Source organism: Gossypium raimondii, chromosome 12 (assembly GCF_025698545.1).
Source record: "Gossypium raimondii isolate GPD5lz chromosome 12, ASM2569854v1, whole genome shotgun sequence".
NCBI lineage: Eukaryota > Viridiplantae > Streptophyta > Magnoliopsida > Malvales > Malvaceae > Gossypium > Gossypium raimondii.
Genome location: NC_068576.1, coordinates 30,240,660 through 30,312,748, shown reverse-complemented (window position 1 = coordinate 30,312,748; position 72,089 = coordinate 30,240,660). Strand labels below are relative to the sequence as shown.

At 35.6% G+C, this 72,089-nt stretch overlaps 1 protein-coding gene across 1 annotated transcript; it reads left to right on the top strand.

The window, feature by feature from the left end:
- Positions 1-28,970: 28,970 nt before the first annotated feature.
- LOC105763656 (uncharacterized) lies at positions 28,971-57,264 on the top strand. Its single transcript, XM_012581947.2, has 26 exons — positions 28,971-29,203; positions 29,930-30,105; positions 30,297-32,489; positions 36,637-36,712; positions 37,571-37,693; positions 39,327-39,582; positions 39,666-40,151; positions 40,232-40,417; positions 40,540-40,866; positions 41,508-42,152; positions 42,470-42,869; positions 42,969-43,096; positions 43,254-43,424; positions 44,537-44,731; positions 44,938-45,498; positions 45,582-45,641; positions 45,778-46,097; positions 46,279-46,693; positions 47,660-48,127; positions 52,658-52,774; positions 52,877-52,998; positions 53,082-53,805; positions 53,969-54,223; positions 54,429-54,611; positions 54,994-55,335; positions 55,986-57,264. The coding sequence occupies exons 2-26, from the start codon at positions 29,931-29,933 to the stop codon at positions 56,733-56,735; spliced, it is 9,678 nt and encodes a 3,225-aa protein (XP_012437401.1). The 5' UTR covers positions 28,971-29,203; position 29,930; the 3' UTR covers positions 56,736-57,264.
- Positions 57,265-72,089: the final 14,825 nt, after the last annotated feature.

Genomic DNA, 72,089 nt, shown 5'->3' with positions numbered 1-72,089 from the left:
ACAAGCTTTTGTGTTATTTATATTAGTAAGCATTCCCATAATTTAACTAACGCTTTTGTTTTTAAATTTGCTAGACTTATCCAAAATACCCGAAGATCAAGAAGGTAATATACTTAACATTAGTTTATAAAGTTAAATGTTTATTTAATTTATTTTTGCAAACATTTTTTTATCATTTAATTAACTTATTCAATACTTTTACTAGATGTTTCAAGATTATCAACGGTGTTTGAAGCATAAGAAGAAACTTAAACTATTCTATAATGTTTTTCGAACTGATGTGTTATTGTTATTAGTTTGGTGTGTTATTGTTGTTGGTTTATTGGACTATTGTTGCGTTCTTTTTTTTTTTTTGGTTTGGACTAGTGTAGGTTTCTACTATATTTTGGAGTTTTGCTTATGTTTTTTTTATTATAATCTTCTTGTTGTTGTTTACTTCGACTCATGTTGTTTACTTGGACTTTTTCTTATGGTTTTTTTATTATAATGTTGTTATATTGTTTTTGTTATTTATTTGGACTCATGTTGTTTATTTGGGTTGATGTTGTGTTGCTTTTATTTATTCACTTATTTACTTCAATTTTTCATTGTTCATGTTTAAAAACTTTAAAGAATTTTTTTAAAAATTACATAAAAATAAACAACACTAAAGTCATTTTTTTTAAAATTTAACTCAAACAAATATATTCGATTCGATTCGATTCGATTCGAATTCCATCTCACTCGACTCGATTTGAGAAAATTTCAAATTGAGTTAGGATGATAAAATAATATTCGAAAACTCGATTAACTCAAAAATTTTTTATTCGATTTGATCAAATGCTTAGCCCTATATGCTGTTAGGGAGTCGGAGGATCAAGATTCGACTGATGTTATCGCAGGTACTTTTACTTTGCAGTCTACTCTGTTGTTTTCTTTGGTTGATTTTGTATCGAAGCATTCATATATCTTGAGTGAATTGGCATGTAAGTTAGAGATTCCTATTGAGACTATTGGTTTGGGTATGATTGTTATTAGTTCATTTGGTGATAGAGTTGTAGTGAATAAAATTTATCGTAGATGTCCTCTTATGATACAAGACATGTTTTCTCTGTTGACTTTATGGGATTGTCGTTTTATGGTCTTGATGTGATACTTGGTATGGATTGACTAACTGAACATAACGCTAGAGTAGATTTTGAGACTAAGCAGATTACTTTGAGGAATAGTGATGGGATGGAAATAGTTGTAGTAGGTGAAAGACCGGGTTTTATGTTTGTTGTGACTTCGACTATGAAGGCTAAGAAGTTTATAGGTAAAGGTTGTGAGGCTTATTTGGCTTATGTGATGAATTCTGTTAGTAAGGAGTCGAGAGTTCAAGATATTAGCACTGTTAGGGATTTTCCTGACGTGTTTCCAAAAGAGTTACTGCGTTTTCCATCGGATCGAGAACTGGAGTTTGGAATTAAGCTTTATCCTGGTACTACACCGGTGTCCATTGCGCCCTATGGCATGGCACCAAAAGATGTAACACCCCAAACCCAGCCTACACGTTATGGCCGTGTCTGGTGTGTCACATTGAAGTGTCTCTCAAGATTTACACTTGTTGATAAAACTCATTACTTAAGTTTGGAAACCCCTTTAGTAATGTTTAACGGAACATTTAACCAAATGTTTGCCTTATTAACTGCTGTTATAATATTAAGTTGATTTAAATCGCGAAAGCATTTGAAAACTCTAACGTTTAATGTTCGTGTTTTAAAAAATAGTGATTATTTTAAAAATTCTTTTTCACCTAACTAGCGGTATAAAATATGTAAGCAAAAGCCCAATTAAAATTTAAAACCCCAAATTAAAGGCCTTATTAAAAAACAAAACCCAACTTATAATTTAAAGTAAAATAAAAGCAAATGTAAACATCGATAGTAGTTGTGTGGCCACCTCCGAGTCCCTCGCAGCCCCAAATCGTCTAAGGTTGAAGATTACCTGCACAATTAAAAGGAGAGAGTGAGTTTACGAAACTTAGTGTGTAATCCCCTACTAGCCAATCACTATGCAACATGCAGAATCAATCTGGGCCTGAGCCCTATACAGTATCAGTACAGTGTGGGCCTTAGCCCATTACAGTAACAGTGTGGGCCTTAGCCCAATATAGTAACAATGTGGGCCTTATCCCAATACAGTAATCAGTACAATGCAGTGATGACACCCATTCCAATCCAACCAACACACCACTCCATACCACCAACACACCATGTGGGGATAAAATTGACCCACTCAGCCAACACACCAATATCGCAAAGAAAGTCGCCAAGAGAATAACGCAAAGAAAGTCGCCAAGAATAGTAATGCAAGAAAGTCGCCAAGAATAAAGATATGTGGCATAGCCACCAAGACAAAGATACTTCCCTATATCAGAATCCCAACTCCATGCAGTATGTCATGTCATAAATCATACGTGTATGCAGTATGTCATACTCAGTAACAGTCGTATATATCATAAAGTAAAAAGGTCATACATAGCATACGACCATACAATATTTCATCTCCCAGGGGTATAACGATCATTTTACCCTATAGGGGTATTTCGGGCATTTTACCTTTCGGAGGTATTTCGGTTATTTTACCCTTCGGGTGTATTTCGATCATTTTACCCTTCGAGAGTATTTCGGTCATTTTACCCTTCAGGGGTATTTTGGTCATTTTACAATTCAAGGGTATTTCGATCATTTTACCTTTTGGGGGTATTTCAGTCATTTTACCCTTCAAGGGTATTTCGTTTATTTTACCCTTTGGGGGTATTTCAGTCATTTTACCCTTCGAGGGTATTTTGGTCATTTGGCCACGAATCGCAAGTTGGGCTTACCATTCGAACGATCGCATGCCCTTGTGGTCATAAACGCCATGTTTACAGCTTTTCGGCTTTTCGCCGATCTACAATTACAGTAGGGTGATTACACACTTGAATTCGACAGAAAAGCGCAAATCTCCACGTACACCAACCTATATTCAACAAAATGACATTTCATTAACTATAAAATTCGCTAATCAAACAAAGCCAAATGATGCTAAGGAAAAATCAGTATTCGAAGCCCCTCACCAAAAATAACCGAACCGCACCCTCAGCTCCTTGGAGAAACACCAACCAACTCTTGAACTCCACCTAGCACAAAAGCCACAAAACCCTTTACTTCCAACACTTAGGTCGCATTTCGCTTAATTATGTAACCCAATAATGTACATACATTCATTCAAATCGCATCCCAAACAACGAATAACAAACACTTACTCACCTACCAAACGGTTGACAGGGTAGAGTGCAACTTGAAGCACAAGTAAAAGCAAATCAAAAAGGGAATCCGAAAACGAAAAAGAGACAAGGCAGGGAAAAGAAACGAAAGATCAATGGATAGAAAAGTGCAAACCGAACCAAAAAAAGGGTGTCGCAGAACTCACCTATCAACACTCGACCGAGGAGACAGAGAAGAAACAACGCCAATACTCTCTTTAAAAGTATCTAGAGTGTAGATGGAGCAAGAATTCGGCAAGGTCTGGGAAAAAGTAGGGTAGAGGGAGAAGCAGTAAAGAGAAGAGGGGAAGAGAGAAGAGAAGATTCGACAACCCAGAGAAAAGGGAGGAGGAAGGGATTCGGCAGAGGGGACTAACGAACTATTCGGTCAAAACAAAAACAAAAAGAATAAAAGGAAAAGCAAGAAAACAAATAAGCAAACCCGAAAGGTACCCACAGTCTTTAGCAATATTCAACACAAGCAAAAGGTGAAAGAAAACCTGACCAAATCAAAGCAGACGGAAAGACAAAAAACCCCCAAAATCAATTCCCACAAAGCCTAAAGACCAATTTCGGCACAAGCATATCCCCAAACGGCATAACTCCCCCTTACTCTCAAACTCCTTGATTTCTTCCTAAAAACTCTCCCATGATCCCTCTTTGATTTTCTCCACCAATTCCTCCTCAACTTCCCCAGCCACTCTATTCAAAATCCATTTAAACTCTCCACAACTGTGTTTCAGTCCAACACCACTAGCTACACAGCTCAAGCAGCAAAATAATTACTACCTTGCACAACCCAGGACTTGAATCTCAGACCTCAAGGATACTTCACACGCCACCTACCACTGGACCAATAAGCTCTTTGCGTCATAAAACAAGTATTAATATATATAAGGCCTAAGTGCCAGTGTCCAGATTCATTTAAGAGAAAAACCAAAAATTGTGCCAAGGACAAGACTTGAACCCAGGCTTCTCAAACACTCCCATAGACACCCAAATCACTTAACCATTAAGGCAAACAAGCAATCAGTGACAAATCATGCAAAAATGAAAGACTTGAAAAATTGAGGCATTACAACTCTACCCCCTTAACGAAATTTTGGCCTTGAAATTTACCTGATCAGAAAAGATGAGGGTATTATTGTCGCATCACCTTTTCGGGTTCCCATGTGGCTTCCTCTGAATTGTGATTACGCCAAAGCACTTTAACTAGAGGAATGGATTTCTTCCTTAGAACTTTAACCTCACGGTCCAAAATCTGCACAGGCTCCTCCTCGAAAGTCAGATCTGGCCTAACCTCGATCTCCTCGACTGGCACTATGTGTGTAGGATCAGAGCGATAACGTCTCAGCATGGGGACATGGAACACATCATGAATTCTTCCAATTCTGAAGGAAACTCAAGCTGATATGCAACTGGCCCCACACGCTTCAGTATACGGTAAGGCCCAATGAACCTAGGGCTAAGCTTACCCTTCCGTCCAAACCTCAGTCTCTTTTTCCATGAGGAGACCTTGAGAAATACGAAGTCCCCCACAGAATACTCAATCTCTCGACATTTAAGATTCGCGTAGGACTTTTTCCTATCAGATGCTTCCTTCAACCGGTCTCGAATCAATTTTACCTTTACTTCGGTATCAAAAACTAACCCTGGCCCCAAAACTCACCGCTCGCTTAGTTTAGTCCAACAGGTAGGAGTACGACATCTACGACCTTATAACGCCTCATATGGTGCCATTTGGATACTAGACTGGTAGCTATTATTATACGCAAACTCTACTAGTGGCAAATAATCTTCTCAGTTACCTCGAAAATCCACTATACAACACCTTAACATATCCTCCAGTATTTGAATCACCCTTTCAGACTGACCATCTGCTTAGGGATGAAATGCAATACTAAAGTCCAGTCTTATACCCAAAGCCTCGTGTAACTTCTTCTGAAATCGAGATGTGAATCGAGGATCTCTATCTGATATAATAGAAACCGGTAACCAATACAGTCTTACAATCTTAGCCACATACAGCATAGCCAACCTCTGCAAGGAGTAATCAGTACGGACTGGTATGAAATGGGCAGATTTAGTCAACCGATCAATGATGACCTATACCGAATCCTTCTTGGTAGGCGTTAAGGGCAGCCCACTCACAAAATCCATGGTTACTCTCTCCCACTTTCAAAATGGAATTTTCACCGGCTAAAGCAACCCTGAACGTAACTGATGTTCAGCCTTCATTTGCTAACAAGTTAAACACTTACCCATGAAATCAGTTACTTCACATTTCAGACTAGGCCACCAATATAACTCATGAAGGTCATGGTACGTTTTATTCCCACCAGGATGCATAGCAAAATGACTATTATACGCCTCTCGTAGAATAGACTACCTCAAATCATTATCTCTCGGTACACAGACTCTCCCACGGAAACATAGTACTCATTCACTATTCAACCCAAAACCTGAAGTTTCCCCATTCTCAACCTGACAGAAACAAGGAACTAGTGACTCATCCAACAACTGTTTACTCTTAATCTGTTTAGTCCACGTCGGTCTAATTTTCAACTTAGCCAACAAACTACCATCATCAAACAGGCTGAGCTGAGCAAACATCGCTCTCAAATCAGATACAGCCCTACGGCTTAGTGCGTCCGCTACTACGTTAGCCTTCCCAGGATGGTATTCAATCAAGCAATTATAATCCTTAAGCAGCTCTATCCATCTTCGCTGCCTAAGATTCAACTCGTTCTAAGTGAGGACATACTTAAGACTTTTGTGATCTGTCTAAATAGTAGACTTCTCACCGTAGAGATAATGCCTCTAAATTTTTAGTGCGAATACCACCGCAGCTAACTCCAAATCATGAGTAGGGTAATTCGACTCGTGAGGCTTAAGCTGATGAGACTCATAAGCAACCACCTTACCCTTCTGCACCAGCACACAACCCAAACCAACGTGTGATGCATCACAGTCGACAGTGAATTCCTTCCCAGACTCTGGTTGTATTAAGACAGGGGCCTCAGTCAGAACTTTCTTCAATTTATCAAAACTTTCTTGCTACTTATCAGTCCAGTTAAACGGTACCCCTTTACGCAGCAACTTAGTCAGAGGTGCAGCAATTAAGGAAAACCCATCAATAAAACGTGTAACAGCCCGATTTTGGGGCTAGATGGAACAGTGGTTTCGGGACCAAAAATCCGACAAGGAAAAATTTATTTTAAAATTATGACATGAGTTGCATTATGATAGGAAGGTTGCATGAAAATACTGATATGGTAAAATAAGGAAATAAAGTGATAAAAAGGGTAATTGAGTTATGTCAACATTGGAAAGTATATTATGACATATTAATCCAAGAAAGGATTAAATTGCAAAAATGAGAAAAGTTTTGTTACCCAAGAGTAAATACTCAAAATTTAAGTGGTTAAAGTGTAAATGTGAAAAAGTTGAAGGACCAATAGTGTAAATATTTTAAGGGTGGAATAATCTAGAAACTAAGGAAGATGGATGAATTGGGACCAAATTGAATAGATGAAGGAATTATGAGGGACTAAATGTTAATTTTACCAAATTAAGTGATGACTCAATGATGGAATTTTAAAAGAACATAAAGGGCAAAATGGTCAATTAGAAGAGAGAGAAATCTAGAAGGCAATGATGATGTTGGTGATATTTTAGATTAATTAACTAAATAAATATTAGTTTATTAATATTTTAATTTAATTTTTAAATGATATTTTATTATTTTATTATTAATTTATTTAGTATATATATATGTCGAAAGAAAGATAAAAAGGAACCAACCCATCATCTTCTTCTTCCATGCAACCAACGTGAGAAGAGAGAAAAAGAAAGAAAGTTTTACTTTCTTTACAATTTGGTCCTTTCACCAAAATCCACAATTTTCACTTAGAAATCAAAGAAATTTACATAGCCACCAAGAGAGAAAATTGACAAGGAGACTATGGGGAGCTAGAATATCAAATTAGATTCAAGAAATAGAGGCTGGAGGAGAGAGAAAATCAAGTTAAAGATTGAAGTCAATTGAGCAAGGTAAGAACATCATGATTTCAATATATTTTTGAGTTTGATATTATTGAAAAAGTATGAGATTGATGTTAATGTAGGGTTTTATTATATAAGGTTATATATTCTTGATATGTTAGTGAAGAGAAAGTGTTGAGAAATAGTGTAGAGAAGGAAAATAAGAGTGCTATAGACTTAGTAATCAATATTTTGCACTAAAACAGTTTTGGACAGCAGCAGTAAGTTAACTTTGAAAAATCACCATAAATTGTGGAAATCGAATTAGATGACGAATAAAACATGAAATCAAATATTATTTAGTCTAGTTTCTCATAGAATAAACGGTGTAAGCAATAGAATTTTAAATCATGAGATATAATAAATTTTGTGAGACAAGGCAGAATGAATTCGGGTTCCCCTATTTTGACTTTGGAAAATCATTAAAAATTGTAAAAAAATAATTATGGGATAAAATTTATATACTTAGAATCCTCGATGAGTCTATTTTAAAAGGGAACAAACGGAAACATCATCCAAATTCTGTACAATTAGATAATTCATTTTTAGTGAAGAGTGGTTGGAACAGTAAGATAGCAAAACAGGGGAAACTTTAAAGAATAAACTGTACTAGTTGGCTGAACCAAAAATTCTTAAAATTTTATGGTAAGAATATATGTGAGTCTATTTTTAGGTAAAATTAACGGATCTCAATTTGAAGTTCTGTAACTCAAGATATAAATAATTTAGTGACTATGACTCAAGTGGACAGCTTTGAGTGAATATAAATAAATGTGAAATTATAGATAATGTTACATATAAGAATGTTATATATATTAAGGATTTGGAATGGAGAGGAGAAGGAGGAAAATATATGATTATTCAACTAGCATGAGTTTTTTATTAAAATGACCAATTTATATGTTTCAGGGACTAAATTGAACAAAGGTGAAAATTTAAGGGTAAATTTGTAAAAATGTCAAAAAGTGACCAAATTGTATAAAATGAATTGTTTTATTATTTAAAGTAGTAAATTGAATAAAATATTAATTTAGATCAAGATTGGGTGGAAATTAGAAAAATAGAAAATTTCCAAAATGTTCCTAAATTTTGGTATTTCGCAATTTAGCTTCGGTAAGTTCGTATGAACTATATTTTGTTTAATTTCAGTTGAAATGGATGCTATTTGGTAATGAATATTATATATATGTGTGTTTTATATTGGAACTAAATTATTATTGGTAATATGTGTAGTTATTAGATGCTTTGAAATGATTATCGGAAGCTTGTTGTAGATATATTACATTATCCATTGGTTCTATCGGTAATTTTGGATGATTTGATTCTGGTTATAATGGCGTGTATAAGTTAATTTGGTTAAAGTTAGCTCATTAATGTTTTGATTTTGATTGGTTATAAATATGAATGTTAGATAAAATGAAATGTCTGAAAATTAATTAGTATACTCCGGTAATGCCTCGTACCCTATTTCGGTGTCGAATACGGGTAAGGGGTGTTACATTTAGAGGTATCAGAGCTACGTTTTAGTCGATTCTCGGACCAAACGTAGCATATGTGAATTTTGGAATATACATGTCATTATATAACCTGTGATAGTCTGATATCTCCCAACCTTGATGAGATTTGTTTTACTTATAGATGGAGATACTTTTCAACTTAGCTAATTTCGATAATATTGAAAGCATTATGTAAAAAGTGTAAAAATTATATGCATGTATTTTGATGTTTTATGGAAGAATATGAATGTTTGGAGTGTGATAAACAACTTGAACTAAGTGATTTTCGATAAAAAACCTAAAAGGACTAATTTGGAAAAGTTATAAAATATGCCATAAGTGTGTGAATAAGTGAAAATTTTGGACTGAAATTGTCATAAAATGGTTCAGCTAGTCCTAAAATGCAAGGAAATTGAATAAAAATTATTTTACGAGCCTAGGGGCAAAATCGTAATTTTGTGAAACTTTAGGGGTAAAAATGAATTTTTTCCAAAGTATGGTTTTTGGACTGGAATGAATAGTGTGAATGTTATATAATTTAAATGTATTGTTATAAATCAAGAAAGGCGAGAAATTGAAATTGATCGATAAAAAGAAAACTGAGAAAAAGAGGAAAATTCTCGAATGAACCTTCGGAATAAAAAGGGATACGAATGAAGTGAAAGAAATGATAACATGTGTGGCACGGACTGTGTGTAGGCCACTATGTGAAAGTGAAAGTGATGGTCACGTGTGTAGTACTATGTGCAGGCTACTACGTGTATCGGAATGATGGGTCGCATGTGTAGTACTATGTGCAAAGCTACTATGCGTCTTAATAGCTTTGATCACGTGTGTAGTACTGTGTTAAGGCTACTACGTGTATCGATAAATAATGGTCACATGTGTAGTACTAAGTGAAGGCTACTATGTGTACCGAGAAGCTTTGAGCACGTGTGTAGTACTGTGTGAATGCTACTACGTGTATCGGTAAACTATGATTACATGTGTAGTACTAAGTGAAGGCTACAATGGGTACCAAAAAGCTTTAGTCACGTATGTAGTACTATGTGAAGGCTACTACGTGAGCCGTAAAACTTGATCACGTGTGTCGTACTATGTGAAGGCTACTACGTGAACTGTAAAACTGATCACGTGTGTAGTACTATGTGAAGGCTACTACGTGTATCGAATGATAAAAATAATATGGGTAGTATTGTGTGAAAAGCTCTGAATATTTTTTTATACCATCATGATGATGAAATATGAGTATGTGATCGAAATGTAATAAGTTGTGAAAAGAGATTGAAGTGATGAAGTTTGAGTTGTGTTATAAAATAAATGGTTATAGTGTTATGTGAATAAGGAATGTTGGAATAGAATAGATTTGGATAGTGACGGTGATGTTAGTTTAAAAAATCACCAAAAAATATAGAAATTGAGTTAGAGGCTGAATAATATATGAAATTGAAGCTGAGTGAGTCTATTTTCATATGAAAGAAACAGAGCAAGCAAAGGAATTGTATATTTGGGGATATTTAAATTTTATTGAGACAGGGTTGGATTGATTTCGAAATCCCCTGTTCTAACTTTGGAAAATCACCAAAAATTGTACAAAAATAATTATGGCTTGAAATTTACATGCTTGAAATCCTTAGTGAGTCTATTTTTAAGAGAAAGAAACAAGAACATTGTTTGAATTTTGTACAGGGAGATTAGTAAATCTTAGTAAGGAGAGGTTAGGACTGCCGGGCAGTGAAACAGGGGGAAATTTTATGGAATTAAATTTGGAGCCCTATAACTCCAGATAAAAAAAATTAGTGACCGTGACGCAGAAAATCAGCTTGCTGGAAATTGAATTGGAAGATTAAATTGAGTAGAACGCAGGAATGAGTACTTTCGGTAAGTGATGTGATTACATGTAAGACCTTAGTTGGACTATGGCATCGAGAAAACGAGGTACTCAATTCCGTAAGACATTCTCTAATTTGACAAATTGTGGTAAGTGTTACGCAAATTTTATGTGATAAAATATATGAATGAACAATGTGGTTATGATGGAATTACATTGATGATGAAAGTTAAGTTATATATATGTATTTATGAGAGTAAGTTAGAGGCTTTACGACCTCACCATCACCACCTTATTAGTATTGTTTTATGATGAATTTTTTACGAGAATCATGTTGAATAAACTCATAAATGTGAACTAAAGATTTCATTGGTCAAATAATTAGTAAGGCAAACAGAGTTGAGCCTAGTGTAATAAATGAACTCAGTTTTTAAAGAAATATTAGATTGTTAGTGAATGGAATAATGTGAGGTCCGTGATAGCAGAATTAGTGAAAGAAATGATAATGAAGTGGTAAAGATGCCTGTATGTGACGATTACAATCAAAATGAACATGATGATTTTTTTTCTGGATATTCAATATATATATTCTTTTATCCTCAGAGATATGTGTATAATTGTTCAGTTTCTAATAGAGTTCTTATGTTATGAGAATGTTAGCTAATTATAATGTCAGACGAAAGCTCTATTGGATTGGCCGGTTTGTGATCGGTTATTGTTCTGTTTTGCATGCATACTTAGAAAGTGTATTGTTTTTCTACGATGAAATTCCAGAGCTAAAATGTGGTGATTTTGGTGATTTGCATGTTAAAAGAATGTTGAAAGATTGTGTGTTTGAGCTATATTTTCAACATGAAGAAAAGAAAATTTTGATATGTTAATATTCGATAGTTGAAATCAACTCAATTATTTTACTAGAGTGAACCGATTTATCTAGATTTGATTTGAGTTGTATGTATTTAAGCATGTGTATTCACGAGTATGAAGACGGGTAATCGAAATGAAAAATCTATATTTCAGAAAATATGATATAGAGAAAAACTTATTGAAAAAAAAAAGATATATGAGATTAAATTGATCAGTGATTCTGGAAAGTTAGTGAAAGTGTTTCATGAAGTTGGAAGTAACTTCTTTTGGTAAGATTTTCCAGGACGAAAATCCCTAAAGGGGGGAGAGTTGTAACAGCTCGATTTTGGGGCTAGATGGAACAGTGGTTTCGGGACCACAAATCCGACAAGGAAAAATTTATTTTAAAATTATGACATGGGTTGTATTATGATAGGAATGTTGCATGAAAATACTGATATGGTAAAATAAGGAAATAAAGTGATAAAAAGGGTAATTGAGTTATGTCAACATTGGAAAGTATATTATGACATATTAATCCAAGAAAGGATTACATTGCAAAAGTGAGAAAAGTTTTGTTACCCAAGAGTAAATACTCAAAATTTAAGTGGTTAAAGTGTAAATGTGAAAAAGTTGAAGGACCAATAGTGTAAAAATTTTAAGGGTGGAATAATCTAAAAACCAAGGAAGATGGATGAATTGGGACCAAATTGAATAAATAAAGAAATTATGAGGGACTAAATTGTAATTTTACCAAATTAAGTGATAACTCAATGATGGAATTTTGAAAGAACATAAAGGGCAAAATGGTCAATTAGAAGAGAGAGAAATCTAGAAGGCAATGATGATGTTAATAAAATTTTAGATTAATTAATTAAATAAATATTAGTTTATTAATATTTTAATTTAATTTTTAAATGATATTTTATTATTTTATTATTAATTTATTTAGTATATATATGTGGAAAGAAAGATAAAAAGGAACCAACCCATCATCTTCTTCTTCCAGGCAACCAACGTGAGAAGAAAGAAAAAGAAAGAAAGTTTTACTTTTTTTACAATTTGGTCCTTTCACCAAAATCCACAATTTTCACTTAGAAATCAAAGAAATTTACATAGCCACCAAGAGAGAAAATTGACAAGGAGACTATGGAGAGCTAGAATATCAAGTTAGATTCAAGAAATAGAGGCTGGAGGAGAGAGAAAATCAAGTTAAAGATTGAAGTCAATTGAGCAAGGTAAGAACATCATGATTCAATATATTTTTGAGTTTGATATTATTGAAAAAGTATGAGATTGATGTTAATGTAGGGTTTTATTATATAAGGTTATATGTTCTTGATATGTTAGTGAAGAGAAAATAAGAGAAAGTGTTGAGAAATAGTGTAGAGAAGGAAAATAAGAGTGTTATAGACCTAGTAATCAATATTTTGCACTAAAACAGTTTTGGACAGCAGCAGTAGGTTAACATTGAAAAATCACCATAAATTGTGGAAATTGAATTAGATGACGAATAAAACATGAAATTAAATATTATTGAGTGTAGTTTCTCATAGAAGAAACGGTGTAAGCAATATAATTTTAAATCATGAGATATAATAAATTTTGTGAGACAAGGTCAGAATGAATTTGGGTTCCCTGTTCTGACTTCGGAAAATCATTAAAAATTGTAAAAAAATAATTATGGGATAAACTTTATATACTTAGAATCCTCGATGAGTCTATTTTAAAAGGAAATAAATAGAAACATCATCAAAATTCTGTACAATTAGATAATTCATTTTTATTGAAGAGTGGGCGGAACAGTCAGACAGCGAAACAGGGGAAACTTTAAAGAATAAACTGTACTTTTTGGCTGAACCAAAAATTCTGAAAATTTTATGGTAAGAAGATATGTGAGTCTAATTTCATATAAATTTAACGGATCTCAATTTGGAGTTCTGTAGCTCAGGATATAAATAATTTAGTGACTATGACTTAAGTGGACAGCTTTGAGTGAATATAAATAAATGTGCAATTATAGATAATGTTACATATAAGCATGTTATATATATTAAGGATGTGGAATGGAGAGGAGAATGAGGAAAATATATGATTATTCAACTAGCATGAGTTTTTTAATTAAAATGACCAATTTATATGTTTCAGGGACTAAATTGAACAAAGGTGAAAATTTAAGGGTAAATTTGTAAAATGTCAAAAGTGACCAAATTGCATAAAATGAATTGTTTTATTATTTAAAGTAGTAAATTGAATAAAATATTAATTTAGAGCAAGATTGGGTGGAAATTGAGAAAATAGAAAATTTCCAAAATGTTCCTAAATTTTGGTATTTCGCAATTTAGCCCGGTAAGTTCGTATGAACTATATTTTGTTTAATTTCATTTGAAATGAATGCTATTTGGTAATGAATATTATATATATGTGTGGTTTATATTGGAACTAAATTATTATTGGTAATATGTGTAGTTATTAGATGCTTTGAAATGATTATCGGAAGCTTGTTGGAGATATATTACATTATCCATTGGTTCTATCGGTAATTTTGGATGATTTGATTCTGGTTATAATGGCGTGCATAAGTTAATTTGGTTAACGTTAGCTCATTAATGTTTTGATTTTGATTGGTTATAAATATGAATGTTAGATAAAAATGAAATGTCTGAAAATTAATTAGTAAACTCCGGTAATGCCTCGTACCCTATTTCGATGTCGAATACAGGTAAGGGGTGTTAGAAAACGTCTGTAATACCTTGCCGGACCCAGGAAGCTTCGAATCTCAGATACGGTCTTAGGTGGTTTCCAATGCAGTACAACTTCAATTTTTCGAGGATCCACCCTAATCCTCTCGGCAGATACCACGTGACCTAGAAATGTCATTTCTCGCAGCCAAAACTCACACTTGCTGAACTTAGCATACAGTTGTTTCTCTCTTAAAATCTGTAGAACAATTCGGAGATGTGCATCATGCTCATCATCGGTTCTTGAATACACCAAGATATCGCCTACGAATACCACCACGAACCGATCTAAGTAGGGCTGAAATACTCGGTTCATTAGGTCTATGAAGGCAGCCGGTGCATTCGTCAGCCCAAACAGCATTACTAGGAACTCGTAATGACCATAACGAGTCCTAAACGCAGTGTTATACACATCAGCCTTCTTAACTCTCAACTGATGGTACCCAGAATGAAGATCTATTTTGGAGAAAACCAAAGCTCCTTGCAACTGATAAAATAAATCATCTATCCTCGGCAAAGGATGCTTATTCTTGATAGTCAGTTTATTCAACTACCGATAGTCGATACACATACGCATGGTCCCATCCTTTTCTTCACGAACAACACTGGTGCTCCCTACGGAGACACACTAGGTCGAATGAATCCTCGATCCATCAGCTCCTTCGGTGCCATCCTAAGGGGCGATAGACACTGGAGCCATTGCTGGCAAAAGCTCAATTCCACATTTAACTTCACGGCTTGGAGGCAACCCAGGGAGCTTATCAGGAAAAACATCGGAAAAATCCTTAATAGTTCTAATATCTCAAACAGAAGGACCTTCAGAATTAGTTACCCCAACATAGGCTAGAAACGCCTCACAACCCTTGTGAACTAGTTTTTTTGCCCTTAATACAGAGATCACATTAGACAAAAAGTCTCTTTGCTCCCTAATCACTGCCGCCTCCTCATCCTTAATAGTATTTAACACCATACGCTTAGCAGCACAATCTAAACTTGCACGATGTTTAACCAACCAATCCATCCCCAAGATTAGGTCAAACTCACCAAACGGTAGCTCCATAAAATCTGCTAAAAATATAACTCTTTGAACCTCTCGGGGCACATCTCTGAACAACTTGTCTACTCTTACTGATTGTCCCTATAGACTTAACACAGTCATCTCATTAGCAGTACTCTCACATATGATACCCAAGGTGCCAGACATAGTGCATGCAATGTATGAATGTGTAGACCCTATATCAATTAAAGTAGTGTAAGGTACATTATGAATTAGGAACGTACTAGTTATAATATCTAGAGCATCACCATCCTCACGGCGACGAGCAGCATAGACTAGTGCTGGCTATCTTGCCTCACTGTTACCAACCCCTTTACCATACATTCTACGACCTCGTCCCACACCAATTCCACCTCTAACCTGCCCACGGCCCCTTGGTTGCTGGAGACCACCTCTCACTGGTTGAACAAAACCCTAACCTGCAACTTGCATCTGAGTAGGCCTCTGAAGACAATCCTGAACTTGATGCTCTTTTGACCCACTTCTGAAATATACCCCAATCTTCTTCCAACACTCACCTAGATGATGTCTCCCATAATCAGCACAAGGCTTTAGTCTAGCAACAGTAACCCTAGCTCGGACTGGCCCATCAAACCTGACCTTCTTTTTAGGCCTACCAGAAGAACTTTAGGGCTCTAAATCCCTCTTAAACCTGCCCTATCTTTCTCACAATTTTAGCACTCAGAGGGCTTCACATCATTGGTAATTTTCGCATTTTCAACAAGGACAACAAAATCCCGCTCCCTCTGCGGAGCTATCAGTACTTGCAACTCATCTCGGGGACCATTTTCAAAACGCACACAGTACTCATACCAGTTGTCACTATCCCACGTGCATAGCGACTCAGTCGCAAGAACTCTACCTCATATTCTGCACAATCTTATTCCCTTGGGTCAAACTCAAAAATTCATTTCTTCACGCGTCCACATAACTTGCCCCCACATACTTTCCTTGAAATACAGACTTAAGGAAATCTCACATTAACCGAACGGCCTGAGTACCTTCTCTTACAGTAAGCCACCACTGATAGGCTTCATCTCGTAGCAAAGACACTGCACCTTTTAGCTTTTGCTCAGAAGTGCAGTTAATGTCATCCATTATTCTCTCCGTGGCTTCCAACCAGTATTCAGCCACATTAGGGGTCACTCCAGAAACACTCCTAAAAATTTCTGCCCCATTTGATCATAGTCGTTCTGAAATTGACCCACGACCCACAGCACCTGTACTGGTCCCTGCGACCCTTTCCAAAATACGGAGCATAGCTTGAGATAGTGCATCATCCCCAGCCGCTCGATTGAATGATCCCGTCTCAATCATCGGTGAAGCTGGTGCTTCCCTAGCCCCAACATTAGGCATGTGGTTTGATGCCGAGGACCCAGCCCTAGCACTCCCTCGACCTCTACCACGACCTCGAGAACCCCTTCCGCGAGTACCTCTAGTGCTCATATCGAATAATGTATAATCTGTTTATGAAGTTTTGTGCATTAGTTTACAATTCCAGTAATTATTAATAGATGTCTTATGAGAAGCAGTAATCAGAGTTTGTTTTCGTAATTTAAGAGTCTCCCTACAGTTTCCAGTTTTCCAACAGTTTCAGTTTTTTCTAATTTAGGAGTTTCAGTATAGTCCTACTATCTATACTAATCTCTCAAGATATTTCAGTTCAAGCAGTTTACAGTATAACGAAAACTTACCGATTCGGCGCTGAAGACTCGATGTGCCACACTTGTAACCTTCAAAAATAATTCAAAACAGTTTTCTAAAAATTTTAAATATTTTCAAACCCACTCCACAGCCGAGTTTTGCAACTTGACTTTGATACCACTAAATGTAACACCCAAACCTGGCCTAGACGTTATGGCTGTATCTGGTGTGTCACATTGAAGTGTCTCTCAAGATTTAGACTTGTTGATAAAACTCGTTTCTTAAGTTTAGAAACCCCTTTAGTAATGTTTAACAGAACATTTAACCTAATGTTTGCCTTATTAACTGCTGTTATAATATTAAGTTGAATTAAATCGTGGAAGCATTTGAAAACTCTAACGTTTAAAGTTCGTGTCTTTAAAAATAGTGATTATTTTGAAAATTCGTTTTCACCTAACTAGCAGTATAAAATATGTAGGAATAATCCCAATTAAAATTTAAAACCCTAAATTAAAGGCCTTATTACAAAACAAAACCCAACTTATAATTTAAAGTAAAATAAAAGCAAATGTAAACATTGACAGTAGTTGTGTTGCCACCTCCGAGTCCCTCGTAGCCCCGAATTGTCTAAGGTTGAAGATTGCCTGCACAGTTAAAAGGAGAGGGTGAGTTTACGAAACTCAGTGTGTAATCCCCTACAAGACAATCACTATGCAACATGCAGAATCAATCTGGGCCTAAGCCCTATACAGTATCAGTACAGTGTGGGCCTTAGCCCATTACAGTAATAATGTGGGCCTTAGCCCAATATAGTAACAATGTGGGCCTTATCCCAATACAGTAATTAGTACAATGCAGTGATGAAACCCATTCCAATCCAACCAACACACCACTCCGTACCACCAACACACCAATATCGCAAGAAAGTCGCCAAGACAATAACGCAAAGAAAGTCGCCAAGAATGATATATGTGGCATAGCCACTAGTACAGTATACTTCCCCTATATCAGAATCCCAACCCCATGCAGTATGTCATGTCATAAATCATACGTGTATGTAGTATATCATACTCGGAAACAGTCGTATATATCTCATAAAGCAAATCGGTCATACATAACATAAGGCCATAATACTCATTTCATCTCCTAAGGGTATAACAGTCATTTTACCCTATAGGGGTTTTTGTGTCATTTTACCCTTCGGGGGAATTTCGATCATTTTACCGTTTGGGGCTATTTCGATCATTTTACCCTTCGAGGGAATTTCGGTCATTTTACCCTTCGAGGGTATTTCAGTTATTTTACCCTTAGAGGGTATTTTGGTCATTTTACCCTTTGGGGGTATTTCGATAATTTTACCTTTCGAGGGTATTTCGATTATTTTACCTTTCGGGGGTATTTTGGTCATTTTACCCTTTAAGGGTATTTTGGTCATTTTACCCTTCGGAGGTATTTCAATTATTTTACCCTTCGAGGGTATTTTGGTCATTTACCCACGAATGGCAAGTTGCGTTACCACTCAAGCAATCGCACGCCCTTGTGGTCACAAACGCCGTGTTTACGGTTTTTCGACTTTTCGCCGATCTACGATTGTAGTGGGGTGATTACACACCTGAATTTGACAGAAAGCGCAAATCTCTATGTACACCAACCTAGATTCAACCAAACTTCATTCCATTAACTACAAAATTCGCTAATCAAACAAAGCAAAATGATGCTACGGAAAAATCAGAACTCGAAGCCCCTTACCGAAAACAACCAAACCGCACCTTCAGCTCTTTAGAGAAACACCAACCAACTCTTGAACTCCACCTAGCACAAAAGCCACAAAACCCTTTACTTCCAACCCCTATGTCACATTTCTCTTAACCATGTAACCCAATAATGTACATACATTCATTCAAGCCGCATCTTAAACAACGAATAACAAACACTTACTCACCTACCAAATGATTGACAGGGTAGAGTGTAACTTGAAGCACAAGTAAAAGCAAATAAAAAAGGAATCTAAAAACTGAAAAGAGACAAGGCAGGGAAAAGAAACAGATGATCAATGCATAGAAAAGCGCAAACCGAACCAGACAAAGGGTGTCGCAGAACTCACCTATCAACACTCGACCGAGGAGACAGAGAAGAACCAACGCCAATACTCTCTTTAAAAGTATCTAGAGTGGAGATGGAGCAAGAATTCGGCAAGGTCTGGGAAAAATTAGGGGAGAGGGAGAAGCAATAAAGAGAAGAGGGGAACAGAGAAGAGAAGATTCGACAACCTAGAGAAAAGGAAAGAGAAAGGGGATTCGGCAGAGGGGACTAACGAACTATTCTATCAAAACAAAAACAAGAAGAGAAAATAAAAAGAATAAAAGGAAAAAAAGGAAAACAAATGAGCAAACCCGAAAGGTACCCACAGTCTTTAGCAATATTCGACACAAGCAAAAGGTGAAAGAAAACCTGACCAAATCAAAGCAGACCGAGAGAAAAACAACCCTCAAAACTGATTCCCAAAAAGCCTAAAGACCAATTTTTGCACAAGCCTACCCCCAAAAGGCACAACTCGCCCTCACTCTCAAACTCCTTGATTTCCGCTTAAAAACTCTCCCATTATCCCGCATTGATTTTCTCCACCAATTCCTCCTCAACTTCCCCAACCACTCCATTCAAAATCCATTTAAACTCTCCATAATTTTGTTTCAGTCCAACACTACTACCTACACAGCTCAAGCAGCAAAATAATTACTACCTTGCACAACCCAGGACTTGAACCTTAAACATCAAGGATTCTTCATACGCCACCTACAACTAGACCAATAAGCTTTTGTGTCATAAAACAAGTATTAATATATATAAAGCCTAAGTGTCAGTGAAACAGTTAAGAAATAAAAGTGTAGCCTTAGTGAAAGTGTTGTGGCAAAAACATGGAATGGAAGAGGCTACGTGGGAACCGGGGAAATTATGAGGAAACAGACCCAAACCTCTTTTAGGTAAGATTTTCGGGACGAAAATCCCTAAGGGGAGAGTTGTATGAACCGATTCGGGCCTAGTCGGAATAGTGGTTTATGGACCACAAATCCGACGAGGAAAATATGGTTATTATTATATTTTTATGGTCTACAATTTCACGGAAAATTTTCAGTAAAAATTTCGTTCGAAAATTTCGACGTTTGGGCACTCAATTTAGTCAAAAGGACTAAATTGTAAATAGTCAAAAGTTGAGTTCTACATCTTAGAGGTGTCTAATTGTTATGAAATTTTAAATTGGAGGTCTTTATGTGGTAATTAGACCATTAGTTAGTTGATGGACAAAAATAGACATAAGAAATGGGTGAAATAGATTTTTTTAAATGGGGCATTTTAGTCATTTGGTTATTAAATAGAATTAAATGGGAAAAAGATGGCAAAATATGCTCATCTTCTTCATGGTGAACGAAATCAGCAAGGGGAAGCCATATTTAGGGTTTTAAGCTTTCAAGCTCCATAGTAAGTGATTCTAAGCCCGTTTTAATGTTCTTCGATTTTGGAGTCCCTTAACTTGATTTAGCTTATTCTACCATTAATTGTGTTAGGGTTCATATTTGGAAAAATACCCATAGGTGAAATGTGTTTATTTTGCTGTTTTATGGTGGAATATGAAGCTAGAGATTATGTTAAACAACTTTTGCTAAGCAATTTTAAGCTTAAAACGTAAATAGACATAATCGGTAAAAATAATTAATATTCAAAAGTATGTGTTGGAGTGGGAATTTGATGTTGCCATAGAAGGAAAAATGTTCAGCATGTTATAAAACTTAAGAATAAGTGATGAAGTTTAATTTCGAGCTTGGGGACAAAAGTGTAATTATGCAAAAGTTTGGGGCAAAATTGTAATTTTCAAAAAGTTGGGTGGTGGATTATTTTAATAAATGTGAATATTAAACGAGTTAAATTTGCTATTATAGATCAAGAAAGACGTGAAGAGTATATCAAGCGGGAAAAGAAAAGATAGTGGAGTAAAGTGCAAAATTACGATATTTTGCACCGAGGTAAGTAAACACGTGACTTAATGTATTATTTTGATATTATTTGATATATGTTGAGATTTATTTGGAATTAAAATACATGTTTGGCAAAATCCTAAAATGTTGTTAAATTGGGAAAGGTGATAAAGGGTTGCAATATATGGTTTATGGGTTGAACACTCGGAATAAGCGGAGTATGTTGTATATAAAAGGGGTTGCTTGTGTCTTGATTCCCGATTCATGGGTGGTGCTATGCGTGATCCACCATATCTTTGAAATGTGAAAGGGGTTGCTATGTGCTGATTCCCCGAGGGGTTGCTATGTCTTGATTCCCGATTTCATTGGTGGTGCTAAGTGCGATATCCACCATATCTTTGAAATGAAAAGGGGTTGCTATGTCTTGATTCCCCGAGGGTTGCTAAGTGCTGATTCCCGATTTCATTGGTGGTGCTAAGTGCGATATCCACGATATCTTTGAAATGAAAAGGGGTTGCTATGTCTTTGATTCCCCAGGGGTTGCTAAGTCTTGATTCCCATTCAATGGTGGTGCTAAGTCGGGATCCACCAATAACGGTTAACATTCCGAGTGATCAACGAAAAAGTGTGGAAGGTGAATATTGCCATATGGTGGAAAATTTTATGGGGTAAATATTGAGTTGAATCTTGAATCGACCCATGTATGAGATGGGAGAAAATATCAAAACGCAAAAGGAACGATTTAATTATAAACATGTTGAACAACAAAGAATTGGGTAACTTTGAAAAATCACCATAAATGGTGGAAAATGAATGGGAAGCTGAATAATATATGAAATTGAAGTTGAATGTATCTATTCTCATATGAAAGAAATAGAATAAGCAAAAGAGTTGTATTTTGGAGATATCTGAATTTTCTTGAAACAGGGCTGGATTGATTTCGAGATCCCTGTTCTAACTTTGGAAAATTACCAAAATTGTAAAAAATAATTATGGCATGAAATTTATATCCCTGGAATCCTTATTGAGTCCATTTTTATTAGAAACAAGCGAAACCATTTTTCAAATTTTGTACAGAGAGTTAAGTGAATTTTAGTGAGGAAGGGTCAGAACCATTGGGCAGTGAAACAGGGGAAGGTTTAATGAATAAACTGTACTAATTGGCTGGGTCAAAAATTCTGAAATTTTTATGGTGAAATTTTATATGAGTCTAGTTTCAGGAAAAATTTACGGAACTCAATTTGGAGCCCTGTAGCTCCAGATAAAAATAAATTAACGACTATGACGCAGAAAAACAGCTTGCTGGAAATTGCCTAAACAATAAAGTTATTCATGAATAAGTTTATATTTTGGTGTAGTTATGGGAGTAATTACTTATTTATCATGTGTTTACTTACTAAGCTATATGCTTACTCGATTTTATTTTTCTCTTGATTATAGTGACTTCCAACAACTCGGAAATTTGAACGAAGTCAGACAATCATCTACACTATCCTTCACATTTGGGGTATTTTACTACTAGTGTTCCGAAATTTTATGGCATGTATAGACAATTTATGTAATGTGGGATCATCATGTAAATATATGTTATGGTTCCCTTTTAAATGTAGTGTTTATTAATAGTTAAACTGTATGTGTGTTTATACAAATGAAATTGGTTGGTATACTGGAATGTGTTCTAAATTTGCAGGAGGTTTAAGCAAAAATAAGTAGGAATGCTGTCGAAATTTTTTTAAAAATTTAGTAATACGTCATACTCTGTTCCGGTAAGGAATACGGGTAAGGGGTGTTACACTATGCATGCATGACTCGTGCAGTTTGATGTAAGTAAAAGCCTAAGTTCGAATAAATAAGGAACCAAAAGCTGGTGCGTTGGGTGTACAACTTCTACAGTATGTAGTGTCATTCACAATAGTGGAATTCATGGTCCGAGACATGGGTAAATAATATCCTTTCATTAACATTACATGGTTGATGAAAAGTAAACATGACCATGGATATTTTGTCTTTGTGATGAATGACTTAATAACTATTTGATAGTAATTGACTTTTCATAAAGAGAGATGTAATGGTTACCATGAGATAAAATATGATCATATTGGGAGAATAGATATTACCCCAAAAAGATCAAGAATATCCTATGAGGGTAACATACTTATGACAATATCATTGGACGAGTATTAGGTAGTTGATTTAGTAATGGTATGTCGTTAGGGAGAGCTCAGTCACGATACTATAGTGAAATGACTTCATGACTAAATGAGTTTATAATTAATAGGCGAAAAGCCAAAACTTAAATATAAATCATTTAATCCCTAATTACATATGTCCAATTCATCCCTTCGCTAGCTCGTTGAAACCATAAATGAATTACGTGTTTGAATAGAAATGAATAGAATGAATAGAAAAAGAGAAATGAAAAACATTAAGGAATGATTATGGTTTTTTTTCGAAATAAAAAATGGAATAATTTGGAAATGAATATAGGTTTCCAAAATGGAAATGGAAATGATTCATTCGCAATTCTATATGGATTACTTAAAAATGATCGAAAAAATGAGTTTATGTTTTTAAGTCGTTTTAAAGCTTGAAAATGAAAATAAATCATTCGGTCACAGTGAACATGTCGAGTTGTGAATATTAAACATATTTTCTCAAATTTTTACCAGGGATAAAATTGTCAAAATTTTACTAAGGGTAAAATAGGGATGAGAAAATTATTTAATATAGAATATTAAAGTTTATTTTGGAAAATAGAAAAACCAAATTGGGTTGGATCACATTACAGAGCACTAGGTTGAAAGGCCTAGGAAGTACCCATAATTAGACCCGATGTGAGAGAGGCCCAAAACCTCTCATATAACATGAAAGAGGCGACAACCCTGGTAGGAATACTAAGGTGTGGCATCCACCCCACTCTTACTCTAAGTAGGAAGTTATTTTTCTATTTGAAATAAACCACTACAACTCAATAAGGGTTCTACCTTCTCTTCTTATAAATAGATAGCACCGGTAGGGCATAATATACAACTTTGAGATATTGTTGCTCTACCGAAAAATAAAGAGAATTTATTCTCAACTATGAAATATATTTTTTCACAGAATAACAATTATACCTGTTTCTATTAAAGAAGAGAGAATTTTCCTTTTCACCCTAAATAAAAAAGAGAACTTTTTTAGTTTCGTGTTTCAATTCAATTGGTTCAAGCCTACACTCAAAGCAGTTCATGGTATGAGAATAGCGGAGAAGATGATTTGGTTGAAAGTCAAGAACAACAAATGTCCGTTAAGCTGAAAACACAGGTATAAATTCGATTAGGGTTTATTGCTATAAATATCACAAACCGAGTCAATTTTCAAAATTTTAATTTTTTGCTGTGCAAGAAAATCATTTTCAAACTGAGATTTTTCCAAACACATCCTCATTTGCAGTCTTGAATATGAGGTTAGGTTGATTGATAAACACCCCTTTTTCCTTGCGAACTTGTACTTGTAAGGTAACTCTATAGGATTTTTCCACTTTTGACCATTTTACTAAGGTGCTTTAATTTACATATAGTTCTCAACATACCATCTCTTATTTGGATTGTCTTTGGCGGACTTCCTCATTTGATAGTCCCTACGAACTTTCCCCTTTCTTTGTAAATCTCTGGCGAATTTTACCGATCATACAATTTCGGCAAACATTCCTTTCAAAGTGGCCTTTGGCGGACTTCCCCACTTTCTTAGCAACCTCGTTATCAATTACCACCTAGAGTATCAAATTCGATGAACCATTCCATAAACACTTAGACAATGATAACTTTAACTCAACTATGATGGGCTCTTATTTACACATTCCTCGAAGGAAATACCTCTTCCTTCCACATATGTTGTGTTTAAAACACTTCTACCAGTTCTTCTTACCTTTGTATTTTGGCAGATTCCTCTATTTAGCACATTTACCTGCGTTTCAGATGTTCAAAGGTCATTTTGTCAACTATTCGCCACGCGAGACCTACATTTACCTCCCTTTTACGCCTTGGCAAGCTTCATGTTCATCGTCCTGATTCCTCACCTTAAATCCTGATTCTCGCCGGCTTAGCTTTCCAAATGCTAGAGATTCCTTCGTCCTGGCAGCTAAGCATGACAACCATATATAAGTTAAACCGAAGATATTCAAACTTCAAAAACCCAAAACCCAAAAATAGGAACTTTACAAGAATTCATACCCTCTCTCTTCCTCTAATCCACGAGTATAGAGAGACTTAAAAGCTTACCAGCTTATTAGATTATATACATTCCAGACTCGAGTCTCACATTTACTGCCCTATGCAAAGTTTTCCTTAATTTTCTCTTTTTCAGAGAAACCGAAGAAGATGATGCAAATGAAAAAGATTATAAGCGGAATTAAGTAGGAATTTTTTTGCCTATGTTTCCTTATTCATACACACACACACACACATATCCCAAATGGCACGGTCCCTATAGCCCAAAATAACTGTCCATCGCCCATCATTTTGTCTCCCACTAAGGAACTAGCCGGTTCTACCTTAATTGAACTAGAATTTGGTCTCAACTAATTACCATCCAACCACCAAAATTTCTAAGTTTTCTAGTAAAGCCCGTCGCCTTACTGTTTATTCAATTTACTCCTATCTCTCATCTAAATTCGGGACCTTAAAGAAACTTAGGTATGACATAACCACTGGAGTTAAAAAAGAATAAGGATCTTTAACTGTATTAACCAAGACCTTGTAAACCTTCCAAACCCCTCTAAAATAAAGATTAATCGTTGGATAATTAGAAAAAAAATGCATGTCACATCATAAAAGACTTTAAAAAATTTGTAAAAAATAGCAATAATTCTCCACTCCTCATCAAAAAGTGCAAATATTTGATAATCTTTATCTCGTTGGCCCCAATAATCTAACACATATTTATAGTAAAGAGCATATTCAAGCATCAAATAAGTAGAATTCCATCACACACACACATCTTGATGCAACTTTTTGGTCACATTCAAATGAAAGCTTTTGTCAATCACATCATAAAAAATTTTCTACGAATTCTCGACTTTTTTATATACTTGATTCCATTTTAAATCTTACCAATAACATCATCAACAAATGTCAAATCAACTTTAACTATAAGATTCAATATATGTGCACAACATCTAATTTGAAAAAAAGAACACCATCACACAAAAGATTTCGAATTGCACAGAAATGATTTTTAAAACAGGAAACCATAACATCATATAAGAAGTATTATCCAAAGTGATGCTAAAAATTTTCTTGTTTATACCCCACTGAGGTAAACATAGAATAAGTTCACCCGCTATGTTTAAATTATCTTACGGAAAATAAAAAGCTCTAAATCTTATAATTCTCTTTTGTAGATTCCAATATTTGTCAGCCCAATATGCAAGTATGCAAATGTATTCATCATTAGAATGCTAAATGTTCCAATTATCAGAAGTTAGGCAAATTAAACTAGGTGCTTTAGCCAACTCGTATTTAACATGGTCTCTCTCTTTTGCATAATGCATTAGGACATCCTTAAAATTAGGACTAAGAATAGTCATCATGTATCTAAATCTCGGTTCTTCAATTGTTCCAAATGAATGTTTGTCACAAAAAAAGTAGAAGTAGCTCGATGACACTCATCACCATCAAACTTACTCTTTATAGATGGATTACCTCTTAAGGATGGTTAAGTGACTATGGTGTATTGAGTGATGTCTTTATTAAATTTTTTCAAACAACTATTTAGATGATGTCTTAAATGAGAAATTCCACTAAAAGATTTAGCAAAGAAGATACTCTTACTGTGATTACATTGTGCATTTAATTTGTCTTTATTCTCACATTCAAGCTTTGTCATTTCATCCCATGCCTTTGAAGTGGTAGACTTTTGACGCTTGAGAACACTTTCATATTCATTAATCCCGTCGTCCACACTTATTGGGGTGTTCGAACTAAACATTCTCATAAAAACTCAAATCTTGAAATCGTAAAAATTTAATTAATATATAATTTCATACTAAATTTCAATTCTTCATTTTTTTTAACTACAGTGCACTCCAGATTAGACATCATATAAAAAATATATTAAACGAAAATCTACCCAGTGAAAAAAAAAAACCTTGGCATATAAGTTACATACAACTCGATATATAGGAACGATAAAAGCTTTATTAGAAATGTATATATATATTAATTCAATCAAAATAATATAATATAAACTGTTATAGTTTAGAGATAAAATAATTGATTTTCATAAATAAAACACTCATTCATAAAAACGAATTATGACCAATTACTTTATTTTAATTTTGTTCAATTTATAAAAATAAATTCAAATATAAGAAAACATTTATTTATAAAAATTATGTAGTGGTTCACTGCAAGTCTTTTTATTTTATCCATTTCTTATAAAAGTGTTAAAAATTTATTTGTTAGATCACTAATTTGACCCTCTTGTTTCATCATAATTTTTCGATAAAAAAACACTAACATAGCACTCAAAAAAGACACAACATTTCATATTAGAAGCAAAAACCATGACAAAGTAAAACTTGCCCGAAACAATAGCTAAAAAACAAGCAAATCATCATAGAAAGAAATAGAGAGTTTGTCTATGCTACTTGGGAAAAGCAATATGAGATAAAAAAAGAATACATAAACATATCAATCACCAAACACAAAACTTATCCAAAGAAAAATTCAATAACAACAAAACACAAGTTTCAACAATCAAATGTTATGTAATCTAACGCCTAAATATATGAAAAACTAACCTTCAAACCTTCAACTACAACTAAGAAACAAGTAAAAGAGTGGGAGAATTTAGCAACAATATATGGCTATGTTTTGAAATTCGAAAACAAATAAGGTTGGGTAAAAAAATATTTCAACTTTTAAGGATAAAAGAAATTATAGATAAAAGCATGGACATTATTGTTAAATAAAAAAATGTTTTTCTTTTTCTACTTTGGATTCTCAATCCTACAAGCAATGGAGTGCAAAAATAAAAAAGAAAAGTGGAAAAAAGAGTTAAGAGGGAAGCGACAGTGGTCAGAGGTTGTGTGGAGGACCGATGGTGATTGGAGTGATGAACGATGATGGTGGTGGCTGGTGGGTGTTGGAGTGAAGAAGACAAAGTTAATTTATTAAAGATTTAGAGTTGTTAGAGATCAGAAATTTGGATGGGTTGGCTGAATAGAGGAAATTAGGAAAAGAAAAGAAAGGGTAAGGACTATGGGCTACTAGAGAATTAGCCATATGATTCGGGTCGGGTTGTGCTTGAGCAAAAAAATCTTACCTAAGGCTTAGTCTGTTTAGGAAATGAGCCTCATTTTTTTTTTGTCAAAACTCATTTTTTCGCTTATATTTTTACCCAAATCCTCATATTTTTCAGGCGGGCTTTTAGGCCTGGATGGGTGACCCGATCCGTGATCAGGTCTAATAGGTACTATGGGCTACTAGGGAATTAGCCATGTGATTCGGGTTAGGTCGGGCCAAAAAATCTTACCCGAGGCACAACCCATTTAGAAACAGGCCTCATTTTTTTTATCTAACTCCATTTTTCGAGCCTATAGCCTTCGGAGTTGAACGAATGACTCGACCCATGATCAGGTCTAATATAGATATTAATAGAAAAAGAGAAAAATAATCTTGACAAATATTGTTGTTTGATTTTACCTGATTTATTTAAATATTTTAGGAAATTACTTGATTTATTTTAGAAAAAAATGAATTTTTTTGAAATATATGGCTTGTTTTAATTTATACTATGAAGCACTATTGGTTGTAATTATCAATATTCATTATATTTATAATTAAATTGATTATTTATGGAAAAACACAAATATAACATCTTTGACTTTTAATCTCAGTGTTTTTATTATTGCATTTTGAATAGTTATTTTCTTTCAAAATTAAGATTTTAATAAACATAATATGTTTTGTGCACTCAAATGAAAATTTAACATTATTTAGTTAGAATTTTTAATATTATGTATATTTATAATCCTAAAGATATAATTTATGATTCACAGTTGTCAATATTCGAACAATATTAGAACTAAATGTTTTTTGGTCTAAAACATTAGTATAGTATATATGATACATGTCGTCTTCGATCGCAAGTAAATAAAAAAAAAAAATTTCTCTCAAATCCTCCTGAAAAGAGGAGAAAAATAAGGAGAGGAGAGCAAACAAAAAAGAAAATTATCAATCTTTCTACTGAGAAAAAGCTCTGGCTCTATCGATTTGTTGAGATGCCGTTAATCAATTGAAGTTATCCGTTTTAACTTCTTCAGGTTCTTTCTCGATTCTAATCTTATTGTCTTTTCCCTGTCTATTTAAAAAAAAAAAATTCATTATTAGGTTTTTTCCCTGATTTTATTTTTTGTAATTTCCTTTTTATTTTTCATTGTCTAATCTCATTTTCATCGTGTAATTAGTGCTCGATTGATTTTTTTCTTGAATTTGTTTATAATTTTTCCCAATTTCTAAGTTAATTTGTCTGCCGTATATTGATTAACTTCGGTTTGGTTGCTGAGAAAATTGAAGGAGTGTAAAAGGAAAAATGGAGTGATTTTTAAATGCTACAGTAAACGCTGTTAACTTGCTAATGAATGGATAGTGTAACTTAGGTCCACTTCGTAAAATTTTTAAGCACTTCTTTTTTGTTTGCTTTTTCACCGTTATGAACGCACGCCAATAAAATTTATCTAAAATTCTCAGCCAATGTACTGGGAGAAAATGTAATTGTTTTATCTTTATCTTTTCGTTACTTGAATACCTATTGCAACTTGTGCGCTTAAATGAATTGCACAATTCTATGAATTTTATTGCAATGATTCTGCTATGGATGCGTCTTTCTTCTGATTAGATGGGAACAGGCATGTAGATTGCAATGCATATTATGGTGGTTGTGCAGCGCATTGTCTAATGTTAAGCATGCATTGCAGGAATTAGACCTGCTAGATTTTTCTGTGATTATAATATTTATGGTCTGCATCTTTGATTCTGCTTATGAATAGAATGGATCGTTCTGCCAGTAGTGAGGGTCCTGCTATACTGAAATTACATAAATGGGGTCCCTCCGAGTTGCCACTCAATCTGTCAGAATATCGTGAAGCTTTTATATCTCCGACAAGGGAGTTACTGTTATTGCTTTCATACCAGTGCCAAGCTTTACTACTTCCTCTGACTACAGGTTAATATTTTCTATTCTCTGTTTCTAGACTGCCAAAATTATATTGTACTTTTGAGTGGTTTGGAAGGTCCTGATTTTTGGGCTTCATTTAAGTACTTGCTATTGCTATCCCCTCGGTTTCAATTGCATTGCTATTCTGAATTTTTATTTATTTATTTTACAGTTGTTGAGTTTTCCCTTTTGGTTTGCAGGGGGTTCTGTGGATGCTGATGTTTCTGAAAGTTGTCATGACAAGATTTCTCAAAATTTAGATTTATTAGCTTGTAGGTCCAATTTAAAGGAGGATATTCCGTCCAGTTCTGGGTCTGCAACAGATTGTGATGATGTTATTTCCCAGAAACATGGATTCTCAAGGTCTAATGGTTACCCGTTTCTTTGTGATGTGAACTCATTGGCTTGGGGGATGTGTGGGGATACCTATAATCAGCACAAAGATGGTTCATTTAGAGAACTTCTTTTTGTGTCTGGCAATCAAGGTGTGATGGTGCATGCCTTTTCTCATCCTGATAATAGCAGTGAGCCTGCAGCAATGTTAGAGGGTGAGTTTAGGGAAGGGAAATGGGTTGAGTGGGGGCCTTCGTCCTTGCCATTTAAGCATATTGAGGCAGAGAAGCCAGTTGATTTGTCTTTTGAAGCAACTCAGAATACTATCGATAAAAACATCGCAAATGGAAATTTAGGAGTTCCAGACAAGATAAGTAAGAAAGTTGGGGTTGATGTATTGTCAGAAACTTCCAGTTCAAAGAGGTGGTTGCGATCATTTTTCACTAAAGCTGAAACTGTTGAGTATGAGGGTAGCATTTGGACTAGGTTTCCTCAGAAATCGTCATTTCCTTCCTCTGCGAAAGTTGTTTCTTTTGGCATTTTTTCTAGTAATTTCCCAGTTCTGAGATTCCTTTGTAAAGAGAATTCTTCATCAAGTGGGGAGAGCTGCCAAGAGACTATTAGAAATCTAGAAAATGGTTCCCATGAAAATGTTGAGTTGGGTACATCTGATGTTGGTTCCAACACTTCATATAAATGCACAAGAGTGTTCTCTAGCAATTCACATCAGTTAATTGGATTCTTTTTAACACTAATGAGCTCTGCATCTTCTAGTACTAGTGATGGAAGTGAGAGAAGGACTAAGAATATGATTGTCATTGGCAGGTTGGATATTTGGGGAATTCAGTGGGTTTCTTTAGTGAAGCTTCAGCAAAATGTGAATACATGCCCACTGAATGATTGGAAAGACTTTCACTTTTCTGATGATGTTCTTATTTGCCTCAATGCTTCTGGCTTAGTGTTCTTTTATGATGCAATTTCTGGTGAGCATGTTGCACATCTTGATATTTTACAGACTTGCAGGTTAAGCTGTTCTGCAAATTTGCGTGAATCAGAAAGGTCATCTCTAGATGATGATATGCAAAGCAAGTCAAATTATCAGCATGGTGATTTATTTGGTAGAAGAACATTTAAGAGGCTACTTCTCGCGTCATTTACATCTCATTTGGCTGTGGTTGATGAAAATGATATAGTCTATGTGATATATGGTGGTGACCATCTACCGGACAAGTATCATTCGATTGAAAAATTGCTTCCACATTATCAACATTTAGGACTTGGGATGTTAGTTGGTTGGGATGTAGGGAATTCTGATATTAGCCATCAAAGGATATATATTAGTTCATCAAATTCTTGTAATTTAAATAGCTCTTCCAAAAAGAATGAAATTGTTTCTTTTTGTGATAATACTGGAAACAATATTCTTCAGAAAATCCATGGCTGGAACCGTTACGGAAATGGGTGCCTTTCTGATTCAGTTTTGAATGGCTTTTCTGCTGCTTCGAAAGTAACAGATGAGAAAGTTCATGATTCACAAATACAGTTCCACCTTATGCGAAAGATTTTTCTTCCCACATATAGATATAGTGATGATGACTGTATTTGTTTTTCTCCTTTCGGGATTACTCGGCTCATTAGAAGGCATAATTTCAAGGATAGCAAGAATTCTAAAATTGTTCATTTTGATTTGCATACAGACTCAGTAGTCCAAGATGATAGATTCTTGAATTCGGGAAGCAAAAAGTTTTCCCTCAAAGGGAGAGAAGAAGTTTCTATTGGAGAAGCTATTGGTTGTACTTTCCAGGGTTGTTTTTATTTGGTGACTGATGGTGGTCTCTCGGTGGTTCTCCCTTCTGTTTCAGTTTCATCAAATCTCCTTCTCATTGAAACCGTTGGTTTTCAGCAACCAAATATTAGTACTGGCATTGGATGTCAAGCAAAAAATATTCTGGGACTGGAAGAGCCAAAAATGTTCTGGTCACCTTGGAAAGTTGAAATTTTGGATAGAGTCCTTCTGTTCGAAGGTCCTGAAGAGGCAGATCGTTTATGCTTGGAAAATGGTGAGAAACAAAATTGAAACAATTTATATAAATATGTCAGCAAAAATTTGGTGATCACATTGTTTTTCATATCATATTTTTATTTTTTCTTAACCATCTACCATGCCCATCATCCTAAATATCGTTCTTACGCATTTCTTTTCTACTGTCTATGAGGCTTGTCCTGAGCTGTTAATTGATGTCTGTCTATTCTGGTCAAATTCATAATGGATATTTATTTATGGTGGCTGGCACTAAGTTGGGGTTTAGCTGCTGGTATCCAAAGTTATTGTTGACTAATTTAGCCCTCTGCATTGGTCCTGTACACTAGCTAACTGATCTTTATTACTAACTTCATTTAAAATGGAAAATTTTGTGGCTACTAAAGAGAGGCTGGAATATCTGGCCTGTGTTATGAGGTGAGTATTTATTTTTATAGCATTGGTTTTGAATTTGAAGTTATGAGGTTATATGGGTTTGGAAGTAGGGAAATTTGTGTGGAATTACAATTGCCACTTCCTATAGAAATAGGCTTTACTAGTTGTAGATTGTAAAATAAAGTGTTATTCACTCAATCTTGATGTTGATTGGCATCATAGCAAGAACCTATAACTGTAACTCCTTTGAGCTCTGGATTTTAGTAGTTTAATTTGCAAAAGGGATGTAGCAACATTCTTTCTCATTTTGGGTCTAGAATTACCTTTATTGAATAAATATGAATTCATGGTGATTTCTGATTGTGTTTGGGTCTAATCAATTGAGTGATATATCTTAAATGTACCAGAGTAACCAGGCTAAATAGATAAGACCCGAACAAAGTCGGGAATCACCATGACTTCATATTTAATCAATAAAGGTAATTCAGTTTAGCACTGTTCATATATCTTCATTGTAGTTAATTAAAGCTAAATCCAATTTCTATAGTACTGATCTCTGCAATGAACATTTTTGTTGATGATTAAGTTAAATTACTGCTATATCTATTAGAGCCCAGGTGTACTGGCTATTGCCATTTTATAGTTTTAGACTTGAAGTTGAGAGAATTTGGATGGATTCTTGACTTCTGGTTTTTGTTAAAAATGTTCTCTGGCCTTCTAATGTTTGTTTGAGAATGTGAGTCTTGTGCAAAATGCAAACTTGCAAGCATTTTTTTCTGTGCTAATTTCTCCTATGTTCTTAAACTTCATGTGATGCGTAAATGTGCAAACTAACATATAGTTTGTTGTTTATGAACATTTTGATGAGAAGGCTCTGTAATTACCATAATGAAGCTGATTGATGCTTTATTAAGTGTTAGGATGATTTCCAGTTTATCCTTTGCTGGACATTACTTTGATGAGATGATACTGGCTACTGGCCTCTTTATGACGAACATAGCATGCATTATCAATTTATCATAATCATTATGTAAGGGTGAATAGTGGTTAGACTGGTTTTGTTAACTTTTAGCAGAATCATTTTAGTCACTTAAAGTAGCAGCTTTCTGCATATTCATTCTGTTAGTAAGTAGCTCCTGTTTGATGTCAAGTGAATGTGATGTTTCAATTTATGAAAGCTTCTATTTTAGATTAAGGGTCTGTTTGATTGACGGAATTGATTTTCCGGAAAATCATTTCCAACTTTTCCAGCGTTTGATTGGAGGAAAACATTTTCCATTTGGAAAATGAACTCCAAAACAAGGGAAAATGGGTTACATTTTAGGGAAAATGTCTTACCCTTTCAATTTCCGTAAGACATTTTCCGTGCTCTCCTCTCTATCGCCTCCTTCATTCCTTCCTTCATTTCCGGTAGAAAATTGCTTCTGTTTATCGATTTTCCAGTAACTTGTTTTTTTAATTATTCAATATTTGTTTTTTTAACACAATTACAAATAATTTATTTGATATTAATTTTTTCAATTTATAACGATTAATATTGTAGCTTAATAATTGAGTATTATTATAAATAAATCATTGCAATATATGTAAAAATAATTTAAAATATAAAAATTTATTAATATATATTAATATATGTAAAAACAACTTTTTCGAAAAATATTTTCAAAAAATCTGCCAAGCAGCAGAAAATATTTTACACAGATTCAATCAAACACCAGAAAATATTTTCCAGTAAATCATTTTACAGAAAAGTAAAATATTTTCCAGAAATCATTTTACGGAAAATATTTTACTGGCAATCAAACAGACCCTAAAAGGCTAAATTGTTGAACCATACCAGATTGCCCTCCCAGGATAAAAGCTGGGGAATGATCCTTTTTCTCTATCTGTCTTGTTAAAAAGGTTTCCTACTAAGTCTTAAAATTTTGGAACAAAGGTTTTGGCTTGTTTGGAATAAACATGTTGAAGTTGTAGTTGCTCAAAGCCTTCTTTAAATTTTCAGTATTCTAGCATATGGAAAAAACCATTTCAGCTTCTACTTTATCTTTTAATATTTATGTACTTCTTCCACTCTGGGAATACCTACATGGGAGAACCTGGTAAAAATATTATACGGTTCAATGTAGGATAAATTGACATTTATGAAAATAAGAACTATAATTTCTAGAGATATTCTGTTAGTCTCATAGGTAGTATTGAATCGAATATCAGAATCTATCAGTTTTGGTTTTTTGAGTGATGCCTTTAAAGGATAGAGATCAAGTTGGTAAACGAGATAATTCAACAGTGGGTTACATTTACCTGTTAATATATAGCTGTAAGTTTGTCAGAATTGTTTTGATTGTTTCAGTGTTGTCAAGGGCGTAAGGCGCACTCTAGGAGCTAGAATCCTTATATTGCCTCAGGCACAAGGCGCAAAAAAAGCGCTAGCCTGAGTGAAGCAAAAGCGCAATGTGTATATGTGTGAGTTTTTATGTATATATATACACATCTAAAGCTTAAAACTTGTATTTTTTTAGTAGTCAATATGCCTGATTTTCTTGTAGTCCATTTCATTCAGGCAGGCTTTCTATTTTTATTGCCTTAACGGAAAAGCATGCCTAGATACACCAGGCATCACCAGGCATGCGCCTGATCAAATGGGCCTTGCCGGAAAGGGTCCGAGGCACGTTTCTGGTTTAGTGCTATTGCATGGGTGAGCCTGACAACAATGGATTGTTTAAGTTAGAACCACCTGAGTACCACAAGTTCCTGTTTAAATCGAATGCAATCCTTTATCTGTCGCTTTTATGTGCTTTTTTGAACTTTTTGTTCACGTTTATGATTTTATTAGTGTTGGGATTTTTCCTCCTGAAGTTCACCCTCATCCTCATAAGCGCTTTATCCAATTTTGTATTTGGATTTCAGTTGAATTTAGTGTCTGCAGATCCTTCTTGTCGTATGTTACCCAATTGTCCCTTGGGCAAGACCTATCATTCTAAGGCTCAGAAGAGGATTTCTTTATTCTCAATTGTACTTTCTTTGTTGTGTTTAACATTAAAACGACTTCCTTTATCTTGTGGCTACTCTTTCCAGCGGCCCCATTGGTGTTTGTGGCGTGGGTATAGCTTTAATGAGACAATTTTGTTGCGTCCATTGGCCCAACTGGTTGCTTGAATAACTGTACAGTCTGTTCAATTTTTTTTCAATATCATTGTCTATCATCTTTAAGTTTCTTCTTGTAGTTAGCTGAGCGAAATAGTGGTTATGGCACCTATGACAAATTGGTTTGTTTTATCACCAGCACACCTTTGTTGTATATTATTTTCTCATTGTTTGTTCTGAAGAAAAAGAATGCTTGTTTTTGAAGGATCCATCCATCTTTCTTCCCTCGTTGCATCATTCTTGCTCCAGGGAAATACTTTGGAATAGTCTAGAGATGTAAAAATGAATGGTCACCATTTTCTCATATGCAAAATATGAAGTAATGCCTTCCGGATAAGTTTTTTCTTGTACCATTTGCTTTTGCTCTGAAATATTTGTATTGTTGAGATGTATTTCCAGAGTGGAGAAGGTTTACATGTGCTTTCATGGAGACTGTGTGTGTGTGTGTGTGTGTGTGTGTGTGTTTGTTTATGACTATGAATGCTATGTTTTCTTTAACCAAATTGCTTTTGGGGTCACTTGCCTTTCTATACTCCTTATTCTTTTATGGTTTAAAAGTATGGTCAATTATTTACTCATGGATTGCTGTATTAATAAAGAATGCTTAACTAAAATTCCAAATTTCATTTGAATTGCTGCTATGTTAGGATGGGATCTGAGGTTTTCACGGATGCGTCGGCTACAAGTTGCATTGGATTACTTGAAATTTGATGAAGCAAAGCAGTGAGATTCTTTCTTTTCACTTTAAAATTCTGTGTTGTTAAGTCTTTTTCTTCTCTTTTATCTTTTTCCTCCCTAAAGTGACATTTTGTACAATATGCTCAAATCTTAGTTATTTGTTTATGCTGATATGGAATATATCTGTTTATATACTTTTTGTTTCTAACAGCCAATTGGGCCATGGCTATATATGTTTATGCCTCATGGTATGCATATTTGTCCAAAGGTAGAAGGCTATTCTTATTTTGTCTTTCACTCTCTCTAGTAAATTCAGGAGAAACCTATGAAATAGATAAGTTTAAGGGAATATATGGAATAGATGTAAATTCATCTCGTTCGTATTAGCCAATTGGGAGTTTAGATATTTGCATCAGTGTCATCATGATTATCCCTATCATGTTGGTTTTAAGATGATGTCAATTTGATTATACCGTACATATTGAAGGAATCATGTACTATTTGAAGTATATTGTATGGGGTTGAACAAGAAAATTGGGGGGTTGAGAGATCTGAAGTTTTTATCCACTTGGCAAGTTTTATTTTATTGTCATTTTCATCGTGTATTCTAGGTTTTTACATGCTGTAGAAATCATATGCTATCATGTAGTTGATACTTCTTGAGATTTTGTTTTGTATAGGGTATTGCTGTAATTTACTAATTTGCTCTTCACTTATTTTCTCCTTTTCAGTTTTTCCTATCCTATTTAATTTATATTGTGCTGTCCTCTCTGTTTTGCTGTATGCGAAGAAGAATACATTGATTCTTCAGCGTTTCATATATAGAGAACTGTATTGAGGCTTTGTTTCACAGATTAGAATTCTTTTTAACGATTAATTAATTAACTTCTACTGGATTAACAGATCTTTAGAGATGCTTGTGGGTGTCAACCTGGCAGAAGAAGGGGTTTTGAGATTACTTTTTGCTGCGGTATATCTTATGTTTGGGAAAAATGGGAATGATAATGAGGTTTCTGCTGCATCAAGGTTAAGATCTTCTAACTATCTTTCAGTGGATAGGATGGTCTTATTATTGTATTTGTTTGGCCCTTGCAATGCACGTGGCAAACATAATTGCTTGTTATATTATAGATAAGAGTGCACAACAGAAATAGATGTTATAATTACAATATTCATCTCAAAGGTGCTGCTAACCTCAAAACAGCCCCAAAACTGGAAATTATCACAAAGCACAGTATTCTGCCTTTATTATCTATATGTTTTACATGCTTTGACCTTCATCTCAAAGATGCTGCTAACCTCAAAACAGCCCCAAAACTGGAAATTATCACAAAGCACAGTATTAGGCTTTAACAATGGGCCCTGATACAAGTTACAATAATTATTCGTAAAGGATCTCTACCAAACACCAGTCAGCTGAAACAAATATCTGTTCCTTCCTTCACTAGCTTCTATGCGAACATAGTGTAAGATTTGTAACCCTATGACTAACGTTAGTAACGAAACAGCAATTATTCAATTCAAAACTAGTCTTAGTAAGAACCAAAAAAAAAAAGAAAGAAAGAAAGAATACACTAGCCTTAGTCTTCTCATCAATAAGGATATTGTTTCGTGAGTTTAGCATCTATTCCTTGCAAGCAAAATACTCAAGGGTAGTTTTCAGTTAATTTTTCTATAAGCAGTTATCTTCCTTAGTATTTGACTCTTTTGCTTGGTGTGTCATTGTCTCTATTGGTGTTTGATTTAGGTACAAACCTACTATGTGAAGGATTGTCTTGTACTTATATTTCCAGATACTTTTAGATTGCACTAATTAGTTAACATCACCTTTCACTTGCTTGCTCATGGAGTTTCTTATATTATAACTATTTTATTGGATTGCATATGTGCTTTATATGAAAGTTTATTTTGTATTAATCCATAAATATCTCCTTTCATTATTTGAGCAAATCTCTTTCTGTACTTTAACTTGGAAACTTAGATATAAAGTATTGTTAAATGGTTGTATCTTCAGGTTATAATGACATGAGCATACATATTTAACAAAAAAACTTACAAAATCTTTGTGTGATGTTCTGGCCCAAATTCTAGCAACGGTGCTAAGATGTACTAGATAGGACCAGGATATCTACATGAAGTGTAGATACATATCACAAGAATATTATATTGGATTGCATATGATACAAGATTTACCTACTTGCTACCTTTAGAAGTATATCTACTACATAGGTGTTAATACATATTCAGATTTTGACCTCGATTGATCTATCAAAAGTGAATTTCACCTTTATAGTTTATTAGCCCTATCCTTCCCCTCGTTTCTTAGTCTGAGAACTAGTTGAAGGGTGAATTCTCTTTTCACATGATAGGTATGTGGATTCGGATCATGTCAAATTTGGTCTCCTGCAAAATACATTTCAAATTAGAATGATTTCCTGATCATGACATTTTGGTTGACTTACATACCTGCCAGTGTCTTTCCTTGGTTTTGCATGAGCTATAATTTTATTTCATGTTCTGGTCAAGACCTATATAATTTTGGATGTTTGGTATGGTTCATTATTTCTTAATTTGAATAATATTTTCTGTTGGATGGGTCAGATTGCCATGTATATCTTCTAGATATATATATTTTAGGTTTCATTTTCTAATGTTGCAGGCTACTAAAATTAGCTACCTGGTTTGCTACCAAAATGATACGTGAATATGGATTACTCCAGCTTAAAAGGGATGCGTTCATGTTTCATGGCTTAGATAAGCCTGGTGTCCTTGCTCTTCCTTCAGTATTACCTGACAAAACACAAAATGAAGTAGGAACTTCCATGAAACTTCGGGAGATGGCTCATTTTTTGGAGGTTATTCGTAATCTGCAATATCAACTTAGAGCAAAGCTTAAAAAGCCAGGACAAGCATTGGTATGATTTGGATACTCTTTGCTGGTTGTATACATGTAGTCTATCTCTGGAATTTTAAGTAATAATTTTTCCATATGAAACAGGTGGACCGGAAGGAATCATTAACTATCGTAGATCCAAGTTCCTTGCAGGATGAATTTCAGTTTTCAACACCTTCAGTGGATTCACTGGAGACACTGAATCAACATGAGCTTCAGATTCCTGCATTAGCATTCCTACCCAACAATAATGAGAAACTTGCTTTGGTGCCCAACAATTCCATAAGCACCGAGTCTTATTTGAACTCGGAGGATCCAGGTGAAGCAACTGCCCTCATTCGACATGGAGTGGGCTCAGGGAAAATTCTTCCAACTGAAAATCCAAAAGAGATGATTGCACGTTGGAAAATAGATAATCTGGATTTGAAAACTGTGGTAAAAGATGCGTTACTCTCTGGACGCCTCCCTTTAGCTGTTCTCCAATTGCATCTTCATCGTTCAAGTGAATTCACCTCTGATGAAGAGCCTCATGATACCTTCAATGAAGTTAGTGACATTGGAAGAGATATTGCTTATGACCTATTTTTGAAGGTAAATTTATCAAAGGTTAAGTACATGAAGGTGAAATTTTTCCATATATCTGCAGTATGTTGACTATACATGAACAACAGGGTGAAACTGAACTTGCTATAGCTACATTACAAAGGCTCGGAGAGGATGTTGAAATCTGCCTTAAGCAGTTGTTATTTGGCACAGTAAGGAAAACTCTACGTGTACAAATTGCTGAGGAGATGAGGAGATATGGTTACCTGGGATCAGTTGAGTGGAAATTATTGGAGAGAATATCACTTATTGAGGTATGTGAATGTTTACTGTTACTTGGTTACATTTTTGTTAAAGCATGTGTAAATGCGATCAAGTTTGTGCCCTATCCATCTCTGTGGATCTAAATATCTTTTCTCTTTGTCTCTCTTGGAAGCGACTTTATCCTAGCTGTTGTTTCTGGAAAACGTTTCATGACCGCCTGAAAGAGTGCATGCGTGTCACATCAACTTTAAACTCACCAGAAGGGGTTCGTGTCACATCAACTTTAAACTCACCAGAAGGGGTTCATTTGCGCCTCTTGGACTTTTTCAACAATTTAAAAATTGAATGCGGTGAGATTGATGGAGTCGTTTTAGGCGCATGGGCAAATGTTAATGAAAATTCATCTGACACTGTGCCTGATCAAGATGATGTTCATGCTGGATACTGGGCTGCTGCTGCTGTGTGGTCCAAAGTCTGGGATCAGAGAACCATTGATCGTGTAAGCAACTTTTCTTGACTTCCTTGCGGCATATTTCTTTTGAAAATATTATGAATTGTATTGAAATGTGATGGAAGGAAAAATTTTCGTAGTAAGACATGTTCAATGGTCTGTAGTGTTTGTAATTCTTGGCTTTAAATTCTTATCATCCCATTCACTGGATATGATAAGAAAGATGGGTAGTGTGTTGAAGTAAAGCCTAAAGGGAAACCTTTTACATGATTAGTTACTAGGGGTAGGAGGGAACCTTCTTCGTGGAGATCATCCATTTTAAATGGCCAACTATATGTCATTAAACTCACAGTTTAGTTCTCTTGTTCCAGTCAATTCACTTAGACTGGAAAAAAGCTTTCAATGTGTCTGATATGCTATGGAGTGATAGAAGTATTTACCAGCATCTTGAACATAAGTTGAATTTGATATTTATCTGTGTCAAATTGGCATCTAGAATTTTGGTCCTAATTACTTCAACAGAGCTGCATCATATTTACTATTATTTCCATGGGATGAATCTTAGAAACTGAAACATACAATATCTTTGAAGGTTGGTCTTTGTTTTGCATGCAAATTCATGTTTGCTTTAACAAACTTATTGGGTGGTGGACCTAAATATGTCTTTTGTTAAAACTTCTGCTTTTCAGATAGTATTGGATCAGCCTTTTGTAATGGGTGTTCATGTATCATGGGAGTCACAATTGGAATACCATGCATATCATAATGACTGGGAGGAAGTCTTCAAACTCTTGGATTTTATTCCTACATCCGTGTTATCAAATGGAAGCCTCCAAATAGCTTTGGATGGTTTCCAGTCTGCCTCAACCATTGAATGCAACCGATTTCCTGACTTTGGCAATTATATTTGCTCTGTCGAAGAACTGGATGCTGTGTGCATGGATATTCCAGATATTAAGATTTTTAGGTCGTCTTCCGTTTTTATGTGTTCTACGTGGTTAAGGATGCTGATAGAACAGGAGCTTGTAAAGAAACTTATATTTTTGAAAGAATATTGGGAGGGCACTGCAGAGCTAGCTTCTCTTCTTGCACGATCAGGCTTCATTACTGAGAGATATAAGATTTCATTTGAAGATAATTCCATTGAGAGATCCCCAGATCTAGATTTCTCAAGCAGGAATGGAAATTTTCGCTTAGATACTGTTCAAGCTCTTGATAAATTACTTATTCATTATTGCGCACAAAATAACTTACCAAATCTTCTGGACCTTTACCTTGATTGTCTCAAGTTGGTTTTCAATGACGAGTCACTTCTTTCATTACAGGAAGCTACAGTAAGTATCATGAAATGCCCAGTGATTGTTAATGTTCTTTGTAGTTAAATCTTTTTTGATTGATAGATAATTTATTAACCATCCTTCATTATTCTATTGACTTTGATAACTAGATTTGTCTTTGCTCAAGGTGATTACCTCTCATTTTATATTTTTTAATGAAAATGTGAAATGATGTCTATATGTGGGTTATCTTAAAGCTCTCCGACTTCGTCAGCTTGTGTACTAATGTCTCTAGTAGATTGTTCTGTTCTATGTGATAAACTAATTTTATATGTTCTTACATGTCTCCCTGCTTATGTGATGCATCTGTTCAGGGAGATTGTCATTGGGCAAGATGGTTGCTCTTATCAAGGTTTAATGGCCATGAATATGATGCATCTTTTGAAAATACTCGTTCAATAATGTCTCATAATTTAATTCATGGTGGCAACCTCCATGGTCATGAAGTAGATGAAGTAATTCACACTATTGATGATATTGCGGAAGGAGGTGGAGAGATGGCAGCATTAGCAACTCTAATGTATGCTTCAGCTCCAATACAAAATTGCTTAACTAGTGGGAGTGTTAACAGGCATAACAGCTCCACAGCGCAGTGCACATTAGAAAATCTGAGACCTACTTTGCAGCACTATCCTACATTGTGGCGCACACTTGTATCTGGATGTTTTGGACAAGATACATCTTTTGGTTTCTTCCACACTGGAGCTAAAAATGGTTACTGTTTTACCTTTCTTTTGCTTGTTCATTCATACCCATTAAAAACTATACATTATTTTAGGCATAATTTTCTTGCCTTTTGGTTTGGGAATGCAGCTTTAGCAGATTACCTGAATTGGCGTGACAACATCTTCTTCTCTACTGGACGCGATACTTCGTTACTACAGATGCTACCTTGTTGGTTCCCTAAGGCTGTACGGCGGTTGGTCCAGCTTTATGTGCAGGTCTTTCCCTCCCTCCCTTCCTCTCTCTCTCTCTCTCTCTCTCTCTCTCATGTTACCTTTGACATATTTAAGATTCCTTGTATGTTAAATTCCATCTATTTGCTTTCTCTTTTGGCATTTACTTTTTCCATGCCATTTACTTTGCACAATGTTGCAGGGTCCTCTTGGATGGCAATCGCTTTCAGGTTTGCCTACTGGAGAATCTTTGTTGGATAGAGACGTCGATTTTTACATAAATGCTGATGAACAAGCTGAGATTAATGCTATCTCCTGGGAAGCAACTATACAAAAGCACGTTGAAGAGGAACTTTATCACTCTTCACTAAAGGTTTATCCTTGTACACCCAAGATAATAAGTTGATAAATACAAAATGGCTAATAAACATGTGGGATAAGATTTTATTTACTTACAAAATGTTTTCCCCTATGGCCTGGATTAATATCTGCAATGTTTAAAAAATCGAACCAGAGATCAAACTGGTGAGATCTCCTGTTACAGGTTGAACCGGTTGGTTGCATTAATTATTAAATATTTAATAAAAATATGTGTTTGACTAAATAGTATGACTGATATAATTTCTGGGGGTTAAATGTTCGAATCTCATCACATATAATTTCTTTACAAAAATTTAAAAAGTTTTAAGACTGGTAATTTTTCCTAGTTTTTAATGGTTCAACTGGTTTTTAGCGTTCAATAAATGCCTGGTTGGATGATATATGCTGGTCTGGGCTGACCACTGGTTCCTGGTTCAATTGGCTGGTCTGATCTGGTCTTTTTAGTACTATACTAGATATCTGTGTAAGAGTTTCATGTGTATTGTGAAAGGATGGTATTTTGAAGTCTGAGTTAAAATTCATGTGTAGTGTAGTGACAAATGGAAGTTTTCGCTTGAAACATTAGCGGATAATTAAGGGGAATATTGGACTCATTTTCTACCTTGAAAGTGTCCTGTCCTTTTGAACTTCTGTGCTTGTAAATCTTCTTTCCTTCTCTCTATGTTCTGGTTAAATAAATAAATAAAGTTGGAGGTATAGGGTCATCATCATACTTCATCTTAAATATTTAGACACGGAATATTTGTTTTATCAAATAAATCTGATTTCATCATGGCCTTTTTTTTATTTATTTCTCATTAGCTTTTCTGTTATTGTCACTCTTGCATGAGATGTCATATAGTCCAATCATTTTCAACTCTTGTTCGATTGTTCTCATTTCTCCTCGTTTGTATAAAAAAGTAGTTTACTTTCCTAAAGTAACTGCAATATTATATATCATGCCTTCTTTTTCTGCTTTGTTTGTTTGGCTCTGATGTTTATTTGGATTAATGCTACTGTTAGTTTAAGGTTTGCTTCAACCTTTTTGTTTCAGGAAATATATATTTCTTTTAACCATAACCAATTTTATCTCAGTAGTTCCATTGTTCTCTTTTTGCACTTTAGGAAACAGGACTTGGTCTTGAACATCATTTGCATCGTGGCCGTGCACTTGCAGCTTTTAATCATCTTCTTATTTCAAGAGTTGAAAAGTTAAAAATAGAAGGGAGAACCAATGCTTCTGGACAAACAAATGTTCAATCAGATGTCCAAACTCTTCTTGCACCTATATCTGAGAAGGAAGAGTGTCTTCTTTCATCTGTGAGTACTTTGTTTTCATGTTATTTAGATTATATTATTTAATATATTTATGATTGAATGAATGAAAATTGACTAGAATGCTAATGCATTAATGGGGGCTGGCTTAGTTTATTTTCTTATGGTACCACAGAATTACCAAGAGATAGCTAAGCTAGGGCAATGTTTGATATGATGCTGCGTAATACTCATTGCTTGTGAATTTTCAGATCATGCCCTTTGCTATTACCCATTTTGAAGACAACGTGTTGGTGGCATCATGTGCTTTTCTATTAGAGCTTTGTGGCTTATCAGCCAGCATGCTGCGAGTAGATGTAGCTTCATTGAGACGGATATCTTTATTTTACAAATCCATTCAAAATAAGGATAATTCTAGGCAACTTTCCTCCAAGGGTTCGGCTTTCCAACCTGCAACACATGATGATAGTATTATGGAGTCTCTAGCTCGAGCACTGGCTGATGAATGTATGCATGGGGATAACTCTAGGAATTCTAAGCAAAGGGGATCTCTAATTTCAGTTTATGGTAAACAGCCTTCTCGAGCTCTTATGCTTGTTCTACAGCATTTAGAGAAGGCTAGTCTTCCACAGTTAGTGGAGGGAAAAACATGTGGATCTTGGCTCTTAACTGGTAATGGTGATGGAACTGAATTGAGATCTCAACAAAAAGCTGCTAGTCAGTACTGGAGTTTAGTAACCGTCTTCTGTCAGATACATCAGCTGCCCTTGAGTACAAAATATCTTGCAGTATTAGCAAGAGACAATGATTGGGTATGCCTCATATATTTTTACTTTATTTCTGAATGACAGTTTTTCTTTGAATCCAAACTTATGGTTCCCCTGTTTTCTTCAAGGTTGGATTTTTGTGTGAAGCTCAGATTGGAGGATACTCATTTGACACAGTGTTCCAAGTTGTAAGCTCGTTGTTTGTGAACTTTTTCTTTTAAATAATATGTTGTCTTTGTGAGTTCATTGCTTGATGCTGTTCTATTATGTTTTTAAAAAGTTTGCACCATTGTATATCATGTTACTTTGTTTTCCATGTTTCAGGCATCAAAGGAATTCAGCGATCCTCGTCTTAAAATTCATATACTAACAGTTTTGAAAAGCATACAGTCAAAGAAAAAGGCTAGCTCCCAATCATACCTGGATAAGAAGAGTGAAAGTCCCTTTCTAGAGGAAAATGTATATATGCCCGTTGAGCTCTTCAGAGTTTTAGCAGATTGCGAGAAGCAGAAAAACCCTGGCGAGGCTTTATTGCTAAAAGCAAAAGATTTCTCGTGGTCTATTTTGGCCATGATTGCATCATGTTTTCCAGACGTGTCTCCACTGTCATGCTTAACAGTTTGGTTGGAAATAACTGCAGCCAGGTTGTTACACCTAAATATTAAATTACACTTCCATGGTCTTTTCACTTTGCGCTGTCACTTTACTCTACAATGTCAATCTACTAGTTTAGTATCCTCCTTTCTCAGATTTTGCATTTTTCTTTGTGAATATAACCATCTTTGTAACTACGAGTCTTAGATCTGATTGGATATGGCCATACAGGGAAACTAAATCCATCAAGGTGAATGACATAGCTACCCAGATGGCAGATAATGTTGCAGCAGCAGTGGAAGCTACCAATTCCTTGCCAGGTGGCAGCAGATCACTGTCATTTCATTACAATAGGCGGAATCCAAAACGAAGGTGGCTTTTGGACACTTCATGCAGGGCTCCCTTGTCTGAGGCATCTGATAGTTCAACAAGAATATTTTCTGCTGAGGGCAGTACTGCTGGGGAAGAAAAAAAGGTTGAACTCAGTGAGCAGATTAATGTTTCAAGTGATTTTAACGAAGGTCCAGCTTCTCTAGCCAAGATGGTTGCAGTGCTTTGTGAACAGCACTTGTTTCTGCCTTTACTAAGAGCATTTGAATTGTTCCTCCCTTCATGTTCCTTCCTGCCATTTATCCGGGCTCTTCAGGTATGTTAGAAAGACTTAAGTCTAGCTTTATTATTTATCTTTGCTGCCTTTTAAGCAGGAGAGGACCGCCATTAATGTGGTAGAATTGTTGTGAACCAGTTATCACCAACTGGTGGTAGATGCGTCATTGTGTCCTGATAATCATAAGGCATGATCTGCAGTTTCTGTGTTTTCAACTTCTATTTGTTGTTTGGCTGCCAAACATAGACACTTTGTGCTTGGCATAAAGCAATTGGAAAGTGAAACTTGAAGGGCTTAGAAATTTTTAAAATAATGATATCTCAAACAAATATTTGTAATACATATTCAGGTCTGAGTTTCCTCCTGTTAATTGAATACATGATGTATCTTAACATGTTTGTTTGGACACCATTAGACATTCCTTGAGAATGTTCTCTTATAGACCTGAACCCCAATAATTTTGTCTGATTATTTGAACCGTGGATATGAAGTAAAAGATGTGGATGCTGTATTCATGTACAAAGAATGAAGAAAGTAGAGGCAGACCAAAAATAAAATATATTAAAGTGATAGGAAGAGTTTGGCATATTTGGATCTTTTAGAGGATGTTCTGTTAGACGAAGGGCCAGGAGAAAACAGGTTCATTATTCATGTAGCTAACTCTTAAATAGTTTAGGGATTAAGGCTCAATTGAGTTGAGTTGTCTTGTAAGCAGTGATCTTAACTGATTATTTGATGATTTTGGGAACAAATCAGGAAAGGGATTTTTTTTGTTAAATTGAGTGTTCTTATTTCCTGTGCACATTACTTATATGTGCTTTTTCCTTTGTGCAATGTAGTGCATTATGTGTTTCAGTTTCTGCAAATAGTGCTATGGTCTTGTAAAGTAATAATTTTACAGTGGGTTCGGGTTTGAACTAAGTTTGAGGATTTAATTGATCTTGTATAAAATCTGATCTATTTTCCCTGCACTATCCCCCTTTCCCTGTTTTCTCTTTTCTTCAGGCATTTTCGCAAATGCGTCTGTCTGAAGCTTCAGCACATCTTGGTTCTTTTTCTGCCAGAATTAAGGAAGAGCCAAGTCATTTACAGACAAATATTGGAAGAGATGGGCAGGTTGGAATGTCATGGATTAGTTCCACTGCTATAAAAGCTGCTGATGCTACCCTTTCAACTTGTCCATCTCCTTATGAAAAAAGGTGCTTACTGCAGCTTCTTGCTGCTGCTGACTTTGGAGATGGAGGCTTTGCAGCTGCTTGCTATCGACGACTTTATTGGAAAATAAATCTAGCAGAGCCTTCTTTGCGTAAAAATGATGGACTGCACCTTGGGAATGAAACTCTAGATGATGCTTCCCTCCTAACAGCGCTAGAAGAGAACATGCAGTGGGAGCAAGCACGCAACTGGGCAAGGCAGTTGGAGGCTAGCGGCGGACCTTGGAAATCTAGTTTTCACCAGGTTACTGAAACTCAGGTGCACTTTCAACTACATCTCTGCTTCCTGTGCAATACAATTTACCAAGGCTTTTAACTTGTGCATTTGACCATTTGAATTAGATTTCTTTGGGTTCAATACTGTCACATCCACACTCTAGTTGTATGCCCTTTTTACAGTATATTGTTTGCTTTAAAAAAATAGTTTAATAATCATTCCTTAGACACCAGCAATCGTATTATCTATTCCCTGAAGCATTTTATTGAACACTTGAGTTTTATTCTCTGCAATAATTTCATCGGCATGCTAACATCTGTTCTATCTTTGTTCACATATACTCAAGCTCCTTGCATATTTCATCTCTTCACCTGTAGATCACTGTTCTACCATTGCCAAGGATCATTGGCTCTATACCCAAATTGTTACAGTCAAGAGTTTGGGATTGAGTCAAGGATGATGGACTGGGAAATCATTCAAGCTCATTAAAGGGAGCTGGAAACCTTAGCGAAAGACCCAGATTTCTTTAGGGTTTTTTATGGTGATTCTACTTAGGGTTTATTATTCCATTCGATCCTTTAAATAAGGACCAATCTTCTTTCATAAATATGAATCTATTCTAGAAAGGAAAGAAATCAATTGAAATTAAATCATAATCTAAGCCTTAATTTGAAAATCCATTCGACTCTTTGTGGTTTATACCCTTTTTCTTTTCCTCTGATCATCTATATATATTGTTTAATTCTGAAGAGCAAGGTTTAGAAGAGAAATTTTGAGAATTCATATATGTATTGACTGAAAGCATACATGGCATTTATACAAGACCCTTAGGCTTATCTAAGGAAACAGGAAAGACAAATAATCTGAAATAATTCCTGAGAATCAGTAATTAAGATCAAAATATCACTAAATATCAGAAATTTGATCTTGTCAACCCCCCCTCTCAAGTTGGTGCAAAGATATGACACATGCCCAACTTGCACACCAAATTATGATAGGCTTTATTAATCCTTTGATAAAGTGACTATCAAGTGTTTTGTTCAATCGTGTTGGATTGGATTTTGGGCTATGCTTATAGCACCCGTGTTGGATGGGATTTTGAGCTATGCTTACAGCACCCTTGTTGTCATAGTATACAGATAATTCCCATTCCCTAACAAGTTCAACTCCAACACTTTTCGCTGCCACAAGAGCTCACTATCACCTTGAGCCATAGCTTTGTGTTCTACTTCAGCACTTGATCGAGCAACTACACTTTGCTTCTTACTCTTCCAAGTGACTAGGTTTCCTCTCACAAATGTGCAATACCCAGATGTAGACCTCCTCTCATCCAAAGATCCAGCCCAGTCCACATTTGTAAATGTTTCTATCTGGAGATGATCGTGTTTAGAGAACAGAAGGTCTTTTCTTGGAGTAGATTTTAGGTGGCGAAGAATGTGAGAAACTGCCTGCATGTGAGGTTCTTGAGGATCATACATGAACCGGCTTACAATATTGATCGCATAAGCAATGTCTGGTCTAATGTTAGAAAGAATAGAGCCTCCCAACCAGTCTTTGTTATCTCTCTTTCTCCATTGACTCTCCAATCCTTGCTTGCAGCTTATGATTGCTTTTCATAGGTGATTCTGCAAAGCTTGCATCCCATCATGCTAGTTTCAGTTAGGAGATCCAGGATGTACTTTCTCTGAGAAATGAAAATCCCTTTCTTTGATCTACCAATTATATTCCCGAAAAACATTGTAGCCTCTGTAAACCTTTGATTTCAAACTCTTGAGCCAACCGCCCTTTCAATCAAGTCATTTCTTCTTTGTCATCTCTTGTCATCACTATATCGTCAACATAAACAATGAGAAGAGTGATCTTACCCTTGTAATGTTTTATGAAGAGGGTATGATCAGCATTCCTTTGTTTATAGCCAAAAGAGATAATGGCCTTGCTGGATATGTCAAACCATGCCCTAAGAGATTGTTTTAACTTGTGCAAGGCCTTTTTTAATCACACACTTTTCCTTGTATTTTTTCATCCTCAAATCCTAGAGGAATTTCTATATACACCTCCGCTTCTAAGTCTCTATGCAAAAAGGCTTTCTTTACATTGAACCGTTATAAGTCCCAACCTAGATTAGCTTCACAGCACAACAAAATTCTGATGGTGTTCATTTTAGCAACAGGGGTAAATGTCTCCTGATAGTCCATAAGTTTGAGTGAACCCCTTGGTTTGAATCTCTCAACTGATCCATCAGCCTTGTGCTCCACAATGAACGCCCATTTGCAACCAACTAGTCTCTTGTTTGTTGGAGGAGTAACTAGTTCCAAGTCTCATTTTTTGTCAATGCTTTCATTTCTTCAACCATGACTTCCTTCCACTTGGGATCCTCAAATGCTTCCCTCCAATCCTGTGGAATAGACACAGAGGACAGAGACAATGATCCAAGATTCATTAATAATTTGAGCATTAAGAGCATTACATAACTTCACAAATTTGGAAGTTGCATTGGAGGAGTCAATTTGTGATAAGAGACGTTTGAGGTGTTGAATCTGTGTCTCAGTGAGAACTGTCTCCTTCGATGGCGCTGTGGTTTTAGATAGATTGGCTTGAACCCTAGTAGCCTTATCTTTATTTCCTCCCAATCTCTGGTAGGTCGACCATGTAACTTCCAGCAAGTCTCCGTAGTATGTCTCAGTTTTCCATAGTAATCACACTGCAGATGATCTTTATCAGACTTCTTCTGCTCTTGAGGTCCACTAGCAATCAGCCCAGCTTTCTCAACCGATAGTGTATAGAGAACAACATTCCTTGTACTTTCTTCTTGCTGGACATATGAATATGCTTGCTCAAGTGATGGAAAAGGAGTTTTTCCAAGAACTTGAGCTCGAATTTGATCATACTCATTGTTCAGTCCAACTAAGATATCATAAACCTGCTCCTTTTTTACGAGTTTCTGAAATTTAATTGCATCTCCAGTGCAATCAACTCAAAAATCTTGATGGTAGTCTAGTTCCTAGCACAACCCACTCAAATCAGAAAAATATTGAGAAATCGTCATCCCACCTTGCTTTGTGTTATGAATTTTGTTCCGTATCTTAAATATTTGAGCATCATTCCCCACTTGTGAGTAAGAGTGGCTACACTTCATATTTTTCTCGTTGTATCAAGCGATAAATAAGTCTTAGAGATCTGAGGTTGCATCGAATTAATCAGCCATGCCATAACTAGTGAGTTCTCTGAATCCCATAAATTGAAAGTAGGATCATTCTAAGCAGGCTTCTTCTCTCCTGTGATATACCCTTGCAGTCCTCTAGCTTTGATGAATAACAGATGAGACCGCGACCACGTGAGATAATTGCTTCCATCAAGTTTTATCGGATTGATTTGCAACGATGGGTTGTCAGATCTGGTTGCAACCACTTTCTTATCATCTACCATTTTATAAAAAAAATAGAGGAAAAAACAGTAGAAAGCCAAAAAAAAAAAAAAAAAAATTCTAAAGACAAAATTGAATCCCTAGATCTGAAATTTTGGCTTTATTACCATGTTAAATTCTGAAGAACAAGGTTTAGAAGGGAAATTTTGAGAATTCATATATGTATTGAGTGAGAATACATGGTATTTATACAAAGATTGTTAGGCTTATATAAGGAAACAAGAAAGACAAATGATCTGAAATAATTCCTAATAATCAATAGTTAAGACAAATGATCTGAAATAATTCCTAATAATCAATAGTTAAGATCAAAATATCCCTAAATATGAGAAGTTTGACCTTGTCAACAGATATAAATATATCTATATCTATATTCTGTCTTAACATTTTTGGACCTGCATTTGGGAAGAAAATGCACATGTTGTCAAGATATGTTTGTTAAAAAAAAAAGCTGCTTTTCCTTCAGGAACTTGATGATGGCATAATTGGTATGTGAGGAGTGCTTTCATGATCTGATGAAGGACATCTACAAATGTACTTTCAGATAGGACAGACTGATTGATGGCTGTCAAGAGGAGAAAAGGAAGGACTAGTGGAAATGGTCATGGATATAGTTAAGGAGCAAACTTAGATAGGTACATACAAATGTACTTTCAGATAGGACAGACTGATTGATGGCTGTCAAACTTAAACAGAAAATCTAAGGGTCTTAGGACTACTCCGTCCTTTGATGTTATATCCTAGGGTTGGAAATAGTATATTAGAGCGTTTAGGAGTTATAGCCTTATAGGTGTTTTGGCGAAGGGATAAACTGTGGAAGTGTGTAAAATAAGGATAGTTTATCACTATGCTAAACTTAGTAGATGAAATTATACTAGGAAGTTGACAAGAACTTTGCTGGAGAATCTTCTAGGTCCTAAGTGTAAACCTAATATATGAGACTTGTCTTACAAGTAAGGGTTCTATACCAGGGATGCTCGATATATGATTATAAATCTGAATCCTAGATGAAGCCACATCTGGAGTAAATTAGTGGTCTATTTGCTGTTTATTTTAACTTCTGATATGCTACATGCCTTCTGCAATGAATGTTCTTTTTTTAGCATTGCCTCTTGAACCTCTGAATATCAACTCTCTTTGTCCTTTAGGCTGAATCCATGGTAGCTGAATGGAAAGAATTCCTTTGGGATGTCCCTGAAGAGAGAGTTGCTTTATGGGGTCACTGCCAGACTTTATTCATTAGATATTCCTATCCTGCGTTACAGGTATGCTTCGATCATACATCTGAGAGAAATCTGCCCGATTCTTGTTTCTTGGCTGCATGCTCATTTATTCTTAATGTGATTTTTCTGCTATATGGCTTGTAGGCAGGGTTGTTTTTCCTTAAGCATGCAGAAGCAGTGGAGAAAGATCTTCCAGCTAGAGAGCTTCTTGAGATGTTGTTGCTTTCTCTTCAATGGTTAAGTGGGATGATAACCCAGTCCAACCCGTAAGTGATTTGTCCAAATTGAACTGCTTCTTTTCATCTAAATATTTAGGCCTCTTCTCTAACTTCTGTACTAAATTTATCAGAGTTTATCCTTTACATCTTCTGCGAGAAATTGAGACTAGAGTATGGCTTTTAGCCGTAGAATCTGAAGCTCAAGTGAAAAGTGAAGGAGAAATCAGTTTAGCAGGTTCTAGCCAGAATCATCTCACAGGGAATATTTCCGACATTATCGATCGAACTGCTAGCATAATAACAAAGATGGACAATCATATTAATTCAATGAAGAATAGAACTGTAGAGAAATATGATGGTAGGGATCTACTCCACAGAAACCAAGCATTGGACTCCAGCTCTTCTGCTGTAGCAATTGGGAGTTCAAAGACAAAACGAAGGGCCAAAGGCTATCTGCCTTCAAGGAGGCCATTGGTGGACCTAGTAGATAAAAGCCCTGAGCCAGAAGATGGTTCCAATCCTCCCAATCTTAGAAATGATGTTCAGTTGCAAGATGAAAACTTAAAAATTGAAATATCTTTTTCTAAGTGGGAGGAGAGGGTTGGGCCCAGAGAGCTTGAAAGGGCTGTTCTATCCTTACTAGAGTTTGGACAAATATCGGCTGCCAAGCAACTCCAACAGAAGCTGTCACCTGGCCAGATGCCTTCTGAATTCATACTCGTGGATACTGCTCTGAAACTTGCTGCAATGTCCACTCCTACCAGTGAAATACCAATAGCAATACTTGATGAGGAACTTCTCTCTGTTATTCAGTCATATACACCAATTGATCAGCATCTCATCTACCCACTGCAGGTTATTGTTGTCTATGTAGTTTTCCGTATCTCCAATTTCATCTGTAATAGTTGATATAGGTTTTGAGTAGTTAAACTCAATTGTTTATGGGCTACTCATGGTTCTTTTAGATTCTGATTAGATCTCATTTTCCTACCTGAATTCTATATTTTGAATTTCAAAGGTCTTGGAGAATTTAGCAACTGTTTTCATCGAAGGTAGTGGACGTGGGTTATGCAAGAGAATAATTGCAGTAGTCAAAGCTGCAAACGTCTTGGGTCTTTCATTTCCAGAGGCATTTGGCAAACAGCCTATCGAATTGCTACAGCTACTTTCTCTTAAAGCTCAGGAGTCTTTTGAGGAAGCACATCTCCTTGTGCAAACTCATGTTATGCCAGCTGCTAGTATCGCTCAAATTCTTGCAGAGTCCTTTCTAAAGGTGATTTCCCGATGCAGTTTATATTCACTTGAGTGATGATGCTTATATCAATGCTCATTGCTTTTGGTATGCGGTGTTTAGTTGTGTGAGAAGCCTTTATGTTTCTGTTTCCATCCAGATCTTTGCACTGCACCTGTCTGACAGTTGCAGTTTAATTTTGTTTGTATATCTAACCTGTTGACCTTTCATATTCAATATGCCTTAGGGTTTATTGGCTGCTCATCGTGGGGGATATATGGATTCTCAGAAAGAGGAAGGGCCAGCTCCTCTTTTGTGGAGATTTTCAGATTTCTTGAAGTGGGCTGAACTGTGTCCTTCTGAACCTGAAATTGGCCATGCATTAATGCGTTTAGTGATTACTGGACAAGAAATACCACTTGCCTGTGAGGTATTTTCTTGTTATATCAACTATAGAACATTTTGTGGGGATAAAAGTATTAAGCTTGTTAAGAAATATATAATGTGTCATGCAGAAACTTCTTTAGGAATTTATGGAACTATAACCAGAAAAGCATTGATGTCTTGGTTACCATCTTTCTTTTAAAAGAAATCATTTTTTAAAAGCCAATCCTTACAGTTGGGATTAGGCATGAGAATCTTGTGAGTAATGACTGTTGTTTTGGCTGTAATATGATCAATATCTATTCTATTATATCAGTTTTTAGTTGTATCACTTGTGCAATTATTACGCTTTCTAATTGTTAGTTTAATAAAAGTTTGTTTTTGATTCATGAATGTTTCTTCATTCACTGGGAATTTCATGTTCTCAGGTTGAGCTTCTTATTCTTTCACACCATTTCTACAAATCATCAGCATGCCTTGATGGGGTTGATGTTCTTGTAGCCCTTGCTGCAACCAGGGTTGAAGCTTATGTTTCCGAGGGTGATTTTGCATGTTTGGCTCGCTTGATAACTGGAGTCGGAAACTTCCATGCCCTTAATTTTATTCTTGGCATTCTCATAGAAAATGGTCAATTGGATCTACTTCTTCAGAAGTATTCCACTGCTGCAGACACAAATACTGGCACTGCTGAGGCTGTCAGAGGATTTCGAATGGCTGTTCTGACGTCTTTGAAGCATTTTAATCCTTATGACCTTGATGCATTTGCTATGGTTAGTATATGCATGTTTGACTTAAATGCTATCTGTTTTATTCTAGGCAATCAATATGTTCTTTTGGAAGGAATTGTTAAGTTTAGGAATATACATCATATATTCATTTCTTTTGGAAGGACTAACTGGTTACGGTTTTTTTTTTTTTTTGACCAAACCTGGTTAAGGTTTCTTTTCAAAGACTAAGGCTTTATTTGGATGGGGGGCCTCCGTGCCTCCCACATTTCCTTCCCCAAAATACTTATTGATATTTTAACACTTTAAAATAAATTTAGGAATCGAGTTTAAAGCTCCGTATTCATTTAGTAAGATCATAACTCCCCCTTGGACTTACGGAAATCTTATTGAAGCCCAGCCTGAAGCTGGTCTGGCTTGCTGACCTGAGAAGGTTATTAGGTCCCTGAACAGGTCCATCTAGGGGATCATATTTGATGTTATGTAATTATGGGCCACTCTACTGGCTTGGAATTAGGTTGATGGTTATTTTGTATGTTCTCTCACTGATTCCATCCAGTTCTTAGTTAAAGATATTCTACGGACGTCGTTTAGGCTTCTGTGAAATACTTTTATTTCATTTTTCCACGTTCATATACTGCAAACAAGTTGGACTATTCATCAGTTTCCTTCTGTCATGCTTTTCTTATTTGCAGGTTTATAATCATTTTGACATGAAGCATGAAACAGCTTCTCTGCTGGAGTCACGAGCAGAGCAAGCTTCCCTGCAGTGGTTTGAATGCTATGACAGAGACCAGAATGAAGATCTCCTGGAATCAATGCGCTATTTCATTGAAGCTGCTGAAGTTCACTCTTCAATTGATGCTGGCAACAAAACACGCAGGGCTTGTGCCCAGGCTTCTCTTGTCTCGCTTCAAATACGCATTCCGGATTCTAAATGGCTCAACCTATCTGAAACCAATGCTAGGCGAGCTCTAGTTGAGCAATCTCGATTCCAAGAGGCTCTTATTGTTGCAGAAGCCTATGGTCTTAATCAGCCGACAGAATGGGCCCTAGTCCTTTGGAATCAGATGCTCAATCCAGAACTCACAGAAGAGTTTGTGGCTGAATTTGTGGCTGTGCTTCCACTTCAGCCATCTATGCTTAGCGAACTGGCAAGATTCTACAGGGCCGAGGTAGCTGCCAGAGGTGATCAATCTCAATTCTCGGTTTGGCTCACTGGAGGAGGGTTACCAGCAGAATGGGCCAAATACCTTGGGAGATCATTTAGATGCTTGTTGAAGAGGACTAGGGATCTGCGGCTACGGTTGCAACTGGCTACTTCAGCTACTGGGTTTGCTGATGTGGTGGATGCCTGCATGAAGGCCTTGGATCGGGTTCCTGATACTGCAGCACCACTTGTCTTGAGGAAAGGGCATGGTGGGGCTTACCTCCCACTAATGTGAGACAGATTTTTGATCCTCTTGAAGAATATGATTTTTTTGGCTGAGCCTGATGATTATTCTGATGGCTAAGAGCCATAATGATTGATAGGACAGTGATGCTCATTGAACTGACGACAGTTTCCTGGTATTGCCGCTTACGATCTTTATCGAAGAACATGTGATATCGGTAAGATATGGAAGTTGTCGAAGAGCTGCTGGAGCTTGAGGAGTTCTTTATATTATATACACATGATCGGACAAACTCAGAGCTAGGAGGCGGAAAAAGAAAAGATGGAAAGAGTATTTTTTTTTAAGAAATTTAGATTAGGGGTTGCATTGCAATCAAAATGTTGTATAATGCTTTGTTTCATATGTTCCATTTTTTTTCTATTTCGTAGAACTATCTTGTATCGAATTAGCAGGAAATTACAGCAGGTTGGAGATGCCATTGGCAATGGATGAATATTTTAGGGTCCATATAACCATTCCTGTAAGACTAAGAGATGTATAGTTTGTTCATTCTTTTTGAAATATTATAGTTTTTTGCCAATTCCTTTTGCTTTCCATCAAAATAACATTCTTAGAGGTTCAACAGATCCAATGTAAAATTGGTTTAATTCATGTTTGTTGAAGTATATTTGTTTTTCTAATTTAATAATTAATTTTTTTTACCCATTTTGAGTAATAAAGTATGGCCAATTTACCAATAAAAGTTTAATTTTTTATAAATTTATCGAAATGGGCCTGATATTTTATTATTTACCGGAATGGGTTATTTTTTGGGAAATCGCGTTCACATCAGCGCGATGTCAGGGGACGTGCCAAAAAATCGCGTCCACGTCAGCGCGCTTTGCTAACGTGGCAACAAATCGCGTCCACGAGGGGCGATTTGTTGCCACGTCATCAAAGCGCGCTGACGTGGCCGCGATTTCCTGACGTAGCGCGTTACCGGGGACGCGATTTGCCCGTTTTTCCCACGTTAGGTTTTTGGATTTTAGGGTTTAGGGTTTAGGGTTTAGGGTTTTTAGGATTCTACAATAATTTCGAGTTGACGTTTCTGAGCAAATAGTATAAAATCGCTTCTAGCCGAATGCTGTTTGATAAGAATTTGTGAAATCACGGCCTCGTGGACGGTCCTGGAAGAAATAATTTCGGGCTGACGTTTCTGAGCAAATAATATAAAATCACTTCTAACAGGATGCTATTTGAGAAGAATTTGTGAAATCGCGCCCTGCGCTTTTGCTACAGTAGGTCCTGGAAGAAATAATTTCGGGTTGACGTTTCTGAGCAAATAATATAAAATCGCTTCTAGCAGGATGCTATTTGAGAAGAATTTGTGAAATCGCGCCCTCGTGGACGCGCTTTTGTTACAGTAGGTCCTGGAAATTGAGAGGAAATTTGAGAGAGGATTAGTTTGTGAAAAAAAGGGGTGGGGGTATTTATAGTTTTTTTTGACCGTTGCACTGTTCACGCGCGGGGCAAGTTGCGACCACGTCAGAGCGCTTTGCTAACGTGGCAACAAATCGCCCCCTCGTGGACGCGATTTGTTGCCACGTCATCAAAGCGCTCTGACATGGCCGCGATTTCCTAGCACGTCCTCTGACATCGCGCTGACATGGACGCGATTTTCCGGAAAAGGCCCATTCCGGTAAATAATAAAATACCGGACCTATTTCGATAATTAAAAAAAGGCTTTTTTTGGTAAATTGTCCATAAAGTATAGCAAGTTCCACCCATTAAATCATGCCGCCTATAAAAAAAAAACATATTATTAATAAATTAGTGTTCACTCTTGAGAAAGAAATCATTAGGGTTTTCAAATTCTTCATCTTTGCTTGCTATGTTTTTTCTTTTTGACTTTCAGAGTTGGTGTTGCGTAGGGTGGTCCAGTGGGTTGGGTAACCAATTAAATTACGAGATATCTTATGTCGAAACCATTTTTATTTTTGGAAAAAAAAACAAAAACAAAAATTAGTTGTCGATGAAAATTTGGAGTCGCCATCAATCTTTTATTAAGGTGTGATTGGATCACCTAAAACGACTTTGGTCTACGAGTTTTTAGAAAAACGGGTTTGGGAGTCAGTTTCGTTCGAGGAAGGATTAGCAGCCTCGTAATGCCCAAAAAATTGGTACCTAGTTGATTAATTAGTATTTTAATGTCGAGAGTTGAAAAATATGATTTTTAGTGAAAATTAAAAATACGTCAATTATTAAGACTTTTCTCATTTCAAAAAAAAAAAGAAAATACCACACCCAATGCGTTAGGGCATGATACTCTACTTCTCCAAAATGAGTTTGTCCAAAATACTTATGAAATAAAATTTAAGAGAATATTCATTTGTTTAAAATTTATAAAGAAATCGCGGCCCAATACGTTAGGGCACAATTTCTCAAAATTCTAAGCATCGAATATTTCCTTTATTGTTTTTTTAAAAAATCTTTATCTCGAGAAATCAACGCGTCACATCCAATACGTTAGGACACCACATGTTGAATCCCCGATGACAAGCTTGATTTTGTTTGATTAAAGAGCAATTCTCGATTGTTAGATTTTACGAAGAAAATCGGAACCCAATACGTTAGGGCTCAATTTCCTTGAAAATCCTAAATACGAGTATTATCTCTATTTTGAAAATTTTCTATTTTAAAATCGAGTAAAAAGATTATGTAATATTAGGTTGAATGCATGTATAAATGCCGATGTAACAAATAATGATAATGAATACAACAATGGCATAGAAATAATATAAACAAATAAATAAACGAAACTAATATACATAAGAAAGAAAATAATCAATGACATGCAAAGTAAAACGAGCAAGATAAAATAATGTAAATGAAAACACAAAATAATAAACAAATAAAAGAAATAAACAAAAAAATATAAAGAATAAAAGGTACATAATATATACATTGAAATTATGAAAAAATATAAAATTTTAGATTATAAACTTATATAAACAAAAGTCATAATGTATTTAAGAAAATAAATAATAAATAATAAATAATAAATAAATATGTATATATAAATTATAAAATACGTGTTAAAATTATAAGCATGTATTTAAGCATTTACGAAAATAAAAAACATAGGTATATATATATATATATAAATATTCATTAGGAAAAAATATATATATGTACACATAAAGTATATTAAAATAATTAAATAATATCTACATTATCAAAATTAATAAAAAATATGTGTATATATATATATATAAATATGAGAAAATATTAGTTTTAAAAAATATAAATGTACATAAAAAAATATACATATATATATATTTAAAAAAAATAATTACATATAAAAAGTTACGAAATAAAATAAAAATAATTAAATTATTAGAATTAATTAATTTTAAGAAAAAAATTAAAAAAAACCTAAATTGAACTGCAATTAAAAAGTCTGGGTTAAACCCGCAAATAAATAGAACCCAAAGGACTAAATTGAAACGCGAATTACATAGAGGGGCTGGAAGGGAAATTTTCCCTTCTCCAAAACGGCGTCGTTCAAGTAGGGCTAAATTGAAATTGAAAATAAATTAAAGGGTGAATTAGAAAATAAAAGACCTAATTGTAAAATATTAAAAAGGCGGAGGGGATAAAAGCGCAATTTACCCCTCCGCTCAAAAAACAGGCGGATCCTAGGCCGGGTCGGGTCGGAGTCGGGTCGGCCTCCCCAAAACGATGCCATTTTGGGCGTCTGGGGCTTCTCCCAAAACGGTACCATTTTGGTACCCTATAAAAGCCCTAAACTTTCGAAAAAAAATCATTTTAAGCCATCCCTTTTAAAAACAAACTTTCAGAAAAAGCTCTCCCCTCTTTTACCGTCTGGCCAGGGTCCGGGCATCGGCCACCGCGCTGGACGTTGGTCTCCGACGCCGACACCGCCGTCTGCGGTGGCTGAAAAAGGGAAAAACGTCCTTTTGGCTCTCTCGACCCTTCCAAGCTCGGATCTGGGCTCAAAATCCTCAAGAAACAACAAAAATACCCTTTAAACCCTAAAAAACCTTTTGGCTTCCGGTCATCGGTCATCGGGGGTGACTCCCTCAATCGTGTAGGCAAGGTATGACCTGTACACAGGTATTCTCAAACCCTCTTTTCGTCTTTTATTTTTATTCTTTTTATACGTTTGTAATAAAATGCGAAAAGAAAATAATAAAAAACAGCAGTTCGAAAAAAACTTCAACCTTTGGATTTCCAATTGACTCTCTGTTTGCGCTGTGAAATTGCTTGTATTATTATTTGATTTTTTTCGGGGCCCTAATTATAGTGTTTTGAGTTTGCTTTTATAGCAAACAATGAAACAAAAAAAGTAAACAAAATCTTCGGGTATCTTGCTTGATTCGTGATTTCAAAGATTTTTCTTGCCCTATTCTGTCTTGTTTCCTTCCTTGTTGTGCAGGTATGGACGTGGCTCGTGCGAATCTTGCGGATCTTGCAGACTAGCTGGCTGCGGCGCGAGTTCTCCCCAGAAACCCTAGAGTTTCTACCACTGTTTTGGGCCACCAGATTTGGGCCTCTGCTTTATTTCAATTTGGGCCATGTATTCTGGGCCAATTATTTGTTTTGGATTCGACCTTGTAAAAAAACAAACTGGACTTTTTTATTTTTTATTTATAAAAGGGCAGGGTAAAATTTAGGTATTACAGCTGCCCCTCTTTGCTCGTTATAGTGTGACGGGAACAGAGCAAAGACTTTAAAAATGCCAAATTTTGCCCGGTCGTGCTAGCTTTTGGTACTCTTCTTCTTCACGTAGCCTCATTCCTTCCTATTGCATCTTCAGAGGTATAGGAACTAGTGCTTCAATCTAGTCCAGTGTAATGTCAGGGAGATAGGATTTGTACGTTGGGTCTGCTGTGACTTAAAGATGAATTTGATGCGACATGCCTTACTGTAATTTCAGAGAGATAAGATCTGTTATTTTAATCCGCTCCGCTGTAACCTCAGGGAGATAAGATTATTGGCTTTAATCTGCTCCACTGTAACCCCAGGGAGATGAGATTTGCCATCTTCAGTCTGCCCACTGCTATTTCAGGGGGATAAGACCTGCTTACTCAGTCTGCTCTACCGTAACCTCAGGGGGATAAGACTTGATGCGATCTGCTCTACTGCAACTTCAGAGAGATAAGATCTGTTATTTTAATCTGTTCCGCTGTAACCTTAGGGAGATAGGATTATTGGCTTTGGTCTGCTCCACTGCAACCTCAGGGAGATAAGACCTAATGCGATCTACTCTACTGCAGCTTCAGAGAGATAAGATCTTTTATTTTAATCCACTCCACTGCAACTTCAAGGAGATAGAATTACTGGCCTCAATCTGCTCCACTACTGCTTAGGGAGATAAGATCTGCCATCTTCGATCTGCTCCACTACTGCTTAGGGAGATAAGATCTGTAGTTCTCCGGTCTACTCCGCTGCTGCTCAGGGAGATAAGACCTAATGCGATCTACTCTACTGCAACTTTAGAGAGATAAGATCTTTTATTTTAATCCACTCCACTGCAACTTCAGGGAGATAGGATTACTAGCCTCAATCTGCTCTACTACTGCTTAGGGAGATAAGATCTGCCATCTTCGATCTGCTCCACTACTGCTTAGGGAGATAAGATCTGTAGTTCTTCGGTCTGCTCCGCTGCTGCTCAGGGAGATAAGACCTGATGCGATCTACTCTACTGCAACTTCAGAGAGATAAGATATTTTATTTTCAACCTACTCCACTGCTGCTCAGGGAGACAAGGCTGGGGTCTTTGATCTGCTTCATTGCCAGTACAGGAAGGCAAGATTTGCTATCTTTAACCTGCTCCGCTGCCACTGAGGGAGGCAAGGCTGGTGTCTTTGATCTGCTTCGCTGCTGGTATAGGAAGGCAAGATCTACAATCTTCAACCTACTCCACTGCCACTGAGGGAGGCAAGGCTAGTGTCTTCGATCTGCTTCGCTGTCAATACAGGAAGGCAAGATCAGCTATTTTCAACCTACTCCGCTGCAACCCAGAGAGGCAAGGCTGGTGTCTTTGATCTGCTTCGCTGCCGGTACAGAAAGGCAAGATCTGCTATCTTTAACCTGCTTCGCTGCCACTGAGGGAGGCAAGGCTAGTGTCTTTGATCTGCTTCGCTGTCAGTACAGAAAGGCAACATCTGATATTTTCAACTTGCTCCGCTGCAACCCAGGGAGGCAAGGCTGGTGTCTTTGATATGCTTCGCTGCCGGTACAGGAAGGCAAGATCTGCTATCTTCACTGATTTGTTCTCTGGGGAACATGACCTGTATAATGCATTTTATGAACCTAATTGTGCCTAGAGATTAGGATGTCATGATCAGAATGAATCAAATGCTCCTAACTAGACGTGTATGAATGATGTTTGCATGAATGCAGAGTGTTATTATTTTTTTTTGAGAATGATCCTTTTTAATGCTTAGGTTGTCATTACTCGCTGTTCATTAAGGCTTTAACGTCGACACGTCAGAACGCCAATTTATTCGACTGGTATTTCCAAAGAAATACTCAAAGATTGCCCCCACTGTAATCCTCCAGATTCAATCCACTGGACATAAAATTCGTACCATCTTCCTCCCACTGATACCCAAGGGCAGAAAGATCTGGCCTTTTCTCAATCCTTTGCTATACAATTTAAGGAAATAGAATGTGAAATTCTTTGGTCATTTACACCATTCACAGGGTGCCATACCAAATGTCTATGCATAAATGAAAGATTCTATTCTCCGAGAAAACCTCTTCTTATCACTCGGTGATCATTTCTTATTTGTTCATTGAAGCCTTGTCACCAACACCGCATCTTGTCATTTTGTTCAATCAATGTTTGGACAACAAAATCCGATAGGATAGTCTTAATTTAGACTTTTCCTTCTTAGACATTTCAACCTTTAAACTTGGTGTGTTCTAAACAATTATCCTGTTTCAGGTTCCTATATTATTTAGAAACTTCTAGAGTAATATACAAAACTTCCCTTGTGAAAGTTTTATTAGTCCATTAATCATTATTCCAATGCAACATGCTTGCACAAAGGTCATAACAATGGATGAGAATACAATTGGTTCTGAGCATAGATCGAAAGGAATAGATTATCAAAAATAGTAAATAAGGATAAGAAAGAAATTGATTGGGAATGTGTATCTCAAAAAAGAATGAAGTATTCCAAGAATAACAAATTCAATATAAAAATTAGATGCCCCAGATATCGCAGCTTGAACTTCTCTACACAAACTTTTTGAGTTTGACATGTGTTTAGGAGATCTACAGTACTCTGTCGATGTCCCAAGATATCGTCTACCTTTTCCTATTGATTCAGGTATAGCAAGATCACCACATGCCCCAATCTGGTCAAAATTCGAGTTGCTCCGATCACCTCGTGCCTCATTCTGATCAATATTTGAGCAGCCCTTTTTTGGGTTTTCAACTCAAATCCCCTTTGGTCTATGGTGCTCTTTGCGGGTTTTCACCCTAGCCTCTCCATTTTTCATTTTCATTTTTTCCATCATTCTTTTTTTTTACGACTCAAAGTGCCCCTTGCGGGTTTTCACCTTAGTTCTTTCTCCTACTTTAAGCGAAGTGTTTCTTGACTGAATCTGAGTTGACAGGATTAGGCAATCAGTGCTCATTTGGAAAAGGTCTTCCTTACAACATAAGGACCTTCCCAATTTGGCATTAATTTCCCTCTAAAATGCCTTCGTAGAGGAATGATCTTTTCCAACAACCAGCCTTCTCGTGGAATTCTCTAAGATGACCCTGTTTATTATGGGCTTGTATCATTTATTTCTGGTACATTTGACCCTGATAAATAGCTTTTAACCCTTTTCCTAGGTTCAACTGATCACATCGTGATTGGATCCATTCTATTTCATCCCACTTTAGCTCAACTAATACCTGGAGAGAGGGGATTTCAATAGGTAAAAACTACCTCAATCCCATAAACCAAAGAGAAAGGTGTTGCCTCGGTGAACGTCTTGATAGATGTTCGACGAGCAAGGAGGGCAAAATGGTAATTTCTCATGCCAGTCATTGCCAGTCTGAGTCATTTTGCTTCGATGTTTTTTATATTCACCTCTAGGAAATTTAGTGATGAATCGTGGTGTCTGATTTTGAATTGATTATAGACCTCAGCTGTCGTGCTATTGTTCAAGCTCAACGCATTATCCAATGTAATCTTCTCTGAAATTCTATATCGACATATGATGATATTGGTGTATAAAGCAGCCTTTACCTGTTTGCTGAAGTAATTAATGATCTCAAAACGAAGCAATGCCCATAAGAAACCTTCGATGATGATGACGTCCGTGCCCCATTTTGCTCAAAATTTGAGTCGCCCTTTTCGAGTTTTCATCTCCAATCCACCTTAGCGCCCTTTGCGGGTTTTCTCCTTGACCTTTTCTTTTTCTTTTTTTTGATTTGGATGACTTTTATTTTGACTTTGATTTGTTTTATTTTTTCTCTTTTCTTTTCTTTTTCTCCTTTTTCTTCTTTTTTTATTGAATCTGAGCTCATAGGGTTAGGCAAGTCCTTGTTACCCCTTTCGAAAAATCTTATTTGATATCGGATTTCTTTCATAGAGCCTCTTGGGGCGAAACTACGACAGAAAACATTGGATCTTCCTCTTCAATCAGGATAAAATCCAACAAGACTTGAAGAGATGGAAACTCGACTTCAAATGGCAAAGCTATGCTGAGTCAACTACAAAGGCATTGCCCCGGCAAAGAATTTTCATTACATCGTTCTTACTGCGAATTTCTGACATCGTGCTGTTATGCAGATTTCATTATCATCGCTTGACCTGGGTATATCCTAGTATGATCATACAAAGACATCTTTGAACACTAGAAGTAACCCAACAAGGTTTTGCTTCGTCTTGGCAGTCAGGTCAATTCTAATCTTCACCCAGCTTACAATTTCTAATGATTCCTTGTGAGTTAGGCTCTGTCTATCCCATCCTCAACAAGTCTGGAAATAGGCTACAATCTATGTCATCTTCAAAGTCATGAGATCCCTCTAAACACATGCCTTGCTCAAAAGAAAATTCTGAGTCTGCAGCCGCATCACTCATGTCGTTTGATATCTAGGGATCTATTGTAGGTACGAAAGAATATACAAAAATGTATGAATTTAAGAGTAATTATTTGTACAGTATGATTATGAATGAAAGATTGATTTGGAAGAAAATCCAAAAGAATGAAAGAATAATTATTCAAAAAGAATGAAAAAAATATTGGCTCAAAAATGAATGTAAAGTTGTATTTTATTAGAATAATGACGTTCAGACATGAGCCTATTTCACAAAGGAATTTCTATAATTTTCAGGCTAAAAACAACAAAAATGTTCTGAACATTACTCTAAATAAGCTCTAAAAACATAGGTATTTCTTCCGCAGTTCAATTACTTAGAACACTCCCAGATTTATAAGGGCGGATATCTAACAAGGTCCCCCCTTTCATTTGTGTCTTCCTATATGTCATTGATGTGAACGTTTCTTTTAACTCCTTCATAGAACTTTATTTTTATTGTCCATTGTATTTTGTTGGATCTTAGCTAACGCTCTTGTAGCAGTAGTTGGTCCTACCTCTCCCTTTGGAGCTGTTCAGGTCTTTCGAATCTTTGGTCCATTATTAGTTTTTGATTGAGTACCGTAGCGGTGTTTGGTAGGTTGGTTGGTTTCCAGATGAACTGAGGAATGATTTAAATTAATCAGAATCTTTTAATATTTTTTAATGCATATGAATGCAATGCATGGAATGAATGCAAAAAGGCGTCAATTTTGATTAAATTCCATTTAAGAAAACTTTACTAGAAAATAAATTTCTTTACATAAAGTGAATTAGAAATAAGGCTTTGCCCTACTACTCAAGATTCTAATCTTCCTAAGTAACAAAGCTAACTCTTGCCCCCGATTTGATTCTAATTCATACTTCACACTCAGCATGTCAGCCTGTACTGCTAAAGTCTGTATGTGATCAGCTACATCTCGAATCTGGACCACAACTTCCTCCATAATATGATCTCTGCTCCAAACTTGATTCTGAAAGTAGTAGAGCTGTTCATTATTACGACTTTCATTTGCTTCCAAGTACTTGATCTGGATCTCACAATTTTGCAACGCCGTTTCTAGTTCTTCTATTCTTTTCTTCATTTCTTCAGTCTTGCTCAAGCTTGCTTTCAACTCTATTGCGGAATTTTGATTTTGATATTGACGAAGAGCTCTTTCCAACTTGGTCACCCTATCCTTTAATTCACCTTTTTCTTTTTGGCTATCTGACAAACTCTTTTCTAAGGCCTCGTTTCGCATTTGCATCGCTTGGAATTTTCGTTCCCATCTATCGACTTTGTCCTTTTCTTCTCGAATTTCTTCACACCACTGTTCTGAAGTTTTTCCCAGCCTGGCAGTTCTTATTGATAGACGCAACTTTTTATAATTTGTCTTCAGACTATCCAACTCCTCCTCAGCCTTGTTCTTCCCTTTCCTTAATTTCTCAGTTTCGAGCTTCTAAACGTCTATGTCTAATCTCAAGTTCATCTTTTCTTCCTCCATTTGTTTTATTTTCTTTTCTAAATCCGCATTTCTTCTTTCAAAATCTTGTCTTATGATTTCCAATTCAGAAGGGATGAATCGCAGATGTTCCTCTATTGACTGGCCATTTTCCTGACTTACCTTGGGTATGTTGTCGTTGATTCTCCTAACCCACCATTTGTTAGACTTAGGGGTTGTCATCGGACCCACAACTAACCTCTTCATTCGGTGAGTCTGTTTCCACGCACTAGATATCTCGTGAATATTCTTTCTATAGCCATCATCTTTGTACAAAAATTCACAATCAGCTATCCCTTGGGTTGCGGGTATAAATTGCCTTGACCTATACTGCCTTAGCACCAATAATGGGGCATATCCAACAGCTCCCCAAATTCCAAGCAGTGGAACCCAATCGAAATTACCACACCTATACAGGATATCATTTGGAAGCAACCAAGGAGCTCTCCACTCGACGTCCTCCTCTTGAAGATTCTGAAGAATTGCCATCCACTTCTCCTCCGAAATGTCGTCTCTCCTTGGTGTGGCTACAATCTCTTTTAGTGGCGAATAATTTTCGGAGAAAACCCGATACGAAACCTTGTCAACCTTCCAAAAGTGATTGTGAAACCATGCGAGTAGGAGCTGTGCACATCCAATGAATCTCCCATCTCCCGCTTTTCGGCATGCACTCAATGACCTGAAGGTTTCTGCCAAAATTGCCAGAATTGGTGTAACCCTCTTATCAAGCCGGTCGAATAAATCAGTGACTGCTTCACAAACATGCCCCAAGGCTTTGGGGAAGACAACCAAGCCATATATACTTAGAGCAAAGACATCTACCCTCTTCCTCACGTCTGGGTGTGTTAGAATTGCATCTTTCAAACTCTTCCAAGGAATGCACTTACTATCCCCCTTTTGCTTAATCCGTGCAGCAACCCACTGCTCACTCATCCTTGTTATATTCATCAGCTTCTTTGAAAAGGTTGGCACATTTATCGCTCTTGAGTAGACCCTGTCTGCTTGGAACTTTAAATATCGGAGTAAAGCCACATATTCCTCTATCGTAGGCACCAAATCGACCTTCCCAAAAGTGAAGCAGCTGTAAGCAGGATTCCAAAACTGGGCAAGGGCTCGAAAGAAGTGCTTATCTACTTTCACATCAAGCAAATAAGGAAAATCCCTATAATTATTATAAAAAAGCTGTCTAACCTCGTCATTCCATTGATCCCAGATTTCCTTCAATTCTTGCAGACTGTTTTGAGTTACACTAATACGAGTAAAATCCCATAATTTTGATACATATCCATCAGCCAAACTATCGCCTTTCTCTCGCTGCATTGTTTCAGACCAAGTTCGGACAGCCGCATTATCCTCCACTTTATTAAGAAACCCTTTTTCCATGATAAGCTTTCTATCTAGCAACTGAATGTGAACCGATGCCTTTTATAATGAAATGAAATGCCATGTCATGCAATCAAAATAAAACACAAAAAAGGTCAGTATCATATAAATATAATTAAGAAATAGTAAAACTCCTATTTGGATATCTACTAGGGTTCAGTGTAGCTCTACCTAGGGTGGGTTCCTAAGGTTCATTATATGAGGTTCAGCTTCTAGGGAAAAGGTACCCGAACCAGTAGATTCCTTGATCCTCACCCATTATAGGCTCATATAGATCGAGTTCGGTTCAGGGGAATACATTTTCCCTATGACTATACGGAGATGAAGATCTCACGAAGGCATAGGTACCGATGTATTTCGAAAGTGATCCACTATCCTATACGGAGGTGAAAACCTCACGAAGGAATAGTTTCTCACTCCCACTTAGAAGGGTAAAATCATTCAACTCATGTAATATATAATGCAAAAATCAATTAAGCAAGAAAATAATGAATGCAAATGGATCTCATGAATTTAAAATTTATTTTCTCGACCTTAAGACATAAATTAATCAACTTTGTGGCTCAACTCTCTTATTTTTTTTTTAAAATTCCCCAATGGAGTCGTCAAGCTGTCGAAACCATTTTTATTTTTGGAAAAAAAACAAAAACAAAAATTAGTCGTCGATGAAAATTTGGAGTCGCCACCAATCTTTTATTAAGGTGTGATTGGATCACCTAAAACGACTTTGGTCTACGAGTTTTTAGAAAAAACGGGTTTGGGAGTCAGTTTCGTTCGAGGAAGGATTAGTAGCCTCGTAACGCCCAAAAAATTGCTACCTAGTTCATTAATTAGTATTTTAAAGTCGAGAGTTGAAAAATATGATTTTTAGTGAAAATTAAAAATGCGTCAATTATTAAGACTTTTCTCATTTCAAAAAAAAGAAAATATCACACCCAATGCGTTAGGGCATGATACTCTACTTCTCCAAAATGAGTTTGTCCAAAATACTTATGAAATAAAATTTAAGAGAATATTCATTTGTTTAAATTTTATAAGGAAATCGCGGCCCAATATGTTAGGGCACAATTTCTCAAAATTCTAAGCATCGAATATTTCCTTTATTTTTTTTAAAAAAATCTTTATCTCGAGAAATCAACGATTCACATCCAATACGTTAGGACACCACATGTTGAATCCCCGATGACAAGCTTGATTTTGTTTGATTAAAGAGCAATTCTCGATTGTTAGATTTTACGAAGAAAATCGGAACCCAATACGTTAGGGCTCAATTTCCTTGAAAATCCTAAATACGAGTATTATCTCTATTTTGAAAATTTTCTATTTTTCAAATTGAGTAAAAATATGATGTAATATTAGGTTGAATGCATGTATAAATGCCGATGTAACAAATAATGATAATGAATACAACAATGGCATAGAAATAATATAAACAAATAAATAAACGAAACTAATATACATAAGAAAGAAAATAATCGATGTCATGCAAAGTAAAACGAGCAAGATAAAATAATGTAAATGAAAACACAAAATAATAAACAAATAAAAGAAATAAACAAAAAATATAAAGAATAAAAGGTACATAATATATACATTGAAATTATGAAAAAATATAAAATTTTAGATTATAAACTTATATAAACAAAAGTCATATTGTATTTAAGAAAATAAACAATAAATAAATAAATAAATATGTATATATAAATTATAAAATACGTGTTAAAAATATAAGCATGTTTTTAAGCATTTACGAAAATAAAAAACATAGGTATATATATATATAAATATTCATTAGGAAAAAAATATATATGTACACATAAAGTATATTAAAATAATTAAATAATATGTACATTATCAAAATTAATAAAAAATATGTATATATATATATATATATATAAATATGAGAATATATATATATATAATGCATGTATAAATGTCATTTGTAACAAATAATGATAATGAATACAACAATGGCATAGAAATAATATAAACAAATAAATAATCAAACTAATATACATAAGAGAGAAAATAATCAATGACATGCAAAGTAAAACGAGCAAGATAAAATAATGTAAATGAAAACACAAAATAATAAAAAATATAAAGAATAAAAGGTACATAATATATACATTGAAATTATGAAAAAATATAAAATTTTGGATTATAAACTTATATAAACAAAAGTCATAATGTATTTAAGAAAATAAAAAATATGTATATATAAATTATAAATACGTGTTAAAAATATAAGCATGTATTTAAGCATTTACGAAAATAAAAAAACATAGGTATATATATATAGATAAATATTCATTAGGAATATATATATATATATATATATACGTACACATAAAGTATATTAAAATAATTAAATAATATCTACATTATCAAAATTAATAAAAATATGTATATATATAAATATGAGAAAATATTAGTTTTAAAAAAATATAAATGTACATAAAAAAATATACATATATATAGATTTAAAAAAAAAATAATTACATATAAAAAGTTACAGAAATAAAAATAATAATAATTACATTATTAGAATTATTTAATTTTAAGAAAAAAATAAAAACAACTAAATTGAACTGCAATTAAAAAGTCTCGGGTAAATCCGCAAATAAATAGAGCCCAAAGGACTAAATTGAACACGCGAATTACATAGAGGCGCTGGAAGGGAAATTTTCCCTTCTCCTCCAAAACGACGTCGTTCAAGTAGGGCTAAATTGAAATTTAAAATAAATTAATGGGCGAATTAGAAAATAAAAGACCTAATTGTATAATATTAAAAAGGCAGAGGGGCTAAAAGCGCAATTTACCCGTCCGCTCAAAAAACATGCAGATCCTAGGCCGGGTCGGGTCGGAGTCAGGTCGGCCTCACTAAAACGATGCCGTTTTGGACGTGTGGGGCTTCTCCCAAAACGGTACCGTTTTGGTACCCTATAAAAGCCCTAAACTTTCCAAAAAAAATCATTTTAAGCCATCCCTTTTAAAAAAACTTTCAGAAAAAGCTTTCACCTCTCTTATCGTTTGGCCAGGGTCCGGGCATCGGCCACCGCACCGGACGCCGATCTTCGGCGCCGGCACCGCCATCTGTGGTGGCCGAAAAAGGGAAAAACGCCCTTTTGGCTCTCTCGACCCTTCCAAGCCCGCATCTGGGCTCAAAATCCTCAAGAAACAACAAAAATACCCTCTAAACCCTAGAATCCTTTTGGCTTTTGGTCACCGGTCATCGGGGGTGACTCCCTCAATCGTGTAGGTGACGTATGACCCGTACACAGGTATTCTCAAACCCTCTTTTCGTCTTTTATTTTTATTCTTTTTATACGTTTGTAATAAAATGCGAAAAGAAAATAATAAAAAAAAGCAGTTTGAAAAAAACTTCAACCTTTGGATTTCCGATTGACTCTCTGTTTGCGCTGTGAAATTGCTTGTTTTTTTATTTGATTT

What these genes read in the sequence shown, in the direction of transcription:
- LOC105763656 (XM_012581947.2), top strand. Translation starts at nt 29,931, where the DNA reads ATGGATCGTTCTGCCAGTAGTGAGGGTCCTGCTATACTGAAATTACAT. An exon ending in TAGCAAGAGACAATGATTGG is followed by an intron (nt 45,499 to 45,581) that starts GTATGCCTCATA and finishes GTTTTCTTCAAG; the next exon opens with GTTGGATTTTTGTGTGAAGC. An exon ending in ATCTCATCTACCCACTGCAG is followed by an intron (nt 53,806 to 53,968) that starts GTTATTGTTGTC and finishes TGAATTTCAAAG; the next exon opens with GTCTTGGAGAATTTAGCAAC.